The 68975-nt window shown below is 49.2% G+C and overlaps 4 protein-coding genes and 1 long non-coding RNA gene across 7 annotated transcripts; 4 read left to right on the plus strand and 1 right to left on the minus strand.

Annotated features, from left to right (window-relative positions):
- Window positions 1-2586: 2586 nt before the first annotated feature.
- On the minus strand, window positions 2587-11186 carry LOC113932381. Its single transcript, XR_003523051.2, has 3 exons — window positions 10274-11186; window positions 5408-5534; window positions 2587-4740 (listed from the first exon to the last, which is right to left on the minus strand). It is a non-coding gene; the product is annotated as an uncharacterized LOC113932381 (long non-coding RNA).
- Window positions 11187-11194: 8 nt separating this feature from the next.
- On the plus strand, window positions 11195-24771 carry ZDHHC4 (zinc finger DHHC-type palmitoyltransferase 4). 2 transcript variants are annotated; one of them, XM_027611395.2, is made up of 8 exons: window positions 11195-11308; window positions 11776-11914; window positions 12559-12682; window positions 13436-13509; window positions 14472-14650; window positions 16591-16716; window positions 18007-18251; window positions 24428-24771. In XM_027611395.2, the coding sequence occupies exons 3-8, from the start codon at window positions 12566-12568 to the stop codon at window positions 24716-24718; spliced, it is 1032 nt and encodes a 343-aa protein (XP_027467196.1). In that variant the 5' UTR covers window positions 11195-11308; window positions 11776-11914; window positions 12559-12565; the 3' UTR covers window positions 24719-24771. The 2 variants fall into 2 exon arrangements, with proteins under 2 accessions (XP_027467196.1, XP_027467195.1); XM_027611394.2 differs by having other exon boundaries at window positions 11197-11308; window positions 11776-11967.
- LOC113932379 (small nuclear ribonucleoprotein F) lies at window positions 22132-22525 on the plus strand. Its single transcript, XM_035722125.1, has one exon. It carries the CDS (start codon window positions 22190-22192, stop codon window positions 22448-22450), a length of 261 nt encoding a protein of 86 aa, XP_035578018.1. The 5' UTR covers window positions 22132-22189; the 3' UTR covers window positions 22451-22525.
- A 1160-nt stretch (window positions 24772-25931) lies between the features above and the next one.
- C10H7orf26 (chromosome 10 C7orf26 homolog) lies at window positions 25932-39217 on the plus strand. Of its 2 annotated transcripts, none has more exons than XM_027611389.2 (6): window positions 25932-26392; window positions 26915-27136; window positions 29211-29376; window positions 33107-33631; window positions 34392-34431; window positions 38445-38786. In XM_027611389.2, exons 1-6 carry the CDS (start codon window positions 26231-26233, stop codon window positions 38644-38646), a joined length of 1317 nt encoding a protein of 438 aa, XP_027467190.1. In that variant the 5' UTR covers window positions 25932-26230; the 3' UTR covers window positions 38647-38786. The 2 variants fall into 2 exon arrangements, with proteins under 2 accessions (XP_027467190.1, XP_027467189.1); XM_027611388.2 differs by having other exon boundaries at window positions 25934-26422; window positions 38445-39217.
- A 20884-nt stretch (window positions 39218-60101) lies between these two features.
- On the plus strand, window positions 60102-66876 carry ZNF853 (zinc finger protein 853). Its single transcript, XM_035722085.1, has 5 exons — window positions 60102-60591; window positions 61349-61466; window positions 64115-64583; window positions 65358-65560; window positions 65735-66876. The coding sequence occupies exons 1-5, from the start codon at window positions 60580-60582 to the stop codon at window positions 66856-66858; spliced, it is 1926 nt and encodes a 641-aa protein (XP_035577978.1). The 5' UTR covers window positions 60102-60579; the 3' UTR covers window positions 66859-66876.
- Window positions 66877-68975: the final 2099 nt, after the last annotated feature.

Consider the following 68975-nt stretch of genomic DNA (forward strand, 5'->3'; position numbering starts at 1 on the left):
GGTTTTGTGTGTAAGCCAGCTCCAGGCCTGCCTGGAATACAACAGGGAGATGTAAATAAATGGGGTGGTGAATAGTGTGTGATATTGAGAATTTGCTTTTCTCATTCCTTTTATCCATGGTTCTTCCCCCATCATCAAGGTCTTTGGTGGGGGAAGGGAGTTCTGAAAGGGCAGGTCGGGGGCGGGGGGGGGAGAGGAGATTGAGCCCTGAAAGAGCCACTTTCTGTTTTTCAACCTCCTATGTAGACTTCAGTCTGTCTTTTGAAAAGACAAATGTCCGAAAGTCAAACTAGTTTTCTGGTGTCAAGTTGGGGATTTTGGAAAGGAAAAAATATTATTGCAAAAGCTTATGGTTTGCACTATAAACCAGACAGTGGGACTGCTTGCCCTGGGACTAAGAGCCTTTTGCACACGCAAAGAAGGGTCTGAGGGGTGGGCAAGAAGAGGAGACTCACGAAGGAGGCTTGGAGGAGCAGACTCACGGCCCCACTGGAACCTGGCTCACTGGAGCCAAGCTAAGTCCAGTTATGGGAAAACAAACAAGGTTGCATTCAGCACAGTGTGAACTCCTCTCAGCTGCGCAAGCTCCCCTCTTGGGGCCCCACCCCACTCTTGGGGAGCACCAGCAGAGTCAGGGGGATTAATGCCAGCTGCTGTGACAAACCACCTCACTGTGCGACAAACTGGGTATCCCAGACGCCTGCCCCTCTGGTCCCCTTGCTTCGGACTAATGTTCAGAACCACTTCCGCCACCGCAGGCTCGGGGGTCCCCCTGCCCCAGGCTGCAGACTTTGTGAGCTGTTGATGCTGCTAATTCTGGAGCTCCTGGTCGATGATGCGCCATCTGTATCAGGCTCTGAAGATGAGGTGCCCTGGTGGGTCACTGACCCAGAGGAACCATCAGAAGCTGGTGGGCCGGTTCACTGTCAGTACTGATGATAGGATGAGGGGTTCTCCGGGGACATTCTGTGGAGCCCCTGGCATGCTCATTCCAGGCCCCTCCTCCGGCCTCCCCTGTTCTAGCCTCCCTGAAGAGATTAGCAAACACTTCCTCTATTTGGCTTCCATGGTGGCCCTCTTTCCTCGTTCTCAAGTTGGGTTGGCCACCCTAACTTGGTCTGCTTTGCCAGCTCCTCCTTTGCTTCAGGCCCGTGATATTGGAGAGCCTCTGCCTCTTCTCTCTTTACACCTTTTTGCTCAGCCTAAGGACTTGCATCCGTTCTGGGTGACCTTGCAGCACTAGGGACTGCAGCTTTTGTAGCTAAAATTTCCTCCTCCTTCCTTTGAATATACATTTCCTTGACTCTACACCAGGAGACGCTGCCAGGAAGGAATTTTATTAATAGATTTGCCTTTCTTCTGGAAACGAAGGACACCCACCACACACTCCTGCCGTGTACTAAGCAGCTCGTGTTTCCACAGTGGCACTTTTCATTCATTCTGGGCTTCATCTAGTTTGGGGGGCACTTTTGACATATTCCTATCATTCCAGATACAACAACTTACTAGATGCCCACGTACTGAGTGCCTACCCAGCATCCATGCCCCTTTCTAGGATTACCAGGTCTGCATCTGGAATCTTCCTCTCCCCCGAGCAGCAGCTCCTGGTTTGGGAGAAACTGATCCCCTCGAAGCTTTGGCAGGAGGTCCTCATTTAACTCACTAAATGGCGCATTCTGTTCCCCTGGCCCCGTCACTGGTTCAGGAGGGAGCCTGTGACTCAGGTCGGACAGAGTGAATTTCAGCACTCCTACTGGGAATGCCAAGGCAAACCTCCCCATTCACCTCTCATTGGAAGTGACCGTGGAAGCATGAAGCCCCAGGGGTGGCTGGCAGCCATCCCACCACCAGGAGGAAACCTGGTCTGGGGAATGAAGCTGATACTTGGGTGGCAGAGCGAAGAACAAAAAGAACCTTTGTCTTTGATGATGCCATTGAGCTGCTGATTCAAACCATTTCTGAAGCCTGCCCCATCTCTGAACATGACAGTGGCAGAGGCCAGGAAGTCTCCTTTGTCGTTTGATCCAGTTTGAGGTGGGCTTACTATTACTTGCAACATAAAGAACTTTGATACCTCAAACCTCTTGTGCCAGAAATACTTCCTCTTTTGTTCTTCTGTATGGATCATATTTGTTAACTATAACACTAGTGGCCAAAATTGATCCAATGCGTTTTACATGCCTGCCTTATCTCATTTAATCTTCATGACAACCCTTTGAGGTAGATTCTGTTATGTGATGAGGAAATTGAGGCTCAGAGAGGTTAAGTAACTGGCCTAAAACGACACAGCTAGAAGAGATGGATCCTGGACTGAAATTCAGGAAGCCTGATCCCTGAGAGCTCATACTCTTAACCCCTACATGACTTCCCATCCAATATTCTCATTCTGAATTTCCTCCTGGAATGACACTCATGTCTGTGCTTCACAGAGTCCTGTGTAGTCCCAATTCACTTAGTGTCCAGAGTGACTCTGGGACACTAACTGATGTAGGCAGGCTGGATCTGAGGACCCAGAGGGGGTCCCGCAGGACCAGCCAAGAGAGTCCTTGGCTTTGTGCAGGATAGAAATCAAATGCAAGCTAGGAGGAAGTGAGAGCAGAGTTTATTGAAGTTACAGAGAGAGCAGATACAACCAGAGCGTCTTGGACATTTGGAACGGAAAAGGAACATGAGTCTCATCTTTACTTGCAGCCTGGGGTTTTTACTGAGGATGGTGGTCTGCCATATGTGTCCTCTCAGGCATCTAGGAACAGGTCAAAACAAGGAGGAGTGCTCTGGTGTCCTCTGTAAGTCACCTGTGCCCTGGAGCTAGGGGTCTGGAGTCAGCAGTCTTGGAAAATGTATAGAATGACCTCACCTGATCACTTCATAGGTGTTATCTGTTGTGCTGGAAGACTCCAAAGAAATAAATTAACTCCTTGACCTTTATAAGAAGGACATACATCATCGGTACTATAAGCCATATGTAGGACAGGAGTGCAGCTCCTCGCAAGAAGAGGAGCAGGAAAAGGAGCAAAAAAGCAGTTTTTTTCCAGTTTCCCTGCCTCATTACCACGAAGTGCCATTCATTTCTTCCCCACAGCTCTGAGAAAGCATTCACAATATTGTCCCTTGTCCTTCTCTGACCTTTCTGTGTGATTACAAATAAAACAAGTAGAGCACAAATTGTATACTTTATATGGAGGGGCCATCCTCCATCAGCTCACCTGTAATTTCCTGCTTGTCTGCCTTTTCTCCAGGTTGTCAGGTGGCTTCTCTTTTCTGAAACTGTCTCAGCGGTTATCCTGAGACAATTCAGCCCCAACTCAACGTCCAGGCCTGGATGCTCCTTTTGCTCAGCACTGCTAGCCGAGGGATGGCCAGATTCCAATTGTGAGAGTAATTCTTGGTCTCAACCAAGACAGAAAACTAGAATCTCAATTGAGAGGCATTAAGATGGTGGCTGAAGATGGGATCTCCAGATTTAGCAAATAAAAATACAAGACACCCAGTTAAATTTGAATTTTAGATAAACAAGAGATAATTTTTGAGTATATGCAGGCTTATCCCCTCGTTCGAGAGATACCACAATTGATGGTGAATTGCAGTATTGGTGACCAGAGTAACAGAGCATTTGGGTGACGGAGCTGAGCAGTGTACCAGGTCAAGACCAGCTCAGAAGTGATCAGGAAATGGAGGTTCTGCCCTGAAAATCCCCTTTAACCTGGTAGCTGAAACAGTTGCTTTAAGGGGCAGTAATCAAGGCAGTAAAGGCCTTGGAAAGGAAATTCCAAAGTATAAGCTACATTGTGCTCCAAGCTGGCCAATGGTGCGACACACAGCCCCAGGGGCTGGCCGGAGGACTCCATGTCTTGGTGATGTCCAGGATATCAATTTCCTCTGGGTAGATATCATCTTTTCCTTGCATTCATGCAACACATTTTTATTGAGCATCTATTATGAGCTAGGCACTAAAATAGTTGCTACTGATATAATAGTAAGCAAATACAGACCCAATCCTTGCCTTCCAACAAAAATACTTGTGTTATGTAAACTCTTCTTCTTGGGGCGCCTGGGTGGCTCAGTTGGTAAGTGTCTGCCTTCGGCTCGGGTCATGATCCCAGGGTCCTGGGATCGAGTCCCGCATCGGGCTCCCTGCTCAGCGGGAGGCCTGCTTCTCCCTCTGCCTCTCCCCCTGCTTGTGTTCCCTCTCTTGCTGTCAAATAAATAAGTAAAATCTTAAAAAAAAATAATTGTTCTTCTTTTTTCCTCCATTGTAAAACTCCTCCTGACCAATAAATCACAGATTGTAAACAAGCCTCCTGGGCTGTTTGTTGCAAGGGAAGCTATGAAGTCCTGTATCCCATTTCCCTTAGTCCCTTAGTAGAGCCTCAGTCATTCCCTTGGGGACAGGAGATCATGGTATAAAAGGTGGTTGATCCTGTCAACCGATCTTGCAGCAGGTAAAAAGCTGATAGCACAGGTCCAGTTTCAGGGGCTGACAGGAGGGTTTAGGGACGCTCCAAGGAGAGATTCTTTGCCACGAGTTTCACAGGAGATACCATCCTTCCTATCACTTTTGAATTCAATGTTTGATCTTAGTCTTAAGTAGTGTTTTCTTCTATGCTATTTATAAAATGTAAGTGTCAAGGTTCATGCTTGGAGGTTTTGAAGAACAGAGGGGAAGAGTAAAATGCCGGAAACACATAGTTTCAGGAACTGACAAACCACCAAGAGATTTATCCTGAGAAAGTAATTCAACTGAAAAAAAAAAAAAAAAAAACAAAAGTTCTGAATATGTTACTTGCAAAACTATCTATAGTATTAAAAAGTAGGAAATCATACAAATGTCCAACAGTAATATTGAGTTCATTATATTGCAACCCTGGATAATGGTTAAAACTAGATAGAGAAAAAGCACTTATGACAAACTAAAAGGAGCAAAACTCAAAAATTGTCTAGATGCTATGATTATATCTATGTAAACCATTTAAATGAATATATAAAATTCATGTTTTTCTATGTTTATAGAAATGTACAATAATAAAGTAGCACTTAAGATAGCAAAGATAGCCTTTTCCTTTGCTGTTATTTATATATTTTTATAAAGTATAAAAGGAGTTTAAAAAGAAAAATAGAAGGTGGGGGAAGAAGAGCTGAGTGACTATATATTTCTGTTAGGATTAGGATATTTTAAGTTGCAAGTTACAGAAGATGTAACTCCACATGGTTTTAAAAAATAAAGGGGACTGGCGTCCCTGGGTGGCTCAGTCAGTTAAGCATCCAACTCTTGATTTCAGCTCAGGTGCCTTGGCAGAGTCTGCTTGGGATTCTCTCTCCCCCTCTCCACTAACCCACCCCCTGTTTGTGCTCTCTCTAAAATAAATAAATAAAATCTTAATGAAAATAAAGGGGACTTTTGGCTCACCTGTGAAGTCCAGAGGTGGTGTGAGCTTCAGGTACAGCTTGCTCAGGGCTCTGACTTCATTTCTCTGTGCCTCTCTCAGGTCTGCCCTTCCCAGTGCGTAGGCTTCATCCTTGGACTGGCTTTCCTCCTAGTCCCAAGATAAGAGAAGTGAAGTTACAGGCTTCCTCTTCAATATCTTTATTCAACCTAGAGAAGAGGAGGCACCATTGAACAGAAACCCTAGCTTCATTCTAACTGGGTCCCTCGCATTCCAGAGGCTGGCTTTTTTTTTGAAAAATTATTGTGATAAGGAAGGAGAGGATTATCCTAATTGGCTGATACCAATTAAGTCCCACCCCTAGAGCTGGGGGTACTTCAATCCTACCCTAAGAGCACAGTAGGGAGGTGTGTGGCTTACATGTTGAGTAGGAAACCTCAGTGTCCATTGAACCATGTATGTGCACAAGAGAGTCATGACAAGCTGTGATGTGAGTTAGAAGGCAGTTGAGAATTTGATAAATACATCGTGTCTTGGCTACATACTTTAAGTGTCCCCCTTCCCTTCTTTACTTTTTAAAAATATTTTATTTATTTATTTGACAGAGAGAGACACAGCGAGAGAGGGAACACAAGCAGGGGGAGTGGGAGAGGGAGAAGCAGGCTTCCCACAGAGCAGGGAGCCCGATGCAGGGCTTGATCCCAGGACCCTGGGATCATGACCTGAGCCGAAGGCAGCCGCTTAACGACTGAGCCACCCAGGCGCCCCTCCCCCTTCCCTTCTGAAATGATCTCAGCCATCACAGGGAGAAATTCCAGATGAATTAAAGATAAAAGTATAAATCAACTAGAAGAAAATATTGGAGAATATATTTGTGAATTTGTGTGATCTGTGTGTGTAATTTTGGAGTAAAGAATACCTTTTTATTTTTTTTATTTTTTAAAGATTTTATTTTATTTATTTGAGGCAGAGAGAGAGAGAGAGCACAAGAGGGGGTAGGGTGAGAGGGAGAAGCAGATTCCCCGCCGAGCAGGGAGCCCGATGTGGGATTCGATCATGACCCGGGCCGAAGGCAGTCGCTTAACCAACTGAGCCACCCAGGCGCCCCAGAATACCTTTTTAAGTAAGATTTTTTTTTTAAGGCCACAAAAGAGGGGTGCCTGGGTGACTCAGTCGTTAAGCGTCTGCCTTTGGCTCAGGTCATGATCCCAGGGTCCTGGGATCGAGCCCCGCATCGGGCTCCCTGCTCCGTGGGAAGCCTGCTTCTCCCTCTCCCACTCCCCCTGCTGTGTTCCCTCTCTCGCTATGTCTTTATGTCAAATAAATAAATAAAATCTTAAAAAAAAATAAAAGCCACAAAAGAAAAGGCTGATAAATGTATTTCAGAATTTAAAATCTCTGTATGACAAAGATACCATGAGCCAAGTTAACAGATATGTAACGTATAGAAGAAAATACCTGGAATTCATGTCAGAGACAAAGGATTAATATTCAGAATGGGATAGAGAATATCTATTTCTACCTTTTAGTAACAACCTACCAAGTGTTAGCTGAACACAGGGCAACACAGCCAGAGGCTACATTTCCCGGCTCCCCTTTGGCCATGTGACTAAGGTCCTGCAGGTGGGATCTGAGCAGGAAAAGCTAAGTACAACCTACAAGTTCCATTTTCAAGGGTAAACAGCTTTTCTTGCCTTTCCTTCTTTGCGCTTTCTCAGCGGCTTGAAGGTGTTGACCCTGGGGCAAGGACGCCACCCTCGTGTTGTGACTCCAAACTGTGCACGAAGTGCCCGGGCACGCCGCAGTGAACTCAGAGCGGAGCGGTGGTATATCTTAACAGTTTGAGGAAATGAAATTACACCTGTGTCATACATGGCATGATAGCTTGAACTAGTTCGCATTTTCAACGTGAGATCACTAAATTCCTGATAGCACATCTTTGAGAGAACGGATTTAGGAAGCAATTGCCACTGGAATATCTACGTTGAGCAAGAAATGAAAATGGTGTTTCCAATCTGATTTTAAAGTTTCATAAATTGTGCCAGGGGTGCTAAGTTGTTAGGGCATAAATATTTATGAAGTTGTTTAGAGCTCCTTATTTAATAGAAGGGATTGTTCTTTTGGCTAAGGAGCTGTGAAAAAATTTCTAAGACACTTAAGGTGCTGCGTACAGAGAAAGTTTGGGAATTTGTGCCTAGTGGTGGAGAACAATACAGAAAGAATCCGGGTCCTCATGTGATCTTGTGGATCTCCTGGAACAGAACTGCCTACTGCTGCTGGACTGCCAACTACCTCTGGACTATAGACTTCTTTCCTATCAAAGCCATCGTGTTTGGGGATCTCTCTGTTACAACAGCATACAGACATGGTAGGTGTTCTGCCTATATCCCCACAGCCCACCAGAGAGGTCACCTGATACATGTTGATGGTTTCCTGACTCTGCCTGAGAGGGTTCTCTGCTTGGGGCTGGGATGGCATTTGTGTGGGCAGACCAGAAAGACTAGGGAGTTACTGTCCCAGGAGTGGTTGGGCGAAGACTCCTGCTGCTTTGTCTCTCAGTGGAACAATTCTGAGGCATAGTCTATGGAGCCTGTCAGAGGATCCCTCGTGGGACTGAGCCCCAAACGGCCACCTCTACTCATCAACATCTGCTTTCTTCGCTTTCTACTCTTCTCTCACTTTCCCAATCCCTCACCCTGTTTCCTGGAAATATCTCCAAAAACAAGCTACTTATACCAAATCCTTGTCTTGGAGTTTGCTTTTTTTGGGGGGCGGGTACCTAAACTAAGAGAAGCAGCTAGCCCGTACCCTAACAAATACATAAAATATGTAAGTAAGTACTGGAAAGCAACAAGAAAATGGTAAACAACTCAAATAAAAATGGCAAAGGATAATTGTAAGCAACTCACAATAGAGGAAAGATAATTGGCCAATAAGGACATAAGATGTTCATCACTAGGAACCGGCCAGTGGTAATTAAGATAGCCCAGCACAGTAATTGAGAACACCAACTGAGTCTCAGTCTAATGATCTGAGTTTGAATTGTGGCTCTAATACTTTCTAGTTCTATGTTCCTAGGAAAATTATATAACTTCTCTGTGCCTCTATTTCCTCATCTATAAAAGTGGTATAATAATAATAATACTTCTCTGAGTTCCTATAAAGATTAAATGATAAATACTTAAACATTTTTTAAGTGCTTAGAACAGTACCTGGAACACAGGTATCACTATGTAAATGTCTGTTAAGCAAATAAATAAATAAAATGTCATTTCATCCATCAGCATGGTAAATACTAAAGGAACTGATCTATTAAATGTTGGCAAGGGTTTGGAGAGACAGACTCTCTTAAACATTTGTGGCTGAAGAGCAATTTAATAGCATTTGTTAAAATTAAAATGCCTATATGTTCTTTGGCTCGGGAATTCTACTTCATGTGGCTGCCCTAGAAAAATACACCTACTTGTGTGTAATGAACCTCATTCAGGTATTTCCACTGCAGCATTGTTTGTAATAGCAAAAACTGAAATGAACTGAAATGTTGAGTAATAGAACAGTTACAATGCAAACTGGGCCCTTGGGCTAAATCTGTCTTGCAGTTATGTTCTGCTTAGTCTGAACAGTGTTTTAAAATCCTGGATTAGGGGCGCCTGGGTAGCTCAGCGTTAAGCGTTAAGTGTCTGCCTTCGGCTCAGGTCATGATCCCAGGGTCCTGGGATCGAGCCCCGCATCGGGCTCCCTGCTCGGCAGGAAGCCTGCTTCTCCCTCTCCCACTCCCCCTGCTTGTGTTCCCTCTCTCGCTGTGTCTCTGTCAAATAAATAAAATCTTTAAAAAATTAAATTAAATTAAAAATCCTGGATTAGTTGCCAACATCACAAAAATTATATTTACGTTATAAAAATCCAGATTTTCAAATACTCTTAAAACCCTGGGATTCAAACGGTGCCTGGGTGGCTCAGTTGGTTGAGTGTCCCACTCTTGGTTTCAGCTCAGGTCATGATCTCAGGGTCCTGGGACTGGCCCTGCGTCGGGTTCTATCCTCAGCTTGAAGTATGCTTGAGATTCCCTCTCTCCCTCTGCCTCTCCCCTCACTTGCTTACTCTTTCTGTCTCTAAAATAAAATCTTAAAAGAAAACAAAAAACACTGGAATTCAAGTTAACAATCCTGTGGTCTGCGGAAATAGCTATTTCTGCTCACAACAAGATACATCTGCTCCACGTTGTCACTTTACTTACTACCTGCAGAGCCCCTGTAGGCAGTGGAATGTGGGGCCCTGGCAGATGAGTTGTGGCTCAGCTATGTAATGAAATGTCCATAATGAGGTAAAAACAATATAGTAGATACACACGTGGAAAGAGCACCAGGACTGAAAAAGAAAAAAACAAAAAAGATGGAGGACCATTATGTATGATGCCATTTCTGCAAACAACAACAAATTATATACTTGTATATATACACTAGAATGTAAACTATAAAGTTCAGGAATTTTTCTGTTTTATTGCTGTATTCCCTGTGCCTAGAATGGTGCCTGGCATATACTGGGTACTCAATATATATTTGTTGAATATTTATGAATAAATGTATAGAATTTTGGGAGGACACATAGTAAATAAGTGATTAATTTTGTCAAGGGACTGGGATTTGGGGGTGGTGTTCAAGGAACTGTTTTGTATAGTCTTGATTTTTTTTTTTTTTACAAGAACATACTGTTGTATTACTTGTGTACATTTAAAAAACAATTAGACAACCCAGCACAAAATGCCATAGGTGATCAAACCCAGATTCAAAGTTAAGTCTCAACTGAAACCATCCCGAGAAAAATGAATGGGGATAAAAATAAAGTTCTGCATTTATGAGCCAAAAAAAAAAGTACCCAAAATACTTAACCACCAGCTCAGAATTAATCAGCAGGGTGATGAGTCAGCTGGAGACACTGATGTGATCCAGCCCACTCTGGATGTAGGATGAGGTTCCATCCATAACCACAGTCTTCCCTGGTGGCCTCACAGCTTCTGATTTCAGGCTTTTGTTTTTTCAATTCTGTGTCCACGAGTTCATGAAGGTTTTGCACACCATGTACCAGAAGGCGCCCAGCTTGTAAGTTTCTTAAAAAGGAAAAAGGGAAGGAATCAAGAAGCTGGGGTAGGTCGCAAAGAGAAAAAAAAGAGAAGAGCTTGCAAGCCAGTGTTTGGAGATCAGACGGTTCCCCTCAAAGGGAAGACAAGCCTGATAGATTTTCAGAGGCATCAAGAATAGACTGGTCTCCGCGGATTCAGAGGCGTTCGGAACAAAGGAACACCCCACAGGGGACTTCTCAATGCTATGTTTGGAAGCAGCTCTTCTCACCCCAGGCTCAACTATCATTAAACAGCCTTCCTTCTTATCCTCCAGGTTTGGAGTCAAGCAATTGTCACTGTTCCCAGGGGCGGGATGTTCAGAGCTGTTCCGAGACAGCAGGAGCAAAGACACGGGAAGGGGTCGGACGGATCCCAACGGTGTGGTTAGCAGAAAGCAAAGCAAGTCCTGCCCATCGCGAAGACTCGGTATAGGAGCCCCAAGTGTCCCCGCCATGGGCCAGCCAGGGTCCCCGCTTGGCTCGGCCCGCTTTACAACGCCCGCACTGACTTAGGACGGTCTTTTTGTAAGATTTTCTGGCGACTGTGCTCCAAAGCTCGATTTTCGGCCCTCAGACCCGAGCACCCCTTCTGAAGAGGCCAAGGCGCGGAGCTGAAGACAGCAACGGAACGCTAACACCAGCCGCAAGCCCCGCCCCCAGCTGCCGCCCGCCTTTCCGCCCGCCCTTTCCGCCGGAAGCCGAACTGGCTGCCAGCGTCGCGTGCTATCGTCACAGGCCCGCCGGAAGTCTGAAGAAGCGCCCTGCCGGCGCCGCCTCGGAGCGGCTGGCGGTTGGCCATCCCGGCGGTAAGGCCGCCTCCGAGGGTTTTTTTTTTTTTTTTTTTGACACCCACTGGCCCAGGGGCGTCTGTCTGATCCGCCCTTCCACCTTGCGTGTGTGTGTGTTTGGGGGGGGGTCGCAGCCCCACCTCCACCCCGCCGGGTGCTCAGGCACCCACCGTATCCCCTCTGCGCCTTCTGCATCCCGTCCCCCACCCAGGGTCCCGGCCCCCGGAGAAAGCTCCGGCCAGGCCCACCCGCAGGGACCCTCAGATGGTGTGGCCTCGGATAAGCCTTTCTGTCTGGTGGCCAGCGTGGGACCCAAGGCTCCTGGCTTAATCTTTCCAATTAGCTTTTCCTCCCGAAATCCTATAACCCCGTTCACCCCGCGGGATCTCAGCATCCCCCAACTTTCAAATTATTTTTCACAATTTATACCGCCCCTGACTCCCACCCTGTTTTATTGTATGAGTGTTTTATCGATGTCTCTGCAGCCAGATCCAGCCTTCTAGAAGAACCATGCCTCCTGCGGCTTTTCGTGGCACCTGTTGTGCCAGGCACACGCCGCTGCACAAGAGGAGATGCCGTTTGAATTCTCCGTGAATGTTGGGAGGAGGAATGTCCGAGCTGCGGGTAGAAAATTATCCAAACGAGAAATACGTAGGCTGGGGACCCTGAATCACCTCGTGAGAATTGCTGCTCTTTGTTTCCTCTGTCTTATCCCGTGAATAGTTTGTAGTTTGGTTATCTCAGTTGGAAGTCCGGCCCGGAATCTTATCTGCTAAGGCCAAAAGTAACCGTTTCTAGTTAATATAGGCCTGTGTGTTGACTCTGATCCCCGTGGGTAATCCACGATTGTTGTGGGAGTGAGTCCCCCCTCCCCCCACTGCCTCTAGGGGATGCTTGTTCCAGTAGCATTGTCAGCAGATTCTTTTGGGTACATTCTGTATCAATACCTACGGGGGTTTATATTTAAGTAAGAACAAAGATGATTTGTTGCTGGTGGGAGGGAAGATGTATGCATTCTGCATATTTTCCCCCATTTTATTTTGGAATTTGCAGGCAGGAGATGCCCTAAATAAATCACAGTGGTTTGATTAGGAAACTCTTGAAGAAGAGAGAACTCAGGACCATCTGGGAGGCCTTAGTGCAAAGCAGTGTGTGCATAAGGGCTGATGAATTCTGTTTGGGAAGCTCTTTACAGAGTTGATGTCTGAGAGTATGCACCATGGAACCTATCCCTCAGGAGTGGTCACACTCTTTCTGTTTCTTTGTAGCGCCAGGATGGACTTCTTGGTTCTCTTCTTGTTCTACTTGGCTCTGGTGCTGATTGGTGTTGTTACAATATGCATCTGCTCAAAAACCCATTACCTGAAAGGCCTGGTCAGAGGGGGAGCACAGGTAATGATGCTTGGAGACCACTGGATTTTGACTACCACCAGTCTAAAAGGCTCATCAGTTCCCTGACAGAACAAAAAAGAGATGCCATTTTTATTATTTGTTCACTTCTTTCGTTTATGGTAGTTATGGTACATTCAAAAGTCTCTGTTTTTTGTTAATGTTGAAAGTAATCTTGTGATGTTGCTTTGAGAGAAGATAACACTCTCAAGGTTGGCTATTTTTCTTTGAATTTGATGCCTGTACTTGGGCCTGGATGTGAGCAATGTCTGCCTGGAGGGGCCTGATGGGTGGAACGGGGGGCTGTATGACTAGGGAGCTGAGCATCAGGCTGCCCACACTCCTTCAGGGGTCAAAGTGAGCAGAATTGGGGTCAGCAGCCTTTGGGAAGGGATGGACTTGGGAGTGACCTGGGCTAATGCCCAGTGATTGCAGATGGACTCTGGAACCTAGGATTGAACCCAAGGCAGGGAAAGGAGTGGAGTTCACATTAACATTACCTAATCCAGCCCCTCTGCTCTCCTCCCTTTGCCTGAAGACCCTGACATGGTGCTTTCTTTGGAGCTAGGGTGGAAAGGGAGGAGCTGGTATCAAAGGAAGACTAGCTGAGGGAAACCCTGCATTTTATTCTCTCTTAAATCTCTTCTCTGCCCGTATGCAGAAACACAAATTCCCAGGATCGCCAGCTAAAGTGAAGCATCTAATTTGTTTGGGAGTGGGGGAAATGAGAAATGACATTGAATCCTTCTCTTTTAGATAATTTCCTATATAATTCCAGAATGCCTTCAGAGAGCAATGCTGAAATTGCTTCATTACCTCTTCCATACACGGTATTTATATTTCAGAATTTAAATACTATTCTTTTGGGGGCGTCTGGGTGGCTCAGTCGGTTAAGCGACCGACTCTTGGTTTCGGCTCAGGTCATGATCTCAGGGTCATGAGATTGACTCCCAGGTCGGGCTCCTTGCTGGGCATGGGGCCTGCTTAAGATTCTCTCTTTCCCTCTTTTCCACCCCTTCCTCTGCTCGTGCACTCTCTCTCTCCCTCTCTCTCTCTCTCTCAATAAATAAATAAAATCTTTTAAAAAAATAATAAAAAATAAATACTATATTTAAATCTTTAAAAAATAATAAAATATTGTCTTCTTTTCTGTTTTATTAATTGTTGCTGTCCCCTAGCTTCGGGACAACAACAGACCTTGTTGGTTTCCAGCCGTTGTTCGGGGAAGGATGCTGGAAAGGATCAAGAGTCCTGGGTTCAGGACTTCTGCTCATAAATAATCTGCCTTTTATTTCTGGAGTTTTCATAGAAATATTTAAAGAGTGGCAGTATTACATGCATTTCTATAAAAAGAGATATATCCTGATACCTCAATCCCCAAAAAAGATAATAGGGGCACCAGGGGGTGGCTCATTTGGTTGAACCATTCAGCTCTTGATTTTGGTTGAGGTCATGATCTTGGGCTTGTGGGATTGAACCCCACTTTGAGCTCCTGGCTCAGCACAGAGTCTGCTTGAGATTCTCTTCCTCTGCCCCTCCCCCTGCTCTTATGCACTTGTGCTCTCTCTCGGAATAATTAAAATCCTAAAAAAAAGTTAATAATAATAGGTAACATCTATCGAGTACTGAGTATTGCGAGGCACCGTGAGAACTGTCTCATATTGTCTCTTATGTAATTCTTGCTATTATCTCAAGCCCAAAGGAAGTGGTTGGCGCTGGGTTAACTTTAGTATGACATGATTTCTTCATGGAGAAGGCCTTGTGAACAAGCCACGTGCCTTTTTCCTTTCAGAAACCACACCTTTATTCTTCTGCACCTCATCTTGCAAGGGATGGTTTACAGTGAATACACCTGGGAAATATTTGACTACTGTCAAGAGCTGGAGTTCTCCTTGCATTACCTTCTTCTGCCCTATCTGCTGCTGATTGTAAACCTTGTGTTTTTCATGCTCAGCTGTGTGAGCAATCCTGGTAAGTTGAGGCTCTCAGTATGGAGACTGGCAACAACTGAACTGTCCGTCTTACAGTGTTACAGACTAGTGATCCCTCTGGGGACTTTGTAAAAGATGTGATACGCAGTGTTCTCATCATCTTCTCATTGTGATTGTCTTCTAATTTTATTTTTTTCTTCTTTGACCCATGGCTTATTTAGAACTGCTTAAAATTTTCTATGTACTTTTTTATTTTATTTTTTGATACTTTCACTAATTGTGTTATATAGAGAGTTTGTGGTCTCTATGGCACTGTTTCTTTCAAAAATTTTATTGATATTTGCATCATGCCCGGTTATGTGTTGTTTTTGTAAGTGATCTGTGTGGGCTTGGAAGTATATATTTCTTAGTTCTTGGGTGTAGACAGCATGTGAGTCCATTAAATTAAGTTTGTTAATTATGTTCAAATATTTTATATTCACACTAATTTTTTTGTTTACAATAACTGAGAGAGGTATGTTATCTCATTCTGATGATAGATTTGAGGTTTCTCCTTATAGTCAGTTTTGGCTTTACTTATTTTGAAGCTATTATATATGTGTATGTATGTGTAGGTGTATGTAATAGTTATGTATATATTTGTATTATATGCATTCAAGTTTAGAATTGGTATTCTCTTTTCCTTGAATCTTTTTTCAAAATATAATGAGCCTTTTTGTCACTAGTAATGCTCTTTGCTCTCAATTCTCTTTTGTCTGATGTTATTATTACACCTTTTTTTTTTTTTTAAGAGGGGGAGACGGTTGGGGAAGAAGTGGAGAGGGAGAAGGAGAAGGAGAGAGAATCTTAAGCAGCTTCTATGCCCAGCACAGAGCCGAACGCAAGGCTCGATCTCACAACCCTGAGATCATGACCTGAGCTGATAGCAGGAGTTGGATGCTTAACCGACTGAGCCGCCTAGGTGCCCGTTACCCTTTTTTTTTTTTTGTAAAGATTTTATTTATTTATTTGAGAGAGAGAATGAGAGATAGAGAGCACGAGAGGGAAGAGGGTCAGAGGGAGAAGCAGACTCCCCGCCGAGCAGGGAGCCCGATGCGGGACTCGATCCCGGGACTCTAGGATCATGACCTGAGCCGAAGGCAGTCGCTCAACCAACTGAGCCACCCAGGTGCCCCCGTTACCCTTTTTTGATTGATGTTTGCTTGGTATCTTTTTTCCATGCCTTTATGTTTAAGCTTTTCTATCCTTGAAGCACCAACTATCCATCAACTGACGAATAGGTGAATGTGATGTGCCTATTCAATGGAACAGTATTTGGCAACAGGAAGGAACGAAGGAGTGATATGTGCTAGAACATAGAGGAATCTTGAAAAACTATGCTAAGTGAAAGAAGGCAGATACAAAAGACCACAAGTTGTATGATTCCATTTATAAGAAATATCCAAACAAGGCAAATGCATGGAGACAGAAAATAGATTAATGATTGCCAAGGGCTGGAATTCGAGAGAAGTGGGGGGTGACTGCTAAGGGTTTCTTTCTGAAGTGATAAAAATGTTCTAAAATTGATTGCAGTGATGGTTGCCTAACTCTGAATATACTAAAAACTATTGAATTGTGCACTTTTTTTTTTTTAAGATTTTATTTATTTATTCATGAGAGACAGAGAGAGAGAGGCAGAGGGAGAAGCAGGCTCCCAAGGAGCAGGGAGCCCGATGCGGGACTCGATCCCAGGACTCTGGGATCATGACCTGAGCCGAAGGCAGATGCTTAACCATCTGAGCCACCCAGGTGCCCGAATTGTGCACTTTAAATGGGTGAATTGGGCTTATGAATTGTATCTCAGTAAAGCTACTTATTTTTAAATGAGTTATTTAGAATATTAAATATGCAAGTTTTAGTTGTACTTTTTCAGGACAGATTTTTGTGAACGTTCAATCCACCGGATTGCTTGAAACCGGCATTTGTCCTTACATTTTTCAGGTACCATAACAAAAGCAAACGAGTTATTGTTTCTTCAAGTTTATGAATTTGACGAAGTGATGTTCTCAAAGAATATGAAGTGCTCGTCTTGCAATTTAAGGAAACCAGCGCGATCCAAGCACTGCAGTAAGTTTGGCTTTGGTGCCTCCAGCTCTGTCCTTGCATGGCAGACATGTGGGCCTTGTAGTAAGGGAATGTTACAGAAATCTAGAAGCAGGGCCCTTTGTCTCCCAGACAGGGGGCAGCCACTGCTCGTAGAGGCCAGAGAGTGGTTTGCTTCATATGACTGCAGTTGAGCTCTTTTTTTTTTAATTTTATTTATTTATTAGCGAGAAAGAAGAAGTGGGGGGAGGGGCAGAGGGAGAGGGTGAAGCAGACTTTCCGCTGAGCAGGAAGCCCAACGCATGACCCCGAGATCATGACCTGAGCCGAAGGCAGCCGCTTAACTGACTGAACCACCCAGGCGCCCCTGGAGGTGAGCCTCTTAATGTTCTTGTGTAGTGGGCAACTCAGCCCTGGGCATAACAGCCCTTCCTTTGCCACATGGCAGGCTATGTTGCCCAACAGGAATTTCTGTGGCGTGTTGTGTTTGCAGATTTCAGTCGTGGCAGAGCCTACTCTTCTGGGGAATAACCAAGATTCTAGACCTGTGCTGTCCAACAAAAATATAATGTGAGCCACATATGTGATTTAAATTTTCTAGTAGCCACATTACAAAAGTAAAATGAGGGAACATTAAATTTAATGATATATTTTATTTAACCTAACATATCTAAAATATTTTAATACGTAGTCAATATAAAAAACCATTCATGGATAGTTTATATTCTCTTTTTCTTACTAAGTCTTTGAAATCTGGGATATATTTTCCATTTACAGCACATCTCAGCACTAAATTTTCCTTGGAAATACTTGATCTATATTTAGATTTCACAAAATTTGCAGTTGGAAGAGCAGATTCACATACCCAAGTTATTCCAGAAATTCTTACACGCTTTTTAATAGCTGAATCCGTACCAAAAAATCATTGTCCTTTAATGCCCACATATGGTTCACCTTTATCAGAAGAATTGATTTGACTTTAAAGCATCAGTTTTAAAATTATGTCTGTTCAGGTATTGCTCACATTGAACTTAAAGGAGCATTGCATAAATCGAAAAACTACCCTGATTTTATCAATATCAACAGAGTATTCTTTCAGATTTTTCTTGTAGCCACATTTCAAGGGCCTAATAACCCACCTGTGGCTCGTGGCCACTTGTACTGGACCCTTCGGTTGTAATGGCTCGGTGATAGCAGCTGCCATTTCTTTCAGCTCATACTGCCAAGAGTTTGTGAAAATATCCACAGATATGCTTGGTCTCATTGTTCCATCAAGGACTAACTCAGGCTTGTGGCTTTCCCCTTTCTGTGCAGGTGTGTGTAACAGGTGTGTGCACCGCTTTGACCATCACTGTGTTTGGGTGAACAACTGTATCGGGGCCTGGAACGCCAGGTACTTCCTCCTCTACCTCTTGACATTGACGGCCTCAGCTGCCACCATGGCCGTCGTGAGCACTGTGTTTTTGGTCCAGTTGGTGGTGGTGTCCGACTTGTATCTGGAGACTTACGTTGATGACCTTGGACACTTCCAGGTTATTGACATTGTCTTTCTTATTCAGGTAATTAATATTCAGGTAATTATGTTGTAGGGTGTATGTTTCTGACTTCAGGTTTCAAAATTGGAAGAAGGACATTTTCCTAGTCAAAAGATGAAGCCGTTCCTTTTTCAAAAATTAACATATAATTTTTAAATTTTTAATTATTGAAGATTTTATTTATTTGAGAGAAAGAGAGCATGCGCGTGCACACGTGTGAACGAGGGGAGGGGCAGAGGGAGAATCTGAAGCAGACTCCCCACTGAGTGTGGAGCCCGACGCAGGGCTCAGTCTCACAACCCTGAGATCATGACCTGAGCTGAAATCAAGAGTCGGATGCTTAACCGACTAAGCCAATCAGGCACCCCAATATATAATTTTTTTAGTTGATATATAATACATATACCATAAAACTCATCCTTTTTAAGTTTATTTATTTATTTTTTTAGTAATCGTTATACTCAGTGTGGGACTTAAACTCATGACCCCAAGATCAAGAGTCACATGCTCTTCCTGCTAAGCCAACCAGGCGCCCCTAAAATTCATCCTTTTAAAGTGTACAGTCTAGTGGTTCAGAGTTGTTTAACCTCCACCACCATCTAATTTCAGAACATTTCATCACCCCCAAAATAAACTCATCTATCAGCAGTCATTCCCCATTCCCGTCTTTCCTGGCAACCACTAATCTGCCTTCTGTCTTTTATGGTTTTGCCTTTTCTGGGCATTTTACATAAATGGAATTGTACAATCTGTGGCCTTTTGGACTGGCTTCTTTTTCTTAGCATAATGTGTTCAAGGTTCGTCCATATGTGTCATATGTAAGAATCCATTGCCTAATTCAAGGTTATGAAGATTTACACTTATATATTCTTCTAAGTGTTCCTATAGATTTAGCTCTTACATTTAGGTCTTTGATCCTTTTTGAGTCAATTTTTGTATGTGCTGTATGGTTGGGCTCTAACTTGATACTTTTAGTATGTGGATATCCAGATGTCCCAGCATCTTTTGTTAAAAAGACCCTTCTTTGCTCATTGAATTGTTTTGGCACCCTTGTCAAAAATTAATTTACAATAATGTAGAGTTCTTTTGTTTTTATTTTTATTTTTTTCATAAACTTTTTTTTTAAAGATTTTATTTATTTATTCATGAGAGACAGAGAGAGAGAGAGAGAGAGGCAGAGGGAGAAGCAGTCTCCCAAGGAGCAGGGAGCCCGATGCAGGACTCAATCCCAGGACTCTGGGATCATGACCTGAGCCGAAGGCAGATGCTTAACCATCTGAGCCACCCAGGCGCCCTGTAGAGTTCTTTTAAAAACTCATTTGGTTACTAAAAGATTTCTACTGCATTTATGGGAAGTAGCTTATGAGCAGTCACTATTTTAGGTAACTGCTTACTTCTTGAGTGGTTTTTTCCTTTGGTTTCAAAGAAAAGAAAATGCCATGAACAAGTGGCATGTAGTCCATAAATGCAAGGTTGGTTCAATATTAAGAAATTGATTAATATTTTATACATTATTAAATAGAACAATGACATGATTATTTCTCTAGATGTTGAAAAGCGTTTCACAGAATTCAACATCCATTCTAATAAAAGCACTCAGAAAATAGGAATGGAAGGATACTGTCTTAATATGATAAAATACACAGTCTTAAAGCCAGTATTTTTTTTATTTATTTTGAAATAATTATAGTTTTACAGGAGATTACAAAGAAACACACAGGAAGCCTATGTGCTCCTAAGTGCCTCCCCCCTTCCAACATCCCCGTACAATCACAGCTCATGGCCAAAACCAAGCAATTGACATTGGCACAATCCCCAGAGCCAATTCAGAATTCAGCAGTTACACATGTGTTTCTTTGTGGCGTGTGTATAGCTCTGTGCAGTTCGTCACATGTGCAGCTGTGTGCAAGCACTGCTACAGTCAACATGCTCTGTTACCCATCTCAGGGCTTCCTGCTGTTACTCCTCACAGCCACAGCTTCCTCCCCACATCCCTAATGCCTGGCACCACTATTCCCTCCTCCACCTCTGTGGTTATGTTATTTCATGGTTGTTACATAAATGGATCATACAGTATCTTTTTTTTTTTTAAGATTTTATTTATTTATTTGAGAGAGAGAATGAGAGAGAGAGAGAAAGGTCAGAGGGAGAAGCAGACTCCCCACTGAGCTGGGAGCCCAGTGCGGGACTCGATCCCGGGACTCCAGGATCATGACCTGAGCCGAAGGCAGTCGCCTAACCAACTGAGCCACCCAGGCGCCCCATACAGTATCTTTTTGAGGTTGGTTTCTTCACTAGTGCAATTTCCTTGAGATCCATGTGACTGGTTGCATGGATCTAGGGTTCCTTCCTTTTTACTGCTGTATAGTATTCCACACTTTGTTTAACCATTCACCCTTTGAAGGACCCTGCAAAAGGCTGCATTGAACATTCCCATTTACAAGTTCCTGTGTGATGATCTTTCTTCACTATGATCATTGGGTTGATAATAAGTCCATTTTAGGTCTTGGAAAGGACCGCCATACTCTTTTCCAGAGTGCTTGTACCATTATCCTCACCAGTGATGGGAGGGGGACTGGTTTCTCTGCACCCTTGTCAGCACTTAATGTTATCACTATTTTTCATTTTAGCCATCCTGATAGGTGTGTAGCGATAACCTTGTTGTTTCAACCTTGAGTAGTTTTGCTCCTAAAATTTTTTTCAATTATGGGGCACCTGGGTGGTTTAGTCGGTTAAGTATCCGATTCTTGATTTCTGCTCAGGTTGTGATCTCGGGGTTTGTGGGACCGAGCCCCATGTTGGGCTCATAAATTGGAGACATCATGTTGCTTTGCCCCTAAATACTTGAACATGCATTTTTAAAGAATGTCAACCTTCTCCTATTTAACTATAATTATGTTATCTCACCTAAGAAAAGTAATAATAAATCTATGTAATAAACATAAGATATGTAATAAATATATAATAAATCATCTAGTCCATATTCAAATTTCCCCAGTTTCTCTCTTTTTTTTTTCATCTTTTTCAAATATATCTTTTATAGCTTTTTTACCTCCTTGAACCAGAATCCACTCCATTGTTAGGCATTGCATTTGAATGTTGTCTTTTTAGTCTCTCTGTCTAAAATAATGCCCCTACTTTTTGTCATGAAATTGACGTTTAGTAGTTTAGTTGTCTTTTAGAATGTCTCTTGTTCTAAGTTTGCCTTTTTCCTACTTCTGTCAACTGATTTTCCTCTATTCCTTCATATTACTGTGAATTGGAAGTTAGTTCTAGAGCCCTGATTAGATTCAGGTTAACTATTTTTGGCAAGAATGCTTCCTGGGTAGGGATGTGTATTTCATGTTGCTTCCCATCACGTAGAACATAGGACCAGTGATACTCAGCTCTCTCCATGGGTAAAGTGCATTTTCCCCTTTGCAGTGTATATGGTTTTGTTTTTGTACTTACGACTTTCTGTAGGATAGATTCCAAAAAAATATGTACTGGATCAGAGATTATTGACATTTATAAATCTTTTGATTTTAATATATATTGTCAGATTGCTTTTTAAAACTTTGTGCCTAGAGTGATTTGTCAGTGTTCCATTTTGCATCCGAGCAGACACTGAGGATGCCCAGTGGCAGCAGATGCTTCTAGTTTGGTAGGAAAATACGGTGTATCCTTTTTATTTTTTATTTTTTTATTTTTTTTAAAGATTTTATTTATTTATTTGACAGAGAGAGAGAGTGAGAGCAGGAACACAAGCAGGGGGAGTGGGAGAGGGAGAAGCAGGCTTCCTGCAGAGCAGAGAGCCCAGTGTGGGGCTCGATCCATCATGACCTGAGCCGAAGGCAGACGCTTAATGACTGAGCCACCCAGGCGCCCCACGGTGTATCCCTTTTAAAAATTACATTTCTTACGAGGGACGGACTACACCTGGGTCGGCGGCGAGTTTCCTGCATCATTTGCTTGTAGTCGCGATGAGTTTGCCTCTCAATCCCAAACCTTTCCTGAATGGATTAACAGGAAAGCCAGTAATGGTGAAACTTAAGTGGGGAATGGAGTACAAAGGGTACCTGGTATCTGTAGATGGTTATATGAACATGCAGCTTGCAAACACAGAAGAATACATAGATGGAGCATTGTCTGGACATTTGGGTGAAGTTTTAATAAGGTGTAATAATGTCCTTTATATCAGGGGTGTTGAAGAAGAAGAAGAAGATGGGGAAATGAGAGAATAGAATCTTTTGTGGGGAATCTTTTTTATATATATTTCTAGACAATAAACTTTTTTTTTCAAAAAAAATTACATTTCTTTCATTACTTTCTATTACTTTTCTTGTTTGTCAGTCATTTGTAGATCTTTTATAAATTACGTCCTTTAACTGTTTACCTATTTGATACTAGAATTACTTTTGATTTGAGATCATGTAATAATGGTAGTTCATTCTTATATTTGTTTTTTATTTGTGTATCTTTTTTGTATAAAAAAATTTAGACATCCTTTCTCATCAGATATACCTTTTTTCTTTGTAACTTCAGTTAGAAAGTCTCCCCTGTCAAGAGATGCATCTACTTCTCTCTTACTCCTGACTTTCAAAAATACTGAAGTCTTGGGGCGCCTGGGTGGCTCAGTCAGTTAAGCGTCTGCCTTCAGCTCAGGTCATGATCTCAGGGTCCTGGGATCAAGCCCCACCTTGTCGGGCTCCCTGCTCAGTGGAGAGTCTGCTTCTCCTTCTCCCTCTGCCCCACCCCACTCGTGCTCTCTCTCTCTCTCTCAAGTAAATAAAGTATTTTTAAAAATACTGACCTCTTTCAAAAATCATTTTCTTTACTATAAAAAATAACATAAAAATTCAAGCAGTTCAGAAGTGTTTAAAATGAAAAGGCGGAGAAGCAGGGGAAGTGGGCATAGGTGGTCAAAGGCACAAACTCGTATTTGAAAGATGTGTAAGTCCTGGGGATGTAAGGTACAGCCTGAGACTGTAGTTAACAATAGTGTGTTCTATACTTGACAGTTGCTAAGAGAGTGGGTTTTAAAAGTTCTCATCACAAAAGACACTGTAACTATGTGTGGCGTTGGATGTATTAACTAAGCTTGTGGTGATCATTTGCTGTATGTCATGTTGTACACCTTAAACTTTCACAATGTCCTGTCAATTATATCTCAGTAAAGCTGGGGGGGAGAAGCATAAAATTTTAAAACATCTTAAGAAAAAAATGAAAAGAGGGGCACCTGGGTGGCTCAGTCGTTAAGTGTCTGCCTTCGGCTCAGGTCATGATCCCAGGGTCCTGGGATCGAGCCCCGCATCGGGCTCCCTGCTCCGTGGGAAGCCTGCTTCTCCCTCTCCCACTGCCCCTGCTTGTGTTCCCTCTCTCGCTGTGTCTCTCTCTCTGTCAACTAAATAAATAAAATCTTAAGAAAAAACAAAAGAAAAAAACGAGAAGAAAACTGGGAGTTCTCCCCCTCCCCTCCCAATAGCTTCACTCCCCAGAGGCAGCTGTTTCTGTAGTTTGGTGTGTACATGTCAGGCTTCTTTCCTGTGCATTCAGGTAGTCACACACCTTCACGGAGTCTTTTTGTTTTTACACAAATACGATCCCATTGTGATCCTCGCCTCTTGTCTTTCGCGTCCAGCAGTATTTTATCGGTGTCTTTCCAAATCAGTATGTAGAAACTGACCTCATTTTTACCGGCTCCTTGTTATTCCAGAGTGTGACTATCCCAGGGTTTTACTCTTCCTCATGAATGGACTTTTAACGTGTTTCTTTTAGGAAGAGGGGCTCTTAAAATCACTACAGTGAATACTCTTGTGCATGCATTTCTGTGGTCGTGTTGTGTTGAGAGAGAAACTGATCTCCTCTGTCCATCTGGATTTTATTTTGATGCATAAACTAAGATCTGTATTTATGCCTTTGTTTTACAAACAGCTAACTGGGAAAGCACCCCTTCCTGAGTATCCTTTCCCTTTTCCTTCAATGTACGCGTTTCATTTATCTCACTTGAAACTCTTGTACATATTCGGGTTTCCTCCCGGGCTGTTAGTCAGTGCCGTTTATGGTTCTGTTTTGTGTTTAGGTGGTCAGATGTGTATGGAGGTGGGTGAGCTGGGTGGGCAGCTCTTGCATGTTTGTAGACCAGGCTGCGGCTGGCGGGTGCGACCCTTTCTTGTGTTCCAGCCTGGCTGCCTAACACGCTGTTTTTTCTTTGCCCCCAGTACCTGTTCCTGACCTTCCCAAGGATTGTCTTCATGCTGGGCTTTGTCATCATGCTGAGCTTCCTTCTGGGGGGCTACTTGTGCTTTACTTTGTACCTGGCTGCCACCAACCAGACCACTAACGAGTGGTACAGAGGTGACCGGGCCTGGTGTCAGCATTGCCCCCACGTGGCCCGACCCCCATCAGCAGAGCCCCAGGTCCACCGGAACATTCACTCCCATGGGCTTTGGAGCAACCTCAGGGAGATCTTCCTACCTGCCACTGCACATTATGAGAGAAAGAAGATCTAAGAACGGGAAGTGTTACTGCCACTTAAATATAGTATACATTTATTTATACATATAACTACTTTCTAAGCATTGGTGTGGTGTTTTTTGGTTTCGGGGGTCTTTTTATCTGGCTTCTGCATGTTTATAAATCGGCTTTCAGTGGTTAAGGAAGGGGTGCCTAATCCTTACAGCTGCGATGCTAGATCCAGTGGTACAAACTCCCCTTGTTCATCCTCTGTTCCCTCAGCCTGTTGGAACAGAGTATATCTCAAGTCCTGGTGCCAAGGGGATCAAAGATGACTTCTCAGAGGTTCCCGCTAACCTTGGTCTCCCACTGTAGACTCTTGGCTTCTGACAGGAGGGGCCTTGACTGTGTCTCCTGACGTGCAGGAGAGTCTCAGTGAGGTGGGGTTGTGCCTGGTTGTACCCTCTTTGATGCCCTTTCCATCTCTTCCAGGGTAAGGCCTTGGCTCTTCATCTCCTTAATCATGCCCAGCACCCTCACCCCGGCCCTCCTTGTAGCCGGCATGGGCCTTTTACACAGGCCCAGTCTTGTGCTTGTGGCCCTCTGCCTGCCCTGCACTGGCCTCTTATGACCATGTTCAAGTCTTTCCTGCCCTATTTTTAAAATTCCAAACTAACACCCGGAGCCCCCATCCTGCCACTGCCCCGTTAATTCAGTGCAAAGAGATGGATGCAGAAGAGCTTCATAGAAAGCGGTGAGGGTTTTTAGGAGGGGGCAGTTTTCAGGAACAGGATACCTCTGATTCCCATGGCCAGCCACACTGGTGGGGTCGGGAAGTAGGGGGACAAGAACTTGGAGGCCGGGGTCCGGGAGGCATCCTTGGTTCCTGCAGCCCCGAGTTCCAGACTAGATAAAATCTTTGACACGGCCTGCCGGCCTGCGGAGACCTAAGCCACGGCGGCCGCACGCCTCTGTTACAGGTGGAAAAGCGCGGTGAAATCCATAGACTTGGAGCGCCGCGCAGAGCAAGCAAGGGGAGCTTCGCGGCCTGCGCGCGGGCGGGTGGAGCGCACAGCCCAGCGAGCGCTCGGTGGACGCGGCAGCCCAGCTCCGCCACGGTGGACGCGCTCGGACCCAGGTCCCGGGGCGGTCGCGGGGCCCGGGGGCGGGGCCTGAGGGGCGGGGCGTACCTCCCTCCGCGCGGGCGGGCCGAGCCGCCAGGTGGCGCCCTCCCGAGAGCCGGCCCTCGCCGCGGCCAGCGCTTGGCCCCTGCAGGCCGCCGTCGCCGCGCCCGGCATTCCGCCGCCGTTCGGCTCCGCGGCGTCGGGCTCCCGCCGCCTTCGGTGGCGCCGCAGTCGCACAGCCGGGTGCCCGCTGGCCGGCGGCGGCGGCGGAGATGGCCCCCTGAGCAGGCCAGAGCGGGAGCGGCGGGCGGGCGGGCGCCGGGGTTGGCGGGCGGAGGCCGGGTCGCGGCCTCTTTGTCTCGGCGGCGGCGGCGGGCGCGCCCGCGGGGCCCGGGGCGGAAGTGCCGACGCGCTCCGGGCGCCCCGGGCCGCAGCGGCCGCACCATGAGCGACATCCGCCACTCGCTGCTGCGCCGCGACGCGCTGAGCGCCGCCAAGGAGGTGCTGTACCACCTGGACATCTACTTCAGCAGCCAGCTGCAGAGCGCGCCGCTGCCCATCGTGGACAAGGGCCCCGTGGAGCTGCTCGAGGAGTTCGTGTTCCAGGTGCCCAAGGAGCGCGGCGCGCAGCCCAAGGTGCGGCGGGCGGCCGGGATGCCCGCGTCCGCCAGAAGGAACCTCTCGCTCCTTTTTCCGCCCCTCGCGGTGACAAGCATTGGCCAGCCACAGACCCTCTTGCCATCAGCGGCTCGGTTCTCGCCCTTGGCCGCGCTCCTTCGCAGCAGCCCCAATCCACCTGCTCTGGCTTCCTGAGCATTGCTCAGCTGTCTGCCTGTGCCGGGCGTGCGACAGCCCAGGTCTCGGTGGTGCTGCCGGAAGAGACGTTAAAGGCCTGTAATCGAGTCTCACACCGCAGCAGGTCATCATCCTGAGTGCCCCAGGATGATGTCGAATTCTGTATAGTGACATTTCCTGGGATTAACCGAGTTCTTCCCCCTGGGACCCGGGCTTTAGAGGGGTGAACGGTTCCCAGGGGGAAAAGAGGTTATTTCCTGTTTTCTCACCGTATGGATTAAAGCGCACGTTAAAGCTAAATGTCTTATCGCTTCTCTTGGATTTGTTTTACAGAGGTTGAATTCACTTCAGGAGCTCCAACTTCTTGAAATCATGTGCAATTATTTCCAGGAGCAAACCAAGGACTCTGTCCGGCAGATTATTTTCTCATCCCTTTTCAGCCCCCAAGGGAACAAGGCTGATGACAGCCGGATGAGCTTGTTGGGAAAACTGGTGTCCATGGCAGTGGCTGTGTGTCGAATCCCGGTGTTGGAGTGTGCAGCCTCCTGGCTCCAGGTACTTCTCTAATAGCCTTCTCCTGAGAGTCTCTGAAGAGGAGTTTAGTGTCAGGAATTTTCCCTTAATTGGATTTCGGGAGAGACCTTTTCTATGTGTTATCTCCTTGATGTCACTACCCTGTATGCTAATACCCTACACCTACATTTAGATACAGGTAGTACCCATTCCTGACAAAACCATAGTTTGTAATGGTAAATGAATTTAAGAAAAAAAAAAAGTCTTCATCTCCAGGACAAGCGAAAAATTGTTTTCCTTAGTTGAAAATGATAAGGTAGTATTTTGAAAACAGCTATGCATGATGCAGCCTTAGAGATAGGATGTGTGTGTGTGTGTATTTGTGTGTGTTTTTTTTTAAAGATTTTATTTATTTTTTCATGAGAGACAGAGAGAGAGAGAGAAGCAGAGGGAGAAGCAGGCTCCCAAGGAGCAGGGAGCCCGATGCGGGACTCGATCCCAGGACCCTGGGATCACGACCTGAGCTGAAGGCAGATGCTCAACCATCTGAGCCCCCCAGGCGCCCTATATTTTTTTTTTTTTAAGATCACCATAAGTTAAATTATACGGTTAGGTCGGTAAGCATGTCAGTTGTTTTGCATTGTTCCAGGGTGACATTATAAAGATCATGGCTCTTCTAATGGATATGGATGTAAGAGCCTTCTAAAGTGTTTTTAAATATCAAAGAATATCAGTAGATTTTGTGTCAGATGGTATTTTGAAAGATTCATTTTGTTTTGCTTTTTGGTTACTCAGAGTTTTTAAAAAATTGATAATCCAGTAATTATTAACTCAGAATTAAGATTAACATGATTCTCAACTAAGCTAACAGAATTTACCACATTCAGTTTCACAAACCTGCTTCATTCTCAAGTACTCGAAGCCTTTGGTGTTGGGTTTGTTTCCCCAATTTATGTAGATGTTTTCCTTGAAATCTGTTTATCCTCAAAATTTGGCTAGAAAAAAATATATTATTCTCTCTGGTACACAGGTAAGTCTCAGTGGAATCTGTACCTTAATTCTCACCAGTCTGATTTCTGGGGCATCTGAATTGATCATTTGTGTTGTATTTAATGTTACAGTTACCACTCTCTTTTGATCACCTAGTGAAAGTCAGGCTTAGCATCTTGTAATTCATCACGTAATTTCCCATTTCTCTCTCCTAATGCTGTCATGCTGGCTTTTTGCAAAGCAAAGGCAGATGTCAATGACAGGAAAGGGTCTTAGTGGTTTGAGTCAGGATTTGCCACACCGGGGCGAGGGGCTGCAGCTTCCTACTAGGGAAGGCGGGGATGGCTGGTTGGAGGTTGTGGGGGCAGATTTCAGCCTGAGGGAACAATCTGGCCTGCTCTCTCCTTGCAGTTCTCCCCAGCCTCCACCCCCCTATAGACCACGTTGGGGCCCTAGAACTGGAGCATTCTGAGCAGCTGTGGAATGTGGCAGTAGCTACAGATTGGCCTCTGAGTGGGAAGGAAAAAGGCAGGGGAGGGTGGTGACGTAGGATTTGAAAGTATTATGGAAACCTATAAGGGTAGGATCACAAAGTGAGGAAGCGCTGCTCTAAAATCACAGGAGTGCTCACAAACTCTCTGCAAGCTCTTTAAAGTGGTACCAGCTGCTCATTTCTGCCTTTGGAGTCTCACCTGGAGGGTCACAAAAGTTGTCACTTTGTCGCCTGAAGTCAGAAATTACCTTTCCTAAGTGAACTTCAGAGCAAGAGTCAGCAGGCCTTTTTTGTGAAGGGCAAGACAGTAAATGCTTTAGGTTCTGCAGATCATATAGTCTGTCACAAGCATTCGCCTCTGCCCTTGCAGTGTAGGGAGCAGCCTTACACAGTAAACAAACAGCCGAGCCGATGCATGTCTCAGTTGAAGTTTATTTGCAAAAAGCAGGCGGCAGGATGGATTGGGCCTGTGGGCTGTAGTTTGTCCGGGCCCGGCTTCGGACCGAGTTCTGAACATCTTTTCCCCTCTTGGGAGCGGTGTTTGCCAGCTCTGATGGTCTCCACCACGCGTACGTCATTGTCGCCCGCTAGCTCACGACACCTGTAGTTACGTGGACTGTGGCTTCTTTCCAGCGGACGCCTGTGGTCTACTGCGTGAGGTTAGCCAGGGCCCTCGTGGATGACTACTGCTGTCTGGTGCCAGGATCCGTGCAGACGCTGAAGCAGATACTCAGTGCCAGCCCTCGATTCTGCTGCCAGCTCATCACCTCTGTCACCGCGCTGTATGACCTATCCTCAGGTAAACTCCAGACGGGCCGTTAAAGCAGCTTAGGCGACTGCCACTTTTATTTCCACTGAACACCCAGGTGAAATGCCCAGTGGTCGCTTTGGCCTTTTTTTTTTTTTTGGTGTGAAATGTATGTTTTCTTTTAGGCTGAAAGTGAAAGGAAGGGACCACCTGGACTTCTGGAATTTGCCAGCAGGGGAGCTTTCCTTGGTGCCTCCTACTTGCCTGACTCAGGGATGGTCTGAGTGGCAGGCAACCTGAAAACGCTGGCATCTGATGTCTGGGGAAGACGTGGTTTCTCCCCAGACGTGACTTGCTGCTTTTTTTTTTTATGCCTCATTTTTTATTTTGGAAAATAGCAAAACTTCAGGAAGGTTCGAGACTGTTATAAGTTGGGAGACTCTCACCTAGATTCACCCCCTGTTAACACTTGCCATGTTCTCTCTCTCTCCCTTTCTCTCTTCCTCTTCCCCTCTCACACACACTCCAAAATATTTGGTTTTCCTGAACTTTTGAGAGTTTGTTATCAGCGTCATGTACCAAGTACTTAAGCGCGTATCTCTCCCCCAAGAACAAGAGCTTTCCTTTACGTATCCCATGGTACCATTATCATGCCTAAGAAATTAAATATCGAGGGAATTCTATTATTTCTTATATAGCCTATATTCAGATTTCCTTAATTGTCTCAATAATGTCTTTTATAGCCTTTTTCCTCCCTGGTTTGAAGGGTCAGGAGAGTTCAGGATCCCATCGGGGATCCTACATTATACATAGTTGTCATGTCACTTTGGTCTTTTTAAGTCTTGAACAGATGAAGTATTTAAAAAAAAAATCTCTTAGGACATTGATGTTTTTTGAAGAGCTCAAGCCTGTTGTTTTGCAGAATATCCCTCAATTTAGATTTATCTGATTGTTTCCTTATGCAAGATTCAAGTTAAACATTTTTGGCAACAATCCTGCCTAGGCGGTGATGTGTCCTGGGCATATTGCAACAGGAGGCACGCTTGTCGCTTCTACCGTGGTGACGTTTTTGAGGCTTTCTTCAGAAGATGCCAGGCGAAGTCCTCAGGGCGGCCAATAGATAGCATTTGACTTCAACTGGGAGAAGCCCCTGTCCCCTGTCCAGCATCAGAGCCCTCTGGTCAGATCGTTTTATGAAGGCTCCGAATAAAGAAAACCAATACAGGTTGACCAGCTCTGGTTGAATTGGAGCAGGAGTCTCAGACCCACGCTCGCTAGGCTCTGCTGCCTACTTGCCTCCCACAGGGGTGGGTTTCAAGGAACAGGGATTGACAAACAACACTTTGTGGAACATTGCGTCCTTTCACATCTGTGTCCTTGTGTGAGCCCCACAGCCCGTGCGGCCCCTGGACAGGGGCTCTGGTCCTGGATTTCCACATGGGGATGTTTCGGGCCTCACCGTGGTGAGCGCTTTTTCTGCAGAGCTGGACTCCAAGCCTGGTCTTCTGTTTCAAGTTCCTCCTCCTTTGCCCTCAGCTCTTACCGCTCAGAGGGCTGACAGATCGTCTCTTATTCTGGTCTGATAGCTAAACCAGCAGCTGGAAAGCCTTCAGCAACATTTCCATTTGTGTTCAGTCCAGCAGCACCGGGATTATATTTGATTCTCCTTTTATTTGTACCTTTTTTCCCCTGCTGTTCAGTTTTTTAGTTCTCTTAGCAAAGTTTATGTGGACAGAGTGTGAACACTGAAGTGCATATCATAGTCACATGTACTTTCAAACCGTTTCTGTCCCAGCGTTTTGCCCCTGGGCTGGGAGGCAGGTGTGAGTGGTGGGTGCCCTGCTGCTAGAGTGGGCTGTTCCCTGGTGCTCTCCTGCAAAGGCTGCCTCAGAGCTGTTCCTAGCTGGGGACAGGAGTCAGGCCCTCTGTTTTCCCGTAGGAAAGGTCTCATTAAACCCATTGTACAGCATCACTGTGGCTTTTCCAAGCCATCAGTTATTCCAGACCAACAAGGACGGAAATTACCTGGGACAGATTAAACATCGTGCAAAAGGCGGCAATGTTCGGAGCATACCGCCAGCATTCTAGAATGGATATGAGACTTGGTGTTTTTCTCTTAAGCCACTGTGCCCATCTGATGTGTTGGTGACCGTTTTACAACCACTTTATGGAGGTATGATCGATGTACCAAAAGCTGTGCATCTTTAACATATCCAGCTTGGTCAATTTGGAGATGGGGAGGTCACCGGGCACCTGGTGGTAGCCCTGGAGGCAGAGCTGGAGTCCACAGTCAGGATGGTGACTGATCTCTTCTTGGTGACAGAGCATTCCTGGGGAGTCTGTGCCTCCAAAATCACAAGACAGAAGCAGCTCACCTCAGGAGACAGAACCTTCTCTTGCCCGAATGGTGCAGAGAACTTGGGTCTTTGAATAGGAAGGTCATGGAGGTGATTCGCTCAAGCACGCGCACTCCCTGTACACCAGGCACATGGGGCTTTCAGGCTCTTGGAGACCCCTCTGCTTAGATGTGTGTGTGGCGGGGGACGGCTGAGAGGGTGGTATTCTGGACGCGTGGGAATGAGACTGGCATTCCTCAGACAGAAACCTCTCGGGGCTCGAGGGGCCAGACGCGGAGTCCCCCACCGTTTATTTTGCCAAGTGAAGATCACGGACGACAGCGGCTACCTACTGTTGGCCTCGTTTATAACAGAAGGGCAGGACACAGTTGAACACCCAGTCAGTAGGTAGGCATGATCTCAGGGAAGAAGAGCCATGTCTCTGGAGAAAGAGGAGCCTCCGCCCACACGTGTCTCTCTCACCCCACACTCCTATCTCATGATGGCTCTGGCTTCAGCATCCCGGAAGGGGTCCCACCATCCTTAGCTCTCCGTGAGCTGAGGGCTGCACAACCCCAGAGACAGGAGGCTGGGGACCCACTCCCACGCTTGTAGACAACTTCAGGGCGTTGTGTGCCAGTCCCAGGGGGCAGTGCAGCCCAGTGCTTCAGAGCCAGGCCCTCGGGGGCCACATGTGGGCCCAGCGCACCCTTTTCATGAGTCCTGGGGACGTGACTTAATATCACCCCGTGCCTCCTCCTCCCGATAACAGGTGGGTTGTTGGAGGAGTGAGTTGATCTGTGTAAAGGATTTAGACCAGTGCCTGGCACATAGTAAACCCGAGATAAATGTCAACATTTGTTTTTATTGTTCTCTGTCCAGGCTGTAGAATGTGCCAGGTCTCCAGGGTCACAGGAGGTCAGGCTGTGCTTAGACAAAGATTCCAGATCTGGGGCTGCTGAGATGGCTCTTGGCAGCTGACTGACCATTGACCGCACCTGAGCTGCTCTGTGAAGGCCACCGTAGCCGTCACTGGGCCACAGAGGAAACACCAGCAGAGGGACAGACCCTACTGTCTGGGAAGGGCTGAGGTGTGGCAGTTTGGGACATAAAGAATTCCCACAAAACATGTGGGAATTTAAATTGACCTGGGGGACGAACTTCAAGACGTGATGGAGTTCTAGGAAATTGTTGATTTAACAAATATGTTTTTGAGCCCTACGGTGGCCAAACAGTCCTGGCTCTGGGGAGAATCTGACTAGGACGGGAGCCCCAGGCCTGACGGAGGGGATGTTCTCGGAAAGGGGACAGAAAATAGATAAGCAGAGCACATAGTCTGAATGTCAGGTGCTGAGTACTGTACCCGTAGGGGGTCCATCTCCCCGCCATCCACTTATGTCACTGGGGCTACAAACACATCTGACTTAAAGCGTCTTTGTTGGCAGATGACCTCATCCCACCATTGGACTTGCTTGAAATGATTGTCAGCTGGATTTTCGAGGACCCGAGGTTGATTCTCATCACTTTTTTAAATACTCCGATTGCAGCCAATCTTCCAATAGGATTTTTAGAGCTCACCCCGCTCACTGGATTGATCCGCTGGTGCGTGAAGGCCCCTCTGGCTTATAAAAGGAAGAAGAAGCCCTCCCTGTCTAATGGCCACGTCACTACCAAAGTTACAAAGGACTTGGGAGGGATGGACAGAGACTCCCACCTCCTGTACTCGAAACTCCACCTCAGCGTCCTGCAGGTCCTCATGATGCTCCAGGTGCACTTAACCGAGAAGAATCTGTACGGGCGCCTGGGCCTCATCCTGTTTGACCACATGGTCCCGCTGGTAGAGGAGATCAACAGGTTGGCGGATGAACTGAACCCCCTCAACGCCTCCCAGGAGATCGAGCTCTCTCTGGACCGGCTGGCGCAGGCTCTGCAGGTGGCCATGGCCTCCGGAGCACTGCTGTGCACAAGAGGTGGGTGACTCCCTGGCCCAGGCCCTCCCCGGGGGCAGGGCTGCCGCCACCCGCCCGCAGGAAAGCAGGGAGTCCTGGACGAATAGCTGTTCTCTGCTCTCTTACGACCTCTTTCCTCTTAGCACGGGACCCGGGTGAAGTTGCAGAGCGGACCCAGGTAGAGCACCAGCCGTGACGTCTTGCGTCTCCCGGCTGCTTTGCCCAGGACCAGGGACTCCTCACCATCTTTCCTCGTAGAGAATCTTTTCTTCTCCGGCAGCCCTTTTTTACTGAGGCATAAGCTATACAACACAGTGCACAGGTTCAAGTGCATGAAGCGTTCCCAGCACCTGTTTCTGGGTCTGTGATTCACCTGCACTTCAGTGCTGGAAGGCTCCTGGTGTCCAGTGGCACCTCTGCTGGCTTAGTGACTGTGGGTTTGAAGACGTCGCCTGTGGCCCCAGGCGGTCGTCGCTGTGATGTGTTTCCCACTTAGTGCCTTGGGCAGCCGATCCGCTCAGCGGGAGCCCTGCCTCTGGCCCTTTCCCAGCCATCTGATAAATGGCCGATAGACCTCCCTCCCTTCCTGAGTCTTGTATTCTGTTTGGGGCCTAGTTGTTAGAGCAAGAATCGAAGGAAGAGAGCGCAATTTCTAAGTGACGCTAGGAAAATGTAGTTAGGACGCTATCACTATCTTGCCAGCATCCCTGAGAAGAACTCAGTGAGCATTTCACCTTGTTGTTTCCAGTCTGTTCCTTACTATGTATCTCCTTGATTTCAGATGACCTGAGAACCTTGTGCTCCAGGCTGCCCCATAATAAGTAAGTGCTCTCAGACTTGGGGCTGGGCTGGGCTGGCAGTGGACCCCTTATCCTGGCCTCCTTGGGGAGAGTTGGGCTGCAGGGTCTAGAGCTTCTGTATGTAAGGAGCCCCCTCAGGACCTGATCGTAAGTCGGGGATAGGATAGCATGACCCACATGAGAGAAAGCCCAAGTGGAGAGAAAAAAAATCAAAGAGGTGCGGCCATATTGTCTGGGAGTCCAGGGAAGAAACCAGAGTAAGCTCAGAGTCATTTAGTCACTTGCTAAATTGGCATACATGGTTCGTGGTGACTTCCGACGTTCATGCACACACATTGTGGGTGACAGTGTGGGTGGCACAGCCCTTTGGGAAAGCCTGCCGAGCCACGGCCCTAGGGCACAGCGTGTGTCCCTCAGGCTTTGTCGATGGGTAGCAGCACTTAGTGGGTTCTGAGCATGATTCTCACCGGTTTTCTGTGATGCATGGGCAGTTGCTTCTCCTGTCTCTGAGCCTCGGTTTCCTCCCTGGTAAAGCTGGGGGGATAATTCGCCTGTGTCACAGCGTTGTAGTGAGGATTAAATGAGGTCCTGGTCCCTGGCACGCAGGACTCTGAGTGTAAATGGTGCTTATTGTCATCATTTGGGAGAAGCAGTGCAAACAGTGGTGAAGAGCAGGGCTGTGTGGTCACATGGCTCCTGGGGAAAGGTCCGGGCTAGCTGCTTGCTCTCTGTATGACTCTGGGCGGCTTCCTGATCTTCCACTGCCTTGTTTTGTCTGTAAAATCGAGAAAATAATCGTACCTGCCTCATGTCCCCCTGCCTCTCCTGCCTCCACCCCTCGTAGGATTTTTGTGAGGACCAGAGTGAAAACACAGAAAGTGCTTGCAACAGTGTTCTTGTGTTTTTGCTGCATACTTGGTGTGTAGCAAGTATCTAAGAAGTATTAGCTGCTGTTCCGCTTACTGTTACTGTCATAACGTAGGAATGTCACTTAATCTAATTAGTTTCACGGACTCTTAAGAAGCAAAAGCTGTGTGTGCAGAAGCGTTTCAGGCAAATGCAGTATCATGAGTAGCAAAATACCAGAAGCAACCTCATGGTCCAAAAGCGTGCGGATACTTAGTAAATTTAGGAGTGATACATCAGAAGGACAGAAATTATGTATCCACTCCAAATAGCGATTGTGGCGACTAAGGGAGGAAGTGTTCCTAGGTGATTGCAGAACCCCATCCTAGTGTGCACAGGGACAGGAAACAGTGAAGTGAAGTTGGTAGGATTTCTAACATTCTCCTTTCTTCTGAGGCTCACATTGGCCTTTATCGGGGACAGAGGGGCTGGGGCTCCAGGGCTGGCAGAGGGTGAGCCCACAGCTGCCCAGGGCCTGGCCCACCGCCTCTGCCGGGGCCGGCGAGTCTGGGCACGTGTGGCAGGCTGATACCACGCATCACCTGAGGCCAGAGGAGCGGCCGGATGCCGGCCCACGGGCTGACGGCGAGAGTAGCTGCGGCCCAAGGACGGTTGGGGATCTCGGCGCCAGGCCCTGCGGCGGGAGGGCAGCTTCGGCGGGTATCTGGGCCGATCTGGAAACCAAATAGGTGGAGTGTGCTGGCTCCTGCTGGAACAGAACGGTCCCGCTTGACGTATTCTGTCCGCAGAATGGACAGCTTGTCCAGAGCGCCACCTGCCCCTCAGGAGCCCACACTGTCCCTTTTTTTTTTTCTTTTTTTCCCCCGTGGGCTCTAGAAAAATTCCCTGGCATCTCAGGACATAGTTACTAAGTTGGCATTTTTCTGCTCCTTTTGCAATAGTGTCTCTGTACTATTTCCCTGTTTTGTGCACAGCTGTTATCTAACATGTAATGTTTCAGAGTAACATGTATAGGGTCTAAGTCCTTTCTCGTCTTAGTGTTATGACCAGGGGTCCGCATTGGAGTCCCGTGGAACGTCTTCACAGCCTAAGCTGGGCCCTGTCCTCCTGACTCGGGCGTCGTGAAACGCGGCCTCCCAGGGGCAGCCTGGCAGCGACGCGGGGAAGGACCGGACGCGGAGCCACTCGGAAAACTTCTTTGACTTCTGATAGTCTCTTTTCCATTAATTGTCTTTCTGAATAGACTGGAAACTTTTTTTTTTTTTTAAGATTTTATTTATTTGAGAGAGAGAGACAGCAAGAGGGAACACAAGCAGGGGGAGTGGGAGAGGGAGAAGCAGGCTTCCCTCGGAGCAGGGAGCCTGACGCGGGGCTCGATCCCAGGACCCCGGGACCATGACCTGAGCCGAAGGCAGACGCTTAACGACTGAGCCACCCAGGCGCCCCTAGACTAGAAATTTCTTGAAACCCCTTTTATCTCTGGCAGGGTATGCGGATTCAGCCAAACTTATATGACTTAAATTTTGTTTCTGTAATACCTTCCTTAGATTTATTTCTCTGTTTGCTTATTTTGAGTGACTTTCTCATCCCAAGTTATAAAAAAGTGGTAACATCAATGAAAAGGGGCTCTGAAGAGCTTCAGGCCACCAGCTCTCTTCGTGCCTTTGGTTTACTTTCTGAGCCCCTCCTGTGGGCTCTGAGCACCAGACTTTATACTCAGGGGCTGGGAGGGGGTTAGGGTCAGTCTGCAGAAGACTTAGCCCCCACTCTCAGGGCTCCAGGTGAGTGGCTGACAGTAGCCAGGGCAAACTGGCCTGAAGTTCCTGGATCAAGCAGGGCCATGTGCAGGGAAGGTGTGGCTTCGTGGGATGAGGAAGTCCTCAGGGTGAGTGATAGGCGTGAACGGGACCTGGCAGGCAGATTTGGTGGCGTGGAGAGACCAGCTTAGACACTGCGGAGACACTGGGGTGTGGCTGGAGAGCACGAGCAGAGTCGGTCTGTCCTCAGGGGGGAAAGGGGAGAGGCAGGGCTGGGAAAGGAGGCCTCTGTCCTGAAGAAGAGAGGGCAGAAGTTTCTCCGATTAGGGCATGATGGGGTATTTGGGTTTGACTGTAGGATGTGGGCCAGCTAAGGCCTGGGAAGCTCGTGGTGGTAGGAAAATTAGGAATCTGCCGCTCTTGCTGGGAGGGAATGTGGGGTTGGAGAGGATGGGACAAATCAGAGGAACTCTTCAGGGAGTTTTGGAAGGGACCAATATTGGAAACCGTGAGGGATTCCAGGAGGAAGGCTGAGGCCGTGGATGTCCTGAGCCACAGAGAGGAGAGCACAGGCCCGAGGGGGCGCATGGCTCCCAGGGCTTGGGGTGGTTGTGGGTGGAAGGGAGTTGGCGAAGGAGTGATGGGGTCCTCCTGCGGAGACCCGGGGTGTGATGCGTAGGGCTGCAGTGTGGCTTCAGAAGGCTCTCATCCCAGAAGTGAAGGAGCAAATAAGCAGGAGGGTTGGGAGTTCTGGGGGTGGGGGACGGGGAGGTGGCCCCTAAAGGTGGGTAAGGGCTGGGTCTGGGCCTGGGCCATGCTGAGGGCAGGGCCTATCCCATGCTCATGTCAGAGTCTCTGAAAGGCCTGCTTTCATGTGGCTGTGCTTGCGGTTCAGCTGGGACTCAGTCATGACGAGTGAGGTTGAGAACACTGAGCTGCTGTGTGCTTGCCACGTGCAAGGTCATAACCCTCTCAAGTGTAGGTGGTTGGGGCTGAACCCAGGCCACAGATGCTGAGGCTGTGCGCAGAGCTTCCGTGGACTCTAAGCCCTGGTGCGGATCCCCCTCCCCCCCCCCGGAAGTCCTGTCCCCGCCTGGCCTTGGGCACCTGCCCTGTGGTTTCCTCAGTTCCCTCCCCTCGAATTGTCGCCTGCCACCTCCAGGTCACCTGCTGCTCGCCCGCCCCCCCCCCCCCCACAAGCCACCCCCATCTGCCCCAAGTTGATAGATTTCCCCCTTCTGGAAACCTCCGTGTTCTGTGCCTGCATCCGGTGCCTGTCGCTGTGCATGTGTGAGGCCACGGCCGTGCCCAGGCCCCCCCCCCCCCTTCCGGGGGCGCCGCGTCCACGAGGGGACAGGCTAGCCCAGCTGCCGTGTGCCTAACCCTTGACCCTTGTCCTTGTATTCGCAGCCTGCTCCAGCTGGTGATCTCGGGCCCCGTGCAACAGGCACCACACGCGGCGCTGCCCCCCGGCTTCTACCCTCACATCCACACGCCCCCGCTGGGCTACGGGGCTGTGCCGGCCCACCCCGCCGCCCACCCCGCCCTGCCCACGCACCCGGGGCACACGTTCATGTCGGGCATGACCTTCCCGTTCAGGCCCATCCGCTAGACCGGCCCCGGTGCCGCCGAGGGACAGTGTGCCCTCCGCCCGGGCCGGAGGAAGCCTTCCAGAGAAGGGGGGAGCTGCCCCATCGAAGAGGACCTTTTGCGGGCAGCCGGCAGTCCCTCGTCCCCAGCAGGACTGTCTTGGTGCGGGAGTTGCGCGGCGTCGCAGCCCGGGGGCCCTCCCCGCCGGGTCACGATCGCAGAAGTCCAGATGGGAGGCATGGAAGGAAGGACGGATGGCGCCCGCCCAGCCACGTGGGCGTCCTGCCGAAGTCGCCGATTCCACCAGCTGGTGTCTGTGGGTCGTTTCAGACGCGCCCGGAGCCCGTGCTGCCCTGAGCAGAGCTGCGATGAGCAGCATTTGCAAGTCCCTTTGGCATCTGTGCGCGGGAATGTGACGGCCCCACCACCCGGTGTCCCTGGGAGCTCCGTGAGCTCGAAGCTGGGCCCCGGCATGGGCCGGGCAGGGAGCCGGGCAGGGGGCTGCGTGAGGACTGCCCGTCTGGCCCAGGAGCTCCTCTGTTTTATTGGGGTCTAAATTTTCCTTTCATATGTTCAAATAAATTTTTTTTCTAAACAGTTTTATAGACTTTTATGGACTATTTTTAAAACATAGTGTTTTGAGCGGCAGTGGTTTCCTTGTGGGTCTGCAGTGATGGGGTAAGAAGTTTGAATACAATTTTAGGCACTTGTCTTAACAGAAGCACTGCCGACCGTACCCCCTCCACCCTGACGCCCCCACAAGTCTGTCTGCTTCCCTCTGTTTTTGTCATTCCACACGATGGAGGCTATCTGCTTTGAGTTCTCATTTACTAGTTTGGGAAGGAAATGATGACACTGAGCTCCCCTGCGCTAGAAGTGAGGCATGAGAGACACTTACTGCGAACGGTGAGCAATAACGGGCTAAGATGAACTTGTGGTTTGTCTACCCTTCTATTCCTGGCCGCACACCATGACCTGGGAGACCAGAGCAAACCAGCCTGCCCAATAAATTCCCGTGTGTGTGTGTGTGTGTGTGTGTGTGTGTGTGTGTGTGTGGTGTGTGGTGTGTGTGTGTGTGTGTGTGCGCGCGCGCGTGTGTGTGTGTGTGTGTGTGCGCGCGCGTGTGTGTGTGTGTGTGGTGTGTGTGTGTGTGTGTGTGTGTGTGTGTGTGTGTGTACCAGACCAAACCAGCCTGCCCAATAAATTCCCGTGTGTGTGTGGTGTGTGTGTGTGTGTGTGTGTGTGTGTGTGTGTGTGTGTGTGTGCGCGCGCGTGCTGATACAGCTGCAGCATAGGGGCCGTCCTTGGTTGGAGAGGGTCCCGACCACCTGTGCTTTCTCAGCCGCACAAGCCTGTGGCTTTCTTTGGGCCCTGGCAGTGCTCAGCTGGGTTCCCAGAGCTGCAGCGGGTGGGGAGGAACCGGCCTGCAAGCCAGCCTCTCAGGAATCGGGTTTTAAACTGCTTTTGAGAGCCATGAGCTAGAAAGGAAATTGCTCTTTCTTTGACTTTGATTTCATTATTTTTGGTTGATTGTGTTCCCTGTTTATGTGTTTATCTGCTGAGGTCAGATCAGGAACTGAAGTAAAAAAGTAAAAGTAAATATCTGCTTCCCTGTCTTGGTGGGACACACCCATGAAACTAAGGAGATGAGCGCTTGGCTTGTGCTTGGTGTTCAACTCTGTTGCCAAGTGTTTTCTGAAAAGCATGGAAAAGAAGCTCTCCTATATCTGTGTAGTTAGAGGAGGTCTGTGAGCATGGCTCTGTCCCAGAAGGACCAAATTTCCACCAAATTTCTAGGGACTAGTTATGGCCTAGCTCCTCAGACCCAAGGTGGTTTTTGCCATGAATGACTAGGTGAACAGACAGGGGGAGGGGAGGGAGGAAGGAAAAATTGAGGAAATAGAGCTACTGGAGCCCCGACTTTCTTTGGTGGTGGTTCTAGCAGTATGTGAGTAATTAAGTCAACTTATTAAAAATGTAGGTATGTGTGGACTCTATACACCTTTACCAGTTTTTGCCTTTTCACCTATTAAAAATGAGAAATAGTTCCTGTTTACTAATTATGTGCCAGGCTCTTGCTAATGAGTATTTTATACATACATTAAAAATCTGTATATGAGGACACCTGGGTGGCTCAGTTGGTTAAGCGACTGCCTTCGGCTCAGGTCATGATCCTGGAGTCCCGGGATCGAGACCCGCGTTGGGCTCCCTGCTCGGCGGGAAGCCTGCTTCTCCCTCTGACCCTCTTCCCTCTTGTGCTCTCTATCTCTCATTCTCTCTCTCTCTCGAATAAATAAATAAAATCTTTAAAAAAAATAAAAAAATAAAATAAAAATTTGTATATGAGAAAATATGCATGGAGTATAAAATGAAGTATTTCTATAGAGAATGTTATCAAAAACTACAAATTAATCAAAAGACATCCCAATAAAAAAATGAGTGAGGGACAGGAACAGATAGTTCATCGAAAATAAAAATGACCAATAAAAAAAAAAGATTCTAAAACTGGTAACCAGGGAAATAGAAATTAAAAAGAGATGCCATGATTTCCATTTACCCATCAGATTGGCAAAATTGGAAGTAGCTAATGGTCTGAAGAAACAATGATCACACTGTTTATGTAGATAACTGGTTTAGCCACTCTGGAGAAATGGAAAAATAGAGTGGCCCCATGGCCCAGCAATCCCAGAACCCAAAAAGAGGGTGTTCAAGGATGTTCATAGCAGTATTGTTTGTTTTTTTAAGTAACAGTTTTATGGAGAGAGAATTCACTTACCCAATTCACTCATTTCGAGTGCACAATTCGGTGGTTGTATATTTACAGAGTTGTGCAAACAAATATCACCACTCCTTATTTTAGAACATTTCATCATCCCCCAAAAGAAATCCTGCACCCATTAGTACCCTCTCCCCCTCTCCCCCACAGCCCCCGGCAACCAACCTACTATCCGTCTCTGTGGATTTGCCTGTTCTGAACGTCTCATATGAATGGAATCATACAGACGTGGTCTTTTATGACTGGCTTCTTTCACTTAGCATCATATGTGTGGGGTTCATCCACGTCGCAGCATGACTCAGCACTTCATTACCTTTTACGGCCAAATAATACCCCATTGTATGGATGTGTCACATTTTGTTTACGCCTTCATTGGTTGATGGATGCTTGAATGCTTTGGCTCGTATGAACGTTTCTGCTATGAACACTTGTGTACGAGGTTTTGTGTGGGCGTATGTTTTCAGTGTTCTCAGACACACACACACACACACCCCTATGGAAATGCTGGGTGCAGCACTTTTTTTTTTTCTTTTTTAAAGGAAAATCCAGAAACTGCTTAATAGCCTCAGGAGAGGTCTCGCCAACTAGGAGTTGTAAATTCAGATGTCTTTAGAGACCAGGCGGGGTGTTGTCAATGGGTGAAGAAGCTTCCGGAATTAGACACCAGGGGTTACCAAGTACTGTGTCAAACTGGGGAAATTCTAGGGGTGCCGTATCTGGGCACCCAGGCCAAGGTGAATGTTGCCAGAACTTCTGAGTATTCAAGAGAAGATGGAAATCAATTTTTTGATATGTTTTCCTAATTTGAAAACATCTTTTGGAAAGTAATCTATGATATTAGAAGTCAAGATGGTGGTGAAGGGTAGGTGTCAGCTGTGTGTCCTGGAAATGGGGTAATGGCCAAAGGAGACCTTGTCCTATCTCTGTTGTTTTAAAGTTTCAATTTTGTTTTAAGTCTTTTAATGAAAAGAGAAGTCCACTTTTGACAGATCTACTAGCCAATATTGCACACATTTTACTTTTTTACAAGGACAATGTATTCTTGTTACTTGTCTAATTAGAAACTAATTTTTAAAAAGTGCATGGTAGAACTTCTATCTCTGGTCATGATGGGCTGGATCTTTCGGACCAACCTTTCTGCTTTAACTAAAAATGCTGGATGAAATGCAGAAATATCTTGAAGTATGGAAGAGCCAGCAGGTTGTAAAGAACTTCCAGGTCAAATGCTGGCGGAGGGGGGGGCGCTGGCGGGGGCAGCAACCAAGAGGCAGCTAAGGTGCACTGAAGCCCTTTGCCCTGAGGGTCTCAGGGGTTAAGGGTTCGAGGTAAGGGTCTACTAGGAGACCCCCTCTCTATTTTGCTATGTCAAGGACTAACATACACCCTCCGTAAAAACAGAAGACTGCGGGGAAGGTGGCTCCAGCACCAAGCAGAGCATGGGGGATAAAATCAAAGTCTTGCTCCTGAGAACTGAGGGACAGGGACCAGAACTCACCCCTGTTGATAGTATGAGGAAACCTCCCTCTATGACCTCAATTCTCGGGGATTCCTACACTTGTAGTCCTCCCTGGTGCATGGCAGAGCAAATGCATATCCTCTGGAGGAAAGGCATTTATCCTAGGCTTTAAGGAGCCCACAAACAACTGTTCAAGGACAGCGACCAGCATACAGTGAAAAATGAGCAAGGCGCCACAGGCGGGCACCAGCGGCTGCAACCCACAGCAGAAACAAGCTCAGAAAGTCAGAACTGTCAGGGTCAGACTCTACCCCAATCATGCTTACTTTGTTTAAAGGAATAAAAAGACAAGTGTGGAGCTGTAGGGAAAAAGAAAGCATGAATGACCTAGCAGACTTGGAAAAGAGCCAGATGGAACTTCTAGAAATGAAAAGTGAAATCACCTACTTAATTCAGTTAGCGAGGAGCGGGTGGGCGTGCAAAAGGGTGCAACCGCCTCGGAAAGAAATGTGGCAATACCTAGCAAAATTGCATGTGGATTTGCCCTTTACCTAGGAATCTGCTACTTCCAGGGCCATGCCCTAACGATCCAGTGGCAGAAATACAAATCAGTATCCATACAGGGCTTTTCACTACAGCATTCTGCGTAAGAGCAAAGACTGAACACTTCCCACGAGCCTCTCAACAGATGCATTATCCACATGGTGGAGTGTGAACCGTTAAGAAAAAGATATATTCTGCCATGGGAGTGACAGCCAGGATTTACAGCTCATTAAAAAGGAAAAATCAAGGCCCGGAAAAGTGTTTACTGTGTGCTACCTCTGCATAAGAAAGGTGGGGGAAACATAAATTAAAATGCAGGCCAGATAAAGTGGGGACTAGTAAAACAGTAGCCTGGGGGGAAGCGGGGAGGAGCAGACTCTAGCGATTACACCGGCTGAATGCATCTTGTTTTTGTAGTTTCGACTTCGGGGCCATGTCAGTGTTTAACCTCATTAAGTCAGAAACATAAAAGCAAACTGAAGCAAAGGAAATTAACTTGCTATCTGAATTGTTAGCATAGCCATACAGAAAAGAAAGTGTCCAGTTATTTTATTTTTTTTAAAAGATTTGATTTATTTATTTGACAGAGACACAGCGAGAGAGGGATCACAAGCAGGGGGAGTGGGAGAGGGAGAAGCAGGCTTCCCGCGGAGCAGGGAGCCCGATGCGGGGCTCGATCCCAGGACCCTGGGACCATGACCTGAGCCGAAGGCAGATGCTTAACAACTGAGCCACCCAGGCGCCCCAAGTGCTTTCCTCAACTTACGGAATGATGTTCAACATCAAGAATTTTTTTAAATGGAAATTAAAGCAGTGAAGTAATTTTGCCTCTCACCTTGGCAGTGGTTAAAAAAAAAAGAAACGTTAGCAAGTGCATGGGGCAGAATTACTGGCCATGTGATGCCAGCCAGCCACCTTCTTCCCATCAAGAACCTTGTTTGGGGCACATTCTTGACAGGCACCTGCTCTGGGAAGGCTGGGCCCCTCCCTTGGAGTAAATTGTGGTTGGTCTGAAGCAGCATGTCTTTCCATGCCTCTGGTCAGATTTTGGTCCTGTAATCGGCAGAGGATGTGATTCTGGTCAATGTGGGAACAAGTGTGAGAAGATGGCTTCTGGAAAGTTCTCCAACTCCAAAGGTACCAGAGGTAGGGACACACCCATTTTGATAGGGGACGTTGTTGGGGACGATAAGCACCGGTATTCTGAGGCACTGGGAAGCCAGGGAGGGTGTCCTCAGGCCACTAAATTGATCAACCCTAAGACTTCTACCATTGCACAGCTTATTAAATGAGATAATAGTGTTTTCCCATGTAAGCCAGGTTTGTGTGTGTGTGTTTTTTAAGATTTTATTTATTTATTTGACAGAGAGAGACACAGCAAGAGAGGGAACAGAAGCAGGGGGAGTGGGAGAGGGAGAAGCAGGCCTCCCGCTGAGCAGGGAGCCTGATGCGGGGCTCGATCCCAGGACCCTGGGATCATGACCTGAGCCGAAGGCAGACGCTTAACGACTGAATCACCCAGGCGCCCCTGTAAGCCAGTTTTAACTGGGCATCTCTGAAATTTGGAACTAAACGGATCTTTGATACAACAGAGTGGTGGGGAAACAGGCACTTTTATTCTTGGGTGATGATACTTGAATTGGCATAATGTTGTCAGGACAATATCAAAATTATCGATAAATATATAAAATTTAAAAACACGTATCTAAATGTAACACACACACACACACACACACACAGATCTCACAGATGAACTTCCACAGTTACGTTTCGTGTACAAGCATGTTTGCATTAGCAAAAGATGAGAAACAGCTTAGATACTCATCAGTAGGGTCCTGGTTAAATAAATTAAGGCGTATCCTTGAATTGGAAGCTAGGGGGAATTTTTTCTAACCAGGTAGCTATTTGTCCCACGTGGAAAGATGCCCAAGAGCAAGTTGGTGCAAGTCAATGTGTATATGACTATCCCAACTGGATAAGCAGATTATACACAACAGTATAGTCCAGTGATGGTGGCTCTCTGTTGTTTCTCCCCACCCAAAATTCAGTCCCTCTTTTCCTTTTAGTGATAGCATCCTGGCTCCATCCCTGACACCAGGGGGGCGGGGACACATGACAGGCCTGGCACAGCCGAGCATGGCGGTTGGCTGAAGATGAACACCGCAACCGAATGAACCCTAAGGAAACCCAACTCCAAGACTTTAGAACTATTGGAAAGGGAATATCTCTTTCCACCTGAGGCTGGGAGGATGTAAGTCTGCAGCTGCTGGGGTGGAGGCAATCACACAGACGGAGGGTGCTGTCACAGAGAAGCCAAGAAATGAAGATTCTGAGTCCGGATGATGTCTGAGCCCTGGACCTTGACGTGCCTGGGGATGGTTTCTATATCCTGGGCTTTCATTCATTCATTCATTCATTCATTCATTCATTTTATTTTTATATATCCCGGGCTTTTGAATTATGAGTCAAAGATGCTTCCCAACCTTTTTTTCTTCCCCCAAGCTGGTTTAAGGTGATTGTTTCTCACCTGCAACTGAAAGATTCTTGATTAATTCACAAATACATACATCTCTGTATTTTTATAGGCGACATCTGCAAGATTGTGCCCTTAGCTGTTAAGAGTGGCTGTATCTGGGGGTTGGGGTTTTAGAAGACGTAAATTTTCTAAATTATAGAGTCGTGTTGTCCGATGGTAACCTGTAGCCACGTGTGACTCTTCAGTGCTTGAAGCATGGCTGGGCTGTATGAAGACGTGCTGTATGTTGTACATGAAGAAGACATATAAAAAAGGAATGTAAATTTCTGGTTAATTTTTAAAATCAATTAGATATTGATACTATTGTGGATATATTGAGTTAAATAAAATATACATCCAAAATTAATTTCACCCGTAAATGTTTACTCTTCTAAATGTAGCTACTAAGATTCCTTAAATTATGTCTATGGCTTGCATCGTATTTCTGTTAGCTCTGGTGTAGACTTCACGTGAAAGCCAACCTATAAATATTTGTTGAATGAGTATGATGTTTAAAATGTTTGCAACAAGCAGTATTAACTTTGTAATCAGATAAGCTGAAGCTTGAAAATGTTTAACATAGTTGCGAATATTTGCATAGTGATCTCAATCATGCCTCAGTGCGTGGGATTTTTGCATTAACTGCAGAGGGCTGGGAATTAGTTTGGTGGAGGGGTCAAGAGCATTGGCTTTGGAATTCCACAGACCAGGATCTGACCCCAGCTCTGTCCCTTTGTGACCTTGGGCAAGTTAATTCAACCCTCTGAGCCCTGGTTTCTTCAGGCACAAAATGGGGTTAAACACATTTTTGTCCATACATGTAGCTTGACTAAGGTGTCTGAAAGGAGAACCTTCTGTCTCTGTTCCTCGGTCTTGTGCTACCACGGAGCTTGAAGGTTCGAACATTTCCCACCCACCTTTGCAGAGCAGAGGTTGCTAGTTGTCCACCAGATCCATTCTCTCGTTCTACCATAATGGGATGGTAGCTGAACCCATCACTAGATTCCTTTCCCCAACCTCCCTTGTACATCATCTCTCACCCTTGGGCAGTATGGATTGGACAGCTGAACCACTCAGAATTTTCCTAGGAATTTAGTTATGCTGGCCAGGAATGTGCACCCCTCATAACTTCCGCTGTGGGGAGCGTAGCTGACTCACAGCCCCAGCGGCTGCCTCTGAGGATCCTACAACAGAGTTGTGCCTTCTCCAGACTGCTCCGAGCCAAGAATGAGCATGCTGAGGATACCAGCGTAGGTCCATCCTTGCAGGACAGAAAATGCCTCTAATTTGAGTCATGGGCTCCCCAGCAGCCTGGCAGAGACTGTCAGAGCCGCACTGAGGCTCTGGGGTCTGAGGCTTTTCCTACCCAACCCCCCATCCTTCCCCACTCTACACAGGTGTCAGGCCCATCCTGGCACCTGCTTCTCAGGAGACCTGATCTCAACGCATTAGGACTGGACTTTAGCGTCACTGCCTGTAGCTGAAACCTAGGAATTGTGCGGTGGCCTTCTATCTAATGTGCAGGTCCCAGGGTTGAATCTGTGTATTCCAAGCTTGCCTTGTCACAAGGATCAGCTGGTAGCTTGTTAAAAATGAGAATCAGAAGCTTCTTATTCAAGGGGCCTGGGGGAGAGTGTCTGGGAATCTGTTCTTTTAACAAGTGCCCTAGGTGATGCCTATAATCACGTCATTTTTTTTTTTTTAAAGATTTTATTTATTTGACAGAGAGAGACACAGTGAGAGAGGGAACACAAGCAGGGGGAGTGGGAGAGGGAGAAGCAGGCTTCCTGCGGAGCAGGGAGCCCGATGCGGGGCTCGATCCCAGGACCCTGGGACCATGACCTGAGCCGAAGGCAGACGCATAACGACTAAGCCACCAGACACCCCTATAATCAAGTCATTTTAAGAAAGAATTGGCTTGGGGCGCCTGGGTGGCTCAGTTGGTTAAGCGACTGCCTTTGGCTCAGGTCATGATCCTGGAGTCCCGGGATCGAGTCCTGCATCGGGCTCCCTGCTCAGCGGGGAGTCTGCTTCTCCCTCTGACCCTCCTCCCTCTCGTGCTCTCTATCTCTCATTCTCTCTCTCTCAAATAAATAAATAAAATCTTTAAAAAAAAAAGAATTGGCTCAGTAATCATCATAACTGCCCAATACACCACAGATAATGGAGGGGAAAAAATGTGATGTGACTTGCAAACAAAGAAACTAGTCTCAAGCCTTCCTTTTAGACAGAGGCCCTGGGGGAAAGCCCCAGGCCACCCCACAACGGGCACTTGGTGTCACTAGAGACTTGGTTTTGAAGGGATAGTTTGGTAAATGACAGGACCAGCAGACCTCATGGACATCATTTCATTGATGCACGTGCTTGGCGGTGGAGGGATTCCTTGGTCGGCTGTTTTTGCTCACTGGGGGCACTTGTCCAGTACCTTCAAGATTCCCCAAGGCACCCTCCTAATTGTTGCATTAATTTTTTTTTTTTTTTTTTTTACTGAGGTCAGATCCACAGAACATAAAACTCACAAGAGGGTTGCCCTTTTGCCAATTTTTTTATTGTTTTTATAAAGGGGCTGACTTTTGGATGGGAAGGGGAGAACGAGAAATGCAGGGTTTCTTCCTGGGGCGATAGAAACACAATTCCTTAGTCTTCCATGTTGAATTTATCCTTTGATGTTTTGGCAAGAGCTCAGCTTTTTGTTTTTGTTTTTTATGCGTTTTTTTTTAAGATTTTTTTATTTATTTGAGAGAGAGAGTGAGAGATAGAGAGCATGAGAGGGAGGAGGGTCAGAGGGTCAGAGGGAGAAGCAGACTCCCCGCCAAGCAGGGAGTCCGATGCGGGACTCGATCCCGGGACTCCAGGATCATGACCTGAGCCGAAGGCAGTCGCTTAACCAACTGAGCCACCCAGGCGCCCTTTTTATGCGTTTTTAAAATAGTTTTTCTAGCGATTGTAATTACATGTGCCTAATTTATCACAGTCTACTTAGAGTTAGGATTTTAACACTTCAAGCAAAGTATACAAACCTTACAGTTTTACTGCCGCCTTGTATTATTGTTGTCATATGTATTACATCTACACATAATGAAAATCCTGTAGATAATGTTATAATTTTTACTTCAACATTATCCATATTTTAAAGAACTTAAGAGGAGAAAATCAATCTATTACATTTATTCATATATTTATCATTTCTGTTGCTGTTTCTTAATTCCTAGAGTTCCAGACTTCCCTCTGGTATCATTTATCTTCTGCCTGAAGACCTTTCTTTAGCATTTCTTTTAGAGCAGATCTGCTAGTGATTGATTCTCTTAATTTTCTTTCATCTGAGAATGGCGATCACCTTCCTTCCTGAAAGATATTTTTGCTGGACATAGAATTCCTGGTTTGATATTTCTTCTATTTGAGCACTTTAAAAATGTTGTTCCACTGTTGGGGTGCCTGGCTGGCTCAGTCAGTGGAGTATGCAACTCTTGATCTTGGGGTTGTAAGTACGAGCCCCATGTTAGGTGTAGGGATTACTTAGAAATAAAATCTTTTTAAAAAATACTATTCCACTGTCTTCTGGCCTCCATAATTTCTTTTTTTAAGATTTTTATTTATTTATTTGCCAGAGAGAGAGAGAGCAAGCACACAAGCAGGGGGAGAAGCCGGCAGAGGGAGAAGCAGGCTTCCCGTTGAGCAGGGAACCCGACACGGGGCTGGATCCCAGGACCCTGGTATCATGACCTGAGCCGAAGGCGGACGCTTAACCAACTGAGCCACCCAGGTGTCCCTGGCCTCCATAATTTCTGATGAGAAATTCAGTTATTTGAATTGTTACCTTTCTGTTTGTAATGTGAAGTTTTTCTCTGGCTGCTCTCAAGACTTTTTTCCCTTATCTTTGGTGTTCATCAGTTTGACTATGATGTGTTTGCGTGTTTAGGTTTTTTTGGGGGGAGGGGTTCTGACATTCTAGAATCTGTAAATTGAAGTCTTTTTTTTTAATATTTTACTTATTTATTTGTCAGACAGAGAGAGAGAGAGAGAGAGCACAAGCAGGGAGAGTGGCAGGCAGAGGGAGAAGCAGGCTCCCCGCTGAGCAGGGAGCCCGACATGGGACTCGATCCCAGGACCCCGGGATCATGACCTGAGCAGAAGGCAGACGCCCAACCGACTGAGCCACCCAGGGGCCCCTGTAAATTTAAGTCTTTACTCAAATTTAGGATGTCTTCAGTCACTATTTCCTCAAATATTTTCTCTGCACCAGTCTCTTTCTCCTCTTCATTACGGTCTCATGACACTAATGTTAGATCTTTTGATGCTCCATAGGTCACTGATGCTCTTTATTTTTTCAATCCTTTTCACCCTGTGATTTCTATTTATCTGTCTTCAACTTTACTGACTCTTTCGTTTGTCATCTCCATTCCGTTATTGAGCCCATTCAATGATTTGGCTTTGTTTTGTTTGTTTGTTTCGGTTTGGGTTTTTTTGGTGGGGTTTTTTTGTTTGTTTGAAGTTCTAAAGTCTTTTTTATACAGTTTATATTTATTTGCTGAAAACAAGTTCCATTCATTTTAAGCATGTTTACCTTTACCTCATGGAGGATAGTCATAATAATTGCCGTAGAGTCTTCAATAATTTCAACATCTGACTGTGTCTTCCCTCATGAATTGGCCATATTTTCCTGGTTCTTGGTGTGTTGAGTAATTTTGGACTGTATGCTATACATTTGCAAAACTGCTTTGTTTTTTTGTTTTTGAGACTCTGTGTCCTGTTACATTCTCTGGAGAATGTTGGAATATTGCTTTTTGTTTGTTTGTTCAAAGCAGGTGGTCAAGCTGGTTAAGACCACAGATTGTCTCTCTCTTTCTGTGTTCAGCGGTTCCCATGTCAGTTCAGTTTTCAAAGACTTGGCTACACATCTGAGTGTGCCCCGTGAACGCATTGTTGCAACGGGTATTAGTTGATATGTAGAAGTTGGGGAACCCATTCTCAAGCTTCCTCCTCTCCAGAATTTCCTCCATGCTCCCTGACTCCCGGGTTCCCTTTTCCAGATTCCTCTGACCCGGAAGATGAGATTCTCTAGGAATGTCAGCCCCCCTCCCCACGCCACACCCCTGACCCTGCTGTAGGCACAGTTCTGTGTGATTGGGCTTCCTCTGGGGTGAAGTAATGAGAGAAACGACAGAGGGTAGCAAATGACAGGGATCCCCTCATTCTTCACACAGCAGGGACGCTTTATCCTTGCTCCTCTGTCCAGAAATATGGGTCACCATCTCTCAGGATGTTAGGTGCCCAAGCCCCCCACCACCCCCACCATGACAATGAGGTTCCTTAAATGGCCCTGGGCTCAGGGTAGGACTGGGGAGAAGAAGAAGAATGGGGAGGTTCTCCACCCCCTCTCCTGCTCACAGGGGCCACTGTCCTGGTCTTCTGGCCATAAACACTAGTTTCTCTTGAAGGTTTTACTGTCTCCACCTGCTATGCAAGTCCCTAATTCAGCTGGCCTCAGCCCAAGGCCAGTAGATAAAGGAGATAAACAGGAAACCGCCTCTGCCATACTGGTTTCTCCTCACCTTTTGACTTTCCCAATCTGCCCGCTGCTATTTACTTTTCACAGGCTTTAGGTCATTACTTTTTGGGTTTTTCCAGTTTTCCAGTGGTAATCAGCAGATGAAGGAGATGAGTCCCCTTTTATCTCCTTAGAAACCTTTCTCACAGTTGCCGTTTGCTCCTTCCTCAGGCCTGGGGATTATCTGAGAGGCAGAGAACTAATTCCAGATCCTTATGCACCAGGCTTGGGGTTTTTCTGGTAATACGATCTTATAAAACCTAGGTTGACTGCTAATTAATTTCATTTTGGGGGACATAATTGTACATCGGCCCTCGCCAGTGGATTCCGCAGGCCGGGCTGCTCTTGGGGCCCCAAAAGCACCCTGATTGCTTGTTGCCTTGATGACCCAGCTTGGTGTGGATTGATTAACTGCTGAGCCCTGAGTCCTTTCTCTAGTGGCCTTGACCTAGGCCCTGGGTGGGGAACCCCTGGCTGGGGATGGGATGACAAGAGCCCGTAGTGGATGCCAAGATGCACTATCCAGATGCTCCTCCTGTGTTCAGGGTTGAAGGATGTGTCCCCCTGAGCTGCCAAGTGCGTTGTTGCCAGACAGCCCCTATCTGCTGGCCATCTTCAGACTTGGATCTGCTAAAGAGCAACACTTTGCCCCAGGTCACATCCCCACCCCGGGTCACATCCCTGCCCCAGGGGAGCCGGTGTGTAATGATTGATGCAGGTTTACAAAGTCCTGGCTCTCACGCCCCCAGCTTGGGACAACTCTGAAAACCCTCTTGGCTTCAGAGGTCCCCACTGGGTTGCCTGGGGCCTTCGCTGAGACCACACCACAATCCAGAGTCTCCTCTTCTTGGTCCTGCTTCCTGCCCTTCCCCCATCCAGTGCCCAACCCTTTATAATGAGGCTCTGGCAGGCTATCATCCTAGAGTCAGCATCCTAGCAAACCAAACCTGCAACAGAGCCTTTCTCTGCCACCAGGCCTACCTAGGCTCTGTCCTCTGCCCTCAGTGCCAAATGCAAGGTGCAGGTCCAGGCCCCGGGTGGCAGGCCACGGCAGCCAGCATGGAGACCTGGCTCAAGCTGCTGTTCTCCAGACCCAGAAAGGTCGGCTTCCACACATTAGGTATTTTCTTTCTGGGCTGCCCACTGATTTGAGCATCAGACCAATGCTTGAGACCTGATTTCCATGCCACCCATACAACACCTAATGTGCGAAGCATCCCCACTTTGCTTCTGGAAATTTAGTGCTGCCTTCTGGTGTCGGCCTGTAGAAGGTCCTTCCAACCCTACTCAGACTAGGAAGTTCATTCCGATGGCCTGGAGGCACCATGCCCGGCTGATAAAGTGCTTTTCTAATGATCCTGGTATTTCTATCACTAGCCCATTTCTCAAATCAAGGGGGAAGTCCTCTGAGCCTCTTTAGGAGAGGTAGTAGAGGGGGGAACTGGGGCAGGGACAGAATGTGTTCCAGCCCCACAGTCTCTGTATTCCATCCTCAGTCCAGGCCAAGGGCAGTGCCCCTTGGCACAGAGTTATCTTCGGTTCAAGTGGGCATCGACTCCCCTGGAAAATGCTGCACCTTGCCCTCGGGGCAAGCCAGCCCCAAAATACAGATTCCCATCCACACTTAATCCTCCCACTCAGCCTGACCCAAGAAGCCACATTGTGCTCCTTGTGGATGAGCTTCCTCGTGGTTCCTTCCATTCCTACAGTACCCGCCCCCCCATTCAAGTTACTCAAGCTCTAGCCCCTCAGGACATTGTTTGGAAATAGGGTCATTGCAGATGTCACTGGTTAAAATGAGGTCATTAGGGTGGGCCCAAATCCAATAGGACAGGTGTCCTTATAAAGAGGGGGAATTTGGACACGCACACACAGGGAGAACACCGAATGAAGACGAAGGCAGAGATCGGGGTGATGCTTCTACAAGCCAAGGAACACCACAGACTGACGAGAACACCAGAAGCTGGGAGGGAGACAAGGAACAGACCCTCCCTCACAGCCCCAGAAGGAATCAACCCCTCCAACACACTGATCTCAGACTGCTGGCCTCCAGAACTTTCCGACACTCATTTCCGCGGTGTCCGCCCAGTGTGTGGTCCGTTGTCACGGCAACCCCAGGAAACTCAGAGTCCAAGTGGAGCTCCCTTCTGGTGACCCCGGTCTTGACCCATGGTTGCCAGTGCTTTGAGATGCTCTCAGAGCAGCCCGACCAAGGCCCCCAGTTCAACCTGCAAAGGAACGCGGAGATCTTCCTGGAAGGGAATGAATGGACCCATCCGATGCCGTGGTCCTGGCATCTCTGTTCCCTTCAGGTGATCGTCCAGGGCCTCGATGTCGGAGCACCTGTGGTCTCAGGCCCCCCCGGTGAGTTGTTTTAACAGAACACGCTGCCCCATCCTGAACACACGGGGAAATCTCCTTGCCTTGTCCTCATCTTGGCCCAATAGCCGGTTTCAAATCCCACGTTTTTCTAGGGCATCTGGGCCTAAATGCCACTTCTAGTACCAATTTCTGCACTTGTGAGGGTTCTCTGTTTGCAGAGGCCAACCTTGAGTGAATTAGGCAGGAAGAAGGGTTTTCGTGGAAGCACGCAAGGGCGCGTCACGGGAAGAGTGGGGACCGGGGCTCCGGGATTCGCGGCAATGGGGACTCAGGGGATTCTCTCTCTAAGGCACCTCTGTGGGCGCCTTCCACCCAGTCACCTCTGGTTCCAGTGAGCCCCTGCTCCAGACCCCTGGGCGAGGGAGAGAATGATCTGCCCGTCTCGGGTCAGTTGCCCCATCCCTGTAGAGCAGAGGTGAAGATTGGATTATTATCCTGAGTTGTTGTTGCGATATTAGGGGGTGTAAAAAACACCCCCAGTCTGATTATTTTATTAATCCATTCAACAAATACTTACGGAGTGTCTACTGTAGAATGTGCTCAGGAAACAAGGGTGACCAACCTCGGCCAACTCCTTGTCCTTGGAGCTGGCAGTCTTGGGAGGGAGGCAGACCCCAATCAGACGGTAAAATCGGAATCAGGCAGGGGCCACGGGTTCCTGGTGCTCTGAGAGGGAACACAGGGGGTTTGACCTGAGGAAGCAAGGCCCCACCTTTGCCCCCCCAGGCTACCAGTGTGCATGCTTTAGACGCATTCCAAGCCATCAGTGCTGCTCCCCAGCCTGCCATTCTTCCCAGGATCATATTCCAAGCCTCTGCCATCATCCCCAGTGGAAAGATAAACTTCCTGCAGCCCCAGGGGCCACCACCTGGGCGAAAGTCGGCCACACTCCTCTCCCCAATGGGGCCCCAGCTCCCCGCCCACTGTCTGTTCCTCTCTGTCTCCCCTTCTCTCTGTCTCTTTTGCTCGCTGTCTCTTGTCTGTCTCTCTCAGTGAGGAAAAATCAAAAGCACGCAATTTTAGAAATTGGAACACAGATGAATTAGTGGATCTGACTTAGCAGAGTAGAGAAAGTTGAAAGCTAAGCTGTCAGAGGGGGAAGCCAGCAAGAAACAACCCGATCCCCGCCCCCCCCCCCCAGTTGGCTGAAAACAAAGACTGCTACAGAGTATCCCAAGGGGCCAGTGGATCCCCACACCTCCCTTCCCTCTTCCCATCTACTCTGGCAAAAGCATGGTATCAAACAGGCTCTGACTTTGGGAACCCTGGGCAGAATCAGAGGCAGGAAGAGGTCTTCTTGAAACCATGGGGGTTTAGTGAAATCTGCTTTCCGAAACGTGAGACCTCCTTTCCCAGTCTTTTCGACCCCCCATGTGGCTCCTAGAATGCTCAGGGCCAAGTTACTTCCCCAGGCAGGAGATCAGCTGAGTCCTTTCAAGAGAAACTGAGTGGCCCGAGAGAAAATACTACCAGATGTTGGAGGACACCCCTCCCCATGGCGGAGTCCCTCTCTTGCTTGCAGAGCGACTCACTCTACGCACGTCACCGAACAGCCCAGCACCACCTGCGATCTTAGGAAATCCTCCAACAGGAGAAATGAAGTAAACACTTAAAAAAAAAATTAGGGCGCCTGGGTGGCTCAGTTATTAAGCGTCTGCCTTCGGCTCAGGTCATGATCCCAGGGTCCTGGGATCGAGCCCCGCATCGGGCTCCCTGCTCCGTGGGAAGCCTGCTTCTCCCTCTCCCACTGCCCCTGCTTGTGTTCCCTCTCTCGCTGTGTCTCTCTCTGTCAAATAAATAAATAAAATCTTTAAAAAATAAAAAAAAAATTAACTAGAGCAAACAATGATGATAGAGGAAGCAGGAACAAAGTTTACTGTCTTTGGGGAGACAGGAGGAAATATTGCAATCATGCAGCAGGAGAACGTATAAGAAAAAAACCGAGTCTGAGAATAAGAAAGCTCTGGAAATTAAAGACAGGCTTGCAGAAATAAAAGCAGAAAGGTTAGAGGACCGTGACGAGAGACTCTTCTAGAAAGCGTAACCAAGAGGGGCGCCTGACAGCTCCATCAGTTGGGCGTCAGACTCTTGATTTCTGCTAAGGGCATGATCTCAGGATCGTGGGACTTAACCCCACGTCAGACGGGCTCCTTGCGCAGTGCAGAGTCAGCTTGTCCCTCTCTCTCTGCTCCTCTCCTCACTCTCTCTCTTAAGTAAATAAATGAATAAATAAATAACATCTTTTTAAAAAAAGGAAAATGTAACTAAGAGATTAAGTGATGAAAATGAAAGAGAAAGTACAATGGACATTAGAGGATCAGAACAGAAGGTCCAACATCCGAATACTCAAAATTCTAGAAAAGCAGAAAAGAGAAAATGGAAGGGGACACTATGAAATAAATAAGTCAAATTCATTTCTCAAACATAAAAGCATGAGTCTCCTGACTGAAGTGGCTACCTGAGTGCCTGTCATCATGGACCTTCAGAATCCAGGTTAAAAAAAAAAAAAAAAAAAAGATTTACAAGCTTCCAGAGGCAGAATACCAGTCACACAGAAAGGATCTTGTATCAAAATGGCATGGGACATCCTAGATAGCCACACTGGAGGCCAAAAGACAATGAGAGGGTGTCTTTAAAATCTGAGGAGAAGCCATTGCCATTCTAGAATCCATGCTCGGTCACATGTAGAATAAAAACGTTTAATTTTTTTTTTTAAGATTTTATTTATTCATTTGACAGTGAGAGAGCACAAGCAGGGGGAGGTGCAGAGGGAGAGGGAGAAGCAGACTCCCTGCTGAGCAAGGAGCCGGATGTGGGGCTCAATCCCAGGACCCTGGAATAATGACCTGAGCTGAAGGCAGATGCTCAACCGACTGAGCCACCCAGGCGCCCCAAATAAAAACTTTTTAGACGTGGGCGCCTGGGTGGCTCAGATGGTTAAGCGTCTGCCTTCGGCTCAGGTCGTGATCCCAGGGTCCTGGGATCGAGCCCCGCATCGGGCTCCCTGCTCGGCGGGAAGCCTGCTTCTCCCTCTCCCACTCCCCCTGCTTGTGCTCCCTCTCTCGCTGTGTCTCTCTCTGTCAAATAAATAAAATCTTAAAAAAAAAAAAAAAAAGGGAACTAATACAAATCCTTTTACTGGGCTCAGCGGGGAAAAATATATACAGAGATGTGCTCATGGGAACAGTACATGTGGATTTACCCCTGACTGTGATGAAACTGTGGAGAGGTGTGGCCCTGTCCTGGACTTCTGTAGCTGACCACCAGAGTTGGTACAGACTCCACAAGATAAGGGCATCACGCCCAGGAAGACTGCCCCCACGTAGACACCATCTGCAAATCTGGGAGTCTCCAGGCCCCCGGCACTTCTGACCAACTGGCTACAAATTCAGGGATTCCTTGGACCTACTCAGGTCGGATCATTAACTAGATCAACTCACAGAATTCAAGAAAGTGCTATACTTACAAGTACAGTTTTACTACAAGGGATACAAAGCAGGACCAGCCATGGTCCCTGAAGAGATCCAAGGTCTAGGAAGAGTCCTGAATGTAGAGCTTCTCTGTCCTCTTTCTGGACATGGAGAGTCTATCGCCAACCAGGAAGCTCACCTGAATCATGGTGCCCATAGTTTTCATTGGTGTTTCATTGCATAGGGATGATCGATTGAATCATTGGCCATGTGACTGACCTCAATCTCTAGCCCCAGAGATTGGGTTGATATCACCTGGCTCAGAGCCCCAACCCTGTACTCACATGGTTGGTATTTCTAGTATCACCAGCCCCCATCCTGAAGCTAATCCAGCCCCCTCGCCCCCTGAATAACAGACATTCCTATTACTGGAGAAATTCCAAGGGTGTAGAAGCTCTATCCCAGAAAACTGGATAAAGAACAAATTATTATAGGCAGGAAGAAGACCTGTGTATGTGTGGCTTAAAGAGTTAAATCTGCATCTTCCAGAGTCGGATGTCCATAGATACTACATAAAATGGAAAAACCAAATAATAGCATTAAGCGTATTATTTAGAAACATGGCAAAAAAAAAAATATCAGAAGAAATGGGACGGGACTCAGAAGCAAGGAGAGATTTTTGTTGTTGCTAAAGCCTCGTAGAACAATTTGACTTATTCAATTCAGTATGCGTATTGCCTGGACAAAAAATTAAAGGGAGAGGGGCTCCTGGGTGGCTCAGTCAGTTGAGTGTCTGACTCTTGATTGCAGTTCAGGTCACGATCTTAGGGTCATGATACTGAGTCCCATGTCAGGCTCCACCCTGGGCATGGAGCCTGCTTGGGATTTTTTCTCTCCCTCTGCCCCTCCCCAACCCCTCTGCTCGCTCTCGCTCTCTTTCTTAAAAAAAAGAAAAAGTTAAAGGGAGAAAGAGGAGGAAAAGGGGTGGCTGTTGTTTGTGAGGTGCTCAGTCATGGTCATGGACAGGAAAAATACTCTCCAGGATAGAACCGTTAATTTGGGAAGACACCTTATGCAGGTTTTGATGATGTAAAGGTGAGCAACGTACCTGCTAAGGAGTCAGAGAGGAGGCAGACCGAGAGGAAGGGGGAACCAAGGGTGGTCCCTCTCATCAGCCACCGGAGAACTGTCCAAAGCTGCCTAGAGGTGGAATAGCATGAGACTGCGTGACATGGAGGTCACTGGTGACAGTGGAGGGAGCTGTCTGGGTGGAGTGATGGGGCCGAGGCCAAGTTGGAGAAGGGGGAGGGACAAGGAGATGGAGATATGGACAGAACTGCTATGAGGCATCTTTCTAGGCAGTTTGGCCACCGAGGGCAGGAGAGAGAAGGGGTTGCATGTTTTTAGGATGGGAGAGCGGGAAGAATGAGCAAATGCTCTTGGAAAGAAGCCAGCAGAGACAGAAGTTAAAGATTCAAGGAGTGAGTGGATCCTCTGGATCCTCTGGGCACGAGGTCTCCCCGGAGGAAGGACGAGGCAGAGATAGCTTTGTTCCCAGCCCTCCCGAGGGAGGGAAGGTGCACACCTAGCTGGCCAGAGGGGAGATGCTCGCTTTTCCTTAAACTCCTGGCTAGCAGAGTGCTGTCCCTATTCCACAGATGAAAGGGAATAATTTACCTCATTACCCAACTGGAAGAGGCCATTGTGAATCCAGATTTTTCTGCCTCCAGAGCTAGGCTCTTGCTGCCCTGGTTCCCCCGATTAGGCAGAGGCAGAGGCAGTCCTCTGCCGCCTGGAGCTTCTAGTCTGGGGGTGAAGCTGCCAGCCAGAGCGCAAGCTTTTCAGAGGGCTAGAGGAGAAGTCCTAAACTCCACAGCCTGTGGGGCCAGGAAGTATCAAAAAATGGAACAAGGCAGGGCAGCCAGACCAGGATGGAGACAGTGACAGAAGAGGACTGTGACCGCATGAGGGCTGTGCCCACCTCCAGTGAGGCATTCCCATACTCTAGCCCCGGAACAGCTCTCCAAGGCCAGATCTTGGGATTTTTCAAGAGAATTGGAGTATCCCAATTTTAATGTGAACTCTCCAGGTTCAGACAGTGCAGCAAAGTGATGGGATATCAAGATGGTCAGGTAAGGCCTCCCTGAGAAGGAGACCCCTGACCCAGGCAGGGGTCAGCTTGGCCTGTCCAGGGACGCCTCTGCACATGGCTACTGGGGTGGGGACCTGGGGAGGGCAGCGGTTGGGGGCGGCGGAGGGGGGGCCTGACCGCAGGCCTTGTGCACAGAGGAAGCGAGCCAGGCTAACCCTTCAGTTAACGAGGGTGGCTCCCACGGCCCCATCTGGTCCTTTGGGGTTCCAGCCCACTGTCCAAGCGCGCACAAACTCCGCGCCCGCCCCCAGCCCTGCCTTCACCATCCCAGGCTCCAGGAGGAGGGATTCGACGGGCGGAGGCATCGGCGTCTTTTGGGTCCGCTGGGGGGCGGATTGGGGCCTCCTCTTTAGGTGAGTGTCCTCCAATGGAGTGCTAATGAACCACAGCTTGGACCCGGGCCAGGGGGGCGCCCCGGGGCTGCACCGGCCCCCCGGGGAGCGGCAGGGCCCGGGCCGGGAGCCTCGCCCGCCGCCCCCCGCCCCCCGCCCCCGGGGCAGCGACAGTCGCCACCCCGCGGGTGAGCGGCCGGGCGGGGAAGGGTTAAGCCCACCGAGCTCGCGGCGGCCTAGAGCGGCGGCGGCGGCGGCGCGGGGGCCGGGGCGCGGGGCGCGCGGGTGGCGGGCGGGGGACAGGATGCGGATGCCGGGGGGACTTCCTGTGCCGGCCCCGCCGCCCCCGCCCCCGGCCCGGCCCGCCGCCCGCTGCCCGCTGCCGGCCGGACACACGCTCGGGCGGGCGGGCGAGCCAACGGGACCCCGGCGCGGGCCGCTCCCCGCCCGCCGGCTCCGGGCACCTGTGGCCGCCGGCGGACCCCGGCCGGACCCGGGCTGCACCCCCGCTCCAGCTGGGCCGAGAACGGTGTCGCCCGCCCCCCCCACCAGCGGACCTCGGGCCGGACCCCCGCCCCGGCCGGCCCCCAGCCCCCTCCCCGGGCCGCCGACACCAACTTCTGCTCGCGAACTCCCTTCTGCCCCTTTTTTGGCCCAGGGCAACCTCGACAGCCCTGACAGCGACAGGCCCGCCGCAGTGCCCAGAAGGGCCCCCGGTGGCCCAGCGCCTCCCCGGCTCTTTCTGGATGGAGGCGCCTCAGGAAGGAGCTAGCGGCCTGCACTCTCCCGCCGCTGCTGACCACACCTCCCCTAGCGCAGAGGCCGCTGTAAAGAGCAGGAAATGCTGCACCAGGTGGGCCCACCGGGGAGGTGGGGCGGGGTGGGGGGGGGGGACCATTCTCTGGAGGGCTTCTGGACTGGATTCTGCAAAGGGGAGCTGGAGTTATCCTGCTAGGAGGGGAGGCAGGACTAGATGTGGGGACACCTCTGCAGGGGCCAGAGTGGATGCAGGAGAGAGGTGGGGAACCTTCCGGACTTCAGGAGCCCCTGGGCTGGAGCTGGTTCCATGGGTTGTGCTCTGGAAACCTGCCTTCCTAGGGAGCTGAGGTGGCATCTGGAACCTGTGGCCTGCTTGTGGCCTTGGAAGGCTGGATGAACCCCAACAGCGCTCTGGGAGGCAAGAAACCAGGGAGGTGAACACACTTGTCAGTGCTTTGAAGGGGGCGGTGGAATGTGAGGTGTCTCTCTTTTCCCGCAAACTTCCTCAAACGTCCCTTGTGGGACTCCAGCTCCCCAGTGAAGGCTGGTTCCCATGTCGGCTCTCAGTGAGGAGCAGATGCACCAGCAGCCCCTAAGCCTGGGGCTGAGTGTGGGCCCTGCAAAGTTGGGACAGGAAGGTCTGCCTCTGGGGGTGGGGGGGGGCAAATGAATGGGCCCTGAGAGCTGAGCCTCCAGGCAGCCCTGCACCTCCCTTCCCCAGCTATGGATTGCACCGTCCTCCTTTCCAGCCTGGGTGGAGATGGAGGGCTCTCTGGCAGTCAGTGCCACGGGGCTGGGGCCTCACAGCACTCCTGCTCACCTGAACAGCTTCCTCATTCCTCTCAGCACAGCTGCCCCCCCGGGATCTTGGTGTGAACGCCAGGATGGAGCTGGGGGCAGCCACTGAGACCTTCGTGCTGGAGCTTCGGTGTCTTGAAGATGGGGGCCCAGGGCCTGGCACCCTCTCAGGTGAGGGGCTTGAGAGGGGTGTGGCTCTAACCTAAAGCAGGAGATAGTCCTCAGGCCCCCTGGAGGACCTTTTGACAGAGCCCCAGGCCTGCTGTGGCCGAGAGAGAGAGGGGGGTGTAGGGTGAGGGGCAGCCTGCTGTCTGCAAGGGCGCTCACTTGGTGGTTTCCGGGTGGGGGGGGGGGCAGGCTGCAACCACTCACGCCAACTGACTTCAGCTGCCTGGAGTAACACTGCCAGGTTTGCGTCAGGATTTTCTGAGGCGGCTCCGTCAGGCTGTGGTTTTGCTGGTGACAGGCTCCCGACAGTGCAGACATTCCCAGCCCATGCCCTGGACCCCGGGTGTGTGCTGGCTGGGAGCTGCTGCGGTGTCCCCAGTGGTCAGGTAGTCTCCACTGCCCTCCTACCTGTCAGGTAGGACTCCAGACTCAAGTTCTCAGATTGAAATCAGGGGCTCTCTCCCTTGTGCCCCAGGCATTGGCCCCCTGGCTTCTCTTTTTCCTGTGGCCTTCTCTGACCTTGTCCACTTTTCCTGACCTCTGCTTCCATCCATCTTTCTCCCCTTTTGCCCAGAGCCAAATGTGGCCCTGTAGAAGCTTCCAAGATGCCTTCTCCCTCTGGAACCCACTCTGGGCCAACTTCGAATGGTGGTCATGCTCCTGGGAGCCAGTTTCCCTCTCTGTCCTTTGAGGGCACTAAGTGAGGGCTGGCTCAGGGTTGAACAACATGAAAAGAACCAAGGAAATTGGAGGGGTTGGGTGGGGATGTGTGGATGAAATGAGGGGTCTTCCGGCTCAAATATTTGACCGAGAAAAGCCTTGCAAGCGTATACACATCAGGTGAACTTAATGTTTACTAAAACATCATTGTTAAAAATGCTGACGTGGCTGCAAGAAGCCAGGACTGGCCACACGGCCAAGTGCTGGGCTAGAAATGTGAGGACTCAAACAGAGGCATGATGTGTCCCTGCTGCTCTCAGAGGTGGCGGGAGGCTGGAGTGGCTCAGACCTGCTTGGGGGACAGAGGACAGGTTTGCATGGCTGCCTTTGCTCACCAGGCACATACTCCTGGCTAGTGTGTATGTGAAAAATACCTGTCCGTTAGCCTAAGCAAACGTTATTAGGAATAGTTTTCTGAAAGGAAATGATTTACATGGAGATATCCCTTGCTTTTATTAGATCAATATACTCCTGGAAAAGTGGCCAAAAAGCAAAATTTTATAAATAAAATCCCTGCTTTCCATTATAAAATTGAAAATATGAGGCTGGGGACACCTGGGGGGCTCAGTCGGTTAAGCGTCTGCCCTGGGATCGAGTCCCGCATCGGGCTCCTTGCTCCACAGGGAGCGTGCCTCTCCCTCTGCCTACCACTCCCCCTGCTTGTGCTCTCTCTCTCTCTCTCTCTCTCTCTCTGAGAAATAAAATCTTAAAAAAAAGAAAGAAAGAAAGAAAATATGAGGCAGTAGGAAGAACAAATGTTGAAATCAGACTTGGGAATGGAGCAAGCCTCTTTGGACTTTCTGAGAACACAGTATAAATGCTCGAAACAAGAAACGACACGAGGCTGTTGTGCAGAGTGACACGTAACAATGGAGTGACGCATAGGTGGCAGGGGTTACTCTACACCTGCACAACGCTGAGCTGCACCTGTACCCCTCGAATTCTCGTTGTGTCCCTGAGAAGGGTCGCTGTGTCCCTTTTGCAGACAGGGAAACTCAGGTTCCCAGAGGTCACTTAACTGGCCGGTCACCGTGCTGACGTGGGCCTGTGGAGTTAGTCCTTTCCGTTCCAGACTAACAGTCTCCAACACGTCCCGTCTGAGGCTGTTTCACACAGGGCTAGTTGTGTCCTCGGTATTTCCAAACTGTTCGTCAGTTTGCAAACTAATTTCCTAACCCAGAGGGAGAGGGATTTGTCAAGCACCTGCCTCGTTCTAGAGGCTTCACCCATGAAGCTGGAGGTGTGGGTATCCTGAGGCTGTTACTGACAGGGAGGCCTCTGAGGCTGTAGGAGGCTGACAGCAGCTAAGTGGTAGAATTAGGGCCTGATCTGAGGACTTCCTGCTGGAAACCTCGTGCTCTCTCTGACACTTCAGGGACTTTTAGAAACCACCTGTGGTAATACTTCAGGCAGCTTTACAGAGATTCTTTATTATTTACAGAGAAGGCAAGTTCTCCCTTATTTAAGGTGTGACCCTAACTGAGGTCAGAGTTCAGCATGGGCTTGTGGCTTAGCTGTCCGAGTGGCTTGTTCGCTGATTCCCACTGGATGGTAATTAAGTCCCAGAGACTTCTCGGAGAATGGTGTTGGGGAGCCCCAGACACCCAGACTCTTGTCACTGCCAAGATCTAAGCATGGAGGCTGTGTGGAGGAAGGCCCAGAGGAGAGGTGGGAGAGCCAGGGTCCAGAGTGATGCGACCCGCAGTCCTTCGGGCACATTTCTAAGCCAGCCCCACACCTCTGGGCATTTCAGTTTCTGCCACGCTGCCATGGCCAATTGACCCAGTGCTTTTGGGTCCCTGCTGAGAGCTCACCAGTATGTCCTAGAGTGGCTGTCCGTGGGACAGGGTAAGCGGGGAGGGCGTGGGGGCCTGACCCCGAGAGCTGCCTGTAGATCTTTCTCTCCTGGCTTCCTGCCATTTCCACTACAGGTGGCAGCGGTGCGGGTGAGAGTCAAGAGGAAGAAGAGGCTCAGGAGAACGGCAGCCCACCGCAGCCAACAAGCTCAGCCCCGATGGGGGCCGGGGAGCTCGCCGAGGAAGCACAGCCCGGACAGCAGGAGTTGCAACTGCAACAGTCAGAACAGCAGCGAGAGCTGCAGCCAGAGCAGCAAACACAAAGCCAGCCATCAGGACAGCAGCTAGAATTGCAGCAGCAAGATGGGCAAGGCCAGCTGCCTCAACAAAACAAGGACCTGCAGGGAACACCCCACCCTGTGCCCCGTGAGCAGCTGAGACCACAGCTGCAGCTGGTGCAAGGGCAGGAACAAACACAGGAGCAGCAAGTGCAGGAGCAACAACGGTGGCAGCAACAGCAGAAACTGTTACAACAGCAGGACCAGTTACAGCAGCAGCAGCAGCAGGACCTGCAGCAGGACCAGTTACAGCAGCAACAGCAGGACCTGCAGCAGGGACAGTTACAGCAACAGCAGCAGCAGGACCTGCAGCAGGAACAGTTACAGCAGCTGCAGCACCTGCAGCAGGACCAGTTACAGCAGCAGCAGGACCTGCAGCAGAACCAGTTACAGCAGCAGAAGCAGCAGCACCTGCACCAGGAACAGTTACAGCAGCAGCAGCACCTGCAGCAGAACCAGTCACAGCAGCTGCAGCAGCAGCAGCAGGAACAGTCACAGCAGCTGCAGCAGCAGCACTTGCAGCAGGACCAGTCACAGCAGCAGCAGCACCTGCAGCAGGACCAGTCACAGCAGCTGCAGCACCTGCAGCAGGACCAGTCACAGCAGCTGCAGCAGAACCTGCAGCAGGAACAGTTACAGCAGCAGCAGCAGCACCTGCGGCAGGAACAGTTACAGCAGCAGCAGCAGCACCTGCAGCAGGACCAGTTACAGCAGCAGCAGCACCTGCAGCAGGACCAGTTACAGCAGCAGCAGCAGCACCTGCGGCAGGACCAGTTACAGCAGCAGCAGCACCTGCAGCAGGACCAGTTACAGCAGCAGCAGCACCTGCAGCAGGACCAGTTACAACAGCAGCAGCACCTGCGGCAGGACCAGTTACAGCAGCAGCAGCAGCACCTGCGGCAGGACCAGTTACAGCAGCAGCAGCAGCAGCAGCACCTGCAGCAGGACCAGTTACAGCAGCAGCAGCACCTGCAGCAGGGCCAGTTACAGCAGCAGCAGCACCTGCAGCAGGAGCAGTTACAGCAGCAGCAGCACCTGCGGCAGGACCAGTTACAGCAACAGCAGCAGCACCTGCAGCAGGACCAGTTACAGCAGCAGCAGCAGCACCTGCAGCAGGACCAGTTACAGCAGCAGCAGCAGCACCTGCAGCAGGACCAGTTACAGCAGCAGCAGCACCTGCGGCAGGACCAGTTACAGCAGCAGCAGCAGGACCTGCAGCAGGACCAGTTACAGCAGCAGCAGGAGGAGGAACAGTTACAGCAGCAGCACCTACAGCAGGACCAGTTACAGCAGCAGCAGGAGGAGGAGGAACAGTTACAGCAGCAACAGCAGAACCAGTTGCAGCAGCAGCAGCAACATCAGGACCAGTTGCAGCAGCTGCAGCAGGAACAGCAGAAGCAAGAACAGTTACAGATGCCGCAGCTGCAGCAGCAACAGTTACAGCAGCAGCTGCAGCAGCAGCAACAGTTACAGCAGCAGCAGCTGTTGCAGCAGCAGCAGCAGCAAGAACAGTTGCAACAGCAGCAGCAGCCCCATCCACTGGAGCCAGAGGAGGAGGAAGAGGTGGAGCTGGAGCTCATGCCGGTGGACCTGGGGACGGAGCAGGAACTGGAGCAGCAGCGGCAGGAGCTGGAGAGACAACAGGAACAGCGGCAGCTGCAGCTCAAACTGCAGGAGCAGCTGCAGCAGCTGGAGCAGCAGCTGGAGCAGCAGCAGCAGCAGCAGCTGGAGCAGCAGCAGGAGGTGCAGCTGGAGCTGACCCCGGTGGATCTGGGAGCCCAGCAGCAGGAGGTGCAGCTGGAGCTGACTCCCGTGCAGCCGGAGCTGCAGCTGGAGCTGGTGCCCGCCGCAGGGGGCGGCGGGACTCCGGCCCCGGGCGCTCCAGCCGCGGTCGTGGTGGCCCCCCCGGGCTACGTGGTGCTGCAGGAGCTCATGGTGTTGCCGGCCGTGGCGGCGCCCGCGGTGGTGGCCATCCCGGGCCCCGCGGGCAGCGCGGCGCTGACTCCGGCCAGGCAGCGGCGGCGGCGGCGCGCGCGGGACCGGCCGACCATCTGCGGGGAGTGCGGCAAGGGCTTCAGCCGCAGCACGGACCTGGTGCGGCACCAGGCCACGCACACGGGCGAGCGGCCGCACCGCTGCGGCGAGTGCGGCAAGGGCTTCTCGCAGCACTCCAACCTGGTGACGCACCAGCGCATCCACACGGGCGAGAAGCCCTACGCCTGCTCCTACTGCGCCAAGCGCTTCAGCGAGAGCTCGGCGCTCGTGCAGCACCAGCGCACGCACACGGGCGAGCGGCCCTACGCCTGCGGCGACTGCGGCAAGCGCTTCAGCGTCTCGTCCAACCTCCTGCGCCACCGGCGCACGCACTCGGGCGAGCGGCCCTACGTCTGCGAGGACTGCGGCGAGCGCTTCCGCCACAAGGTGCAGATCCGCCGCCACGAGCGCCAGCTGCACGGCGCCGGCCGCTCGCGAGGCCTGGGCCTGCTCCGCGGCTCGCGCGCGGCCACCGGCGGCCCACCGCGCTCCGAGCAGGCGCCGTGACCGGGACCGGGCGGGCACGGAGCGGGGGGCGGGGGGGGGGGCGAGGGGGGCGGGGAGGGCGCGGGCTCCTCCCGCCCCGTTCCGTGGCCGCGGGGCCGGGCTTCCCGCGCTCTCCCTGCTAAGCGGAGGGGAGGCCACGTTCACACACGGACCCTCGGAGACGCTCCTCGCGCCATGAGAGGAAAGCCGCCGGGGCCAGGCAGCCCAGGTGTCGCGCATCCCTAGGAACAGCGCGCCGCGCAGATTTGTTCCTGGGTACCGATCCGTGAGGAGCCCGCCAAAGCCCTTTCCCCGGAAAACTGGACTTGGCAGAAGTGAGAGAGCCACAGGAGAAAACTGCCAGTGACACGTGTGACAGTTGGTGACATCAGACACGCATCGAACACTAACCAGGGAATCAAATATATGTGGTAAAACGCACACGAATAGGATTTGGTCCTGGTGAAAATTTCTTCAAGGAAAAAAAAATGGGGGAAAAAGGAAATGTATCTGCACTTTGTAGAAAACCGATCAAGGCGTTAAATTGTCGTCAATGGCATTTGCCTTGAAAGTACTTTCTAGAATGAAAATGCCTCAGGGTGGATATCATCCTGATTAAAATGTTTGTGTTCATAAGCACAGGGTCAGAGTGTCCCCTGGGTCAGTGCACAAATGCCAGGAAGCCCTTCCCTGGGTCGAGGCTAAACCTTCCCTCCTGGGGAACCCAGGGTTCCAGTGAGTGTGGGAGGCAGGCTCTCGCCCTCTTTGCTGCCAAGGTCCCGCGCCCACGGTGGCCTGGCAGTGTCCTCTTGAGCAGAAGCCTGCGGCTGAAGCAGAGGGCATTCCGAGAATGCTCTCCACAGTCCAGTGGAGTGTTCCCCTTGGGGAAGGAGCTCTGAGCTCAGCCCGCCCTGACCTCCCTGGGATCTGCCATCTCTGGGCTTCTCTTTTGCTTGTCCAGGGACTAAAGCTGTGGGGTTGGGGCCTTGAGACCCAGGGGCAGGGTTCTCCTGGGCCGGGCTATGCAGGGTGCTGGCCCGAGCAGATCCGGCCTCATCACTGGTGGGGTCAGAGGGAGAAGTTGGGGGACAAAGTTTGGAGGCAACAGAAATGCTTTTTACAACGTTTACAAAATTGTCTGGGGGTCTGTCTGAGCATTGGCAATGTTAATGCCTGTGGGAAGGCAGGACAGTGGAGGAGGCTGCCCGCCCCTTCTGCCCCAAGTGCTTGCTTCCTGCTCTTGACTTCCCATGTGCGGCTGCTTCGATGCTGCCCCCCTCTCTTTGCTCCCTGCTTCTCCTTTACTAACACAGCCTGCGACATTTTACAAATGTGTTGGTTAAGTGAGAAACAAAAATTGAAAAATAAATTTAAATGAAGAAATACATTGTCTTGTCTCTGCACGGCTGGATTTTGTGTCTTGCCACCAGTTTCATTTCGGCAGAATATTTTCCTGGTCGCTCTAGAGCAAGGGACTTCATATTCAATCCCATGCTCAGTGCTCCTCCCCCAGACTCTTCCTTGTAACCTGAGTCCGGTGGCCTAGGATGGGCCTATTCAATAAAACCCTGCTGGGAGGGATGGGGACCTGAGGGTAGATGCTTGAGGAGGCCAGTTTGGGCATCTCCTAAGGACAGCTTTTCCCTTCCTCTGCCACTGTTTACAGTATTTGTGTACAATGGTGATTTCCTCACTCCCCCATCCCCCCACCGATGGGCCAGAGCCATTTCCCTGAGTAACCATTCACCGAGGCGATGGGGTATCAGATCTTTCAAATGGGGCTCTGACCCCTCAGGGGTGCAGGTCCGGGTCATCCCATTAGACGGGCCTCCTGGAGCAGCAGAGGTGCTGAAGGCAAGGGGGTCCGGGGATGGTGGGGGAGATGAGTGCCCACTGCAGCAGTAGGGGCCATAGGGTGACCCCCCCCCCCCAGGCCTTCTGGCATCAGCGTCCTTCCCCGAGTGGAATCCATGCGGGGTGTGGGGCAAGGAGTGGCCTGAGCAAACGTTGATTCTCTGCCCACATCTTGGGTGGATCCTTTTGCAGACACGTGGGCTCCCCCCACCCTGCTTGGCTTCCCCCAGCAGCCCCTGCGGCTCTTCCATCTTCCACACTCGCAGAGAAGAGGACGTGGGCCC

The sequence above is a fragment of the Zalophus californianus genome, chromosome 10 (genome assembly GCF_009762305.2).
Source record: "Zalophus californianus isolate mZalCal1 chromosome 10, mZalCal1.pri.v2, whole genome shotgun sequence".
NCBI lineage: Eukaryota > Metazoa > Chordata > Mammalia > Carnivora > Otariidae > Zalophus > Zalophus californianus.

Coding starts and splice junctions, on each gene's coding strand:
- LOC113932379 (XM_035722125.1), top strand. CDS start 22,190: ATGAGTTTGCCTCTCAATCCCAAACCTTTCCTGAATGGATTAACAGGA.
- ZDHHC4 (XM_027611395.2), top strand. CDS start 12,566: ATGGACTTCTTGGTTCTCTTCTTGTTCTACTTGGCTCTGGTGCTGATT. Junction 16,717..18,006: donor AGCGCGATCCAAGCACTGCA/GTAAGTTTGGCT, acceptor CTTTCTGTGCAG/GTGTGTGTAACAGGTGTGTG. Junction 18,252..24,427: donor ACATTGTCTTTCTTATTCAG/GTAATTAATATT, acceptor CTTTGCCCCCAG/TACCTGTTCCTGACCTTCCC.
- ZNF853 (XM_035722085.1), top strand. Junction 61,467..64,114: donor AGGGCCTGGCACCCTCTCAG/GTGAGGGGCTTG, acceptor TTTCCACTACAG/GTGGCAGCGGTGCGGGTGAG. Junction 64,584..65,357: donor TTACAGCAGCAACAGCAGGA/CCTGCAGCAGGG, acceptor GCAGCACCTGCG/GCAGGACCAGTTACAGCAAC.
- C10H7orf26 (XM_027611388.2), top strand. CDS start 26,231: ATGAGCGACATCCGCCACTCGCTGCTGCGCCGCGACGCGCTGAGCGCC. Junction 27,137..29,210: donor GTGCAGCCTCCTGGCTCCAG/GTACTTCTCTAA, acceptor GCTTCTTTCCAG/CGGACGCCTGTGGTCTACTG. Junction 34,432..38,444: donor TCCAGGCTGCCCCATAATAA/GTAAGTGCTCTC, acceptor TTGTATTCGCAG/CCTGCTCCAGCTGGTGATCT.